The sequence below is a fragment of the Musa acuminata genome, chromosome BXJ2-8, assembly GCF_036884655.1.
Source record: "Musa acuminata AAA Group cultivar baxijiao chromosome BXJ2-8, Cavendish_Baxijiao_AAA, whole genome shotgun sequence".
In the NCBI taxonomy this organism is placed as follows: domain Eukaryota; kingdom Viridiplantae; phylum Streptophyta; class Magnoliopsida; order Zingiberales; family Musaceae; genus Musa; species Musa acuminata.
In genome coordinates, this window is record NC_088345.1 from 35,334,854 (window position 1) to 35,406,942 (window position 72,089).

Genomic DNA, 72,089 nt, shown 5'->3' on the forward strand with positions numbered 1-72,089 from the left:
ATTATTTGTGCTCAAGATGCTCAAGCCATACAACCACTTCAAATTGAAAGGAAATAAGTCATATAGTATATATTATGGCATATATGAAATATAGCATTAGATAAAGTTGAGGTTGTGACACACCCCGACAAATGTTGCAAGATAGTGTCATGTATTTGATACTATTTGAAAGGGCAATATCCACATTCCGGAAGACCTTACTAAAGAAAGAATAAAGGAAAAACCAAAGTCCTACTCTAACTATATCTATGTAAGTACAAAAATAGTGATTTGATGTATAAGATTGATCACTTGGTTGTGCAACTATAAGCTCAAACTTGAGTGAAATGAGACACTCATACTAAACATGGTTTGAGTCCTCATCATTGATACCAAAGTCAAAGTCAAAAGAGTCAATTTTAAACTATTGGGCTCAACTATTTGAGGGATTAGTCCCTAATAGGACAACCTCCCTAGGCATAGCAACTATGACGATTTTCATGAAAGGAGAAAGAGAGGTTGATGGGTAATGAAGAAGGGGAGAGAACTAGTCCCTAAGTGATTGGCTTGAATCTAAAAAGAATAAAGAGGAAGAACAAGACATCCTATATCTCAAAGAAAGGGGGATTCGAAAGTTCATTGAGACATTCTAATGCTCAAAAGTGAAGGCATGAAGAAATGAAGGTTGGGTGCCCCACTTATAAAGGGGTTAAGTAACTCTTGTGTTTTGATATCAATTCCTTCATTTGACTAATGGTTTAATTGGAGAATGGAACGATGATAATATATTGATTATTGAAGATCAACCACTAGGATCGTGATCTCTGTGGATCATCGACAGTTTGGTTGAGTATCATGTGGAGCCCTCCAATTAGCCCATGGAAAACTAATCATTAAAAAATGATTATGAATCGCTAGAAAAAAAATTAAATTAGATCAAATTCTATCATCAATGCAACCCATGATAGTTACACTTGTAAAGATATAAAATGATAGTGATAGATGAGCAAATCTAGACTATCTTAGTGCCTATTACATAAATAGGAACTCAACAATAAAGGACAATGACATATGTGGCTCACATGAGGCCTGACCATGATATAACCTATTAGGGTTGATAAGTATTTTTAGGAGTCATAATAATATTTAAATTAGTTAAGAAAGTCTAATTAAATTAAAACTCCTTAGTAAGTTAGGATTTATTTCTATAAATACATCTTGTGTCTCAAGATTTTAGTGAGAGAGAGAAAGTTAAGACACTTTGAGTGCTTCTTCTAAGGATGATCTTTAAGGTTTTTAAAGATGATTGAGAGAAAAATTCTTCATGTTTATGTTAGAGGTATACAAAGAGAGTTGTACCTAAGTTGGGATAACTCAAGGGCATTATATTGATCTTATATATTGAAGAATTTGATTTTCTTTATAGAGGTAATTAGAATTTATCAAAACATGTTAATTCTTGCATCAATTTTTAGTATAATTTTTTTATTGTTAATCTCTAGTAGATTTCTCTTTTGGTTTTTAGTTTTTCTCCTCTCCTTAGGAGGGTAAATGATCTTCTTATTCAATAGGACTTAATAAGAATATTAAAGAGATGAATACGATTCTCTTTGAAATCAAGTATTGATTTGGTTCTAGCTATACAAGTTTCATTGGCTAACTTCTCTTTTGGAATCAAAATTTTTTTTTATTATGAACTAATTCGATTTGTATAGTTGTAAAAATTCTTTAAGCCAATAGTTCAATTTCTACAAGAGACATAAAGTGAGAAAATATTCATCACGATGAATGTTTTTAGGATTAAAAAGTATTTTTATAAGTCCTAATTATATTTAAATTAGTTAAGAGAGTCTTCGTTAAATTAAAACTTTTTAGTGAATTAAGGTTTGCTCCTATAAATATATTTTAATTCTCAGGGTTCTAGTGAGAGAGAGAGGGTCCTCGAGGGTGATTTCTAGGGTTTTCATAGAGGGCTAAGAGAAAAAAATTTTTGTGAGAGGTGTACTATAGGAGTTGTACTTGAGTAAAACTTAAGGGCCTTATAATTAATATCATATATTGAAGAATTTATTTATTTTTATGAAGATACATAGACTTTATCAGACCACGTTAAGTCTTGCATCAATTTATGATATGTTATTTTGATTGTTGATATTTAGTGGATTTCCTTTTTAGTTTTTGATTTTTCTCTTCTCTCTCCCTAATACAAATGAACTCATCAATAAAGCATTGTTCAACTATGATGTAATCGAACTTATCATTAAGCATTTATCAACTATGATATACTAAACCGAGTATGAATCATCGTTCAATGACAATGCAATTAAATACAAATATGACGATGAAGCATTATTGATGATGATGAGATGGAACCTAGCCATGGGGCATATCAACCAGAATGTAACTAAACCCGTCCACCAAGCAATGTATTGCTTGATGACGATATCGAACTTGGTCACAAAGTATTCCCTAACCATAATGCAACTTAACCTGACAATAAATATGGCAATGTCAAATGCATCGTAACCATCACATGATGATCACAACGTTTCATAATCTTTACTACTAATAATTACCAATAATTTTGCATAAACATCCCATGAATTGATGTCTGCTTATTTCAACTTAATGATTCTTTCATCGCACTATGAAAACCTTAAGTGGTGTATCTTTGACTCAACATGAGAAGAATTCTCTCCTACTTTTTAGGAATACACTAAATTGCTACTAGTCCACGAATCAAAGAGATCTTTGTCTCTTGTGTAGTTTTCGAAGTATTATCCGTGAAATCCCTTGTCTCCCAAACATCAAATATGTAACAAACTTAGAAAGTTGCATCTATGTTAGATCCAAGTCTTTAAAGTGTCGAACAATCGAAATGAAATTAATAATAATATATCTAGAAATATCCTTAGCGAAAGATCATGAGTGGCCATAGCAATATTTATTGAATTAAAAATATTCTTCGGATATTTTTCATTTGATTTCATGTAATGCTTATAATATGGAAAATAAGACATGAAATTTCAGTAAATTAAATGCCTTTTAGTTAAAACCAAAAATCAGACAAACAGATTGATTATACCAGGAATAGGTTGAAAAATTGGTGGGCGGATTCTCAACAAAGAAACGGATATCACCCCACTCATGCTTCATGACACGGACATAAGTAACACCCTTGCGATGTCCATGTCGATGACACATAGGCGTGACCGGAGCACCAAGTGTCTGGTGAAAACCACGTGGAGGACAAGTAGACACTTGGTCAACCGTGAGGACCGATAGGCCCATTACATTCATGTCAAGCATCGCGCTCCTCACAACCGGGCCGGGCCGGGCCGGGCCGGATCGGACCGATGTCAAAATTCTGGGTCAAAAGTGGAACGCCACACATCCGACGACCGTCGAGGGGCGTATCCGATTCCAAAAGCACAGTGCCCCAGACACCCACCGTAGCGATCACCGTCACCCGCCGTCAGCTCTCGTCCAAGTATCTCCTTCTTTTCTCCTTCCAAAACCCTAAACCTCCGGACCACCGATGGCCAACCATCAAGGAGGAGGAGGAGGAGCCGGAGGACTCATCGGCCACGCATCGCTGCCTCCTCCAATCCCCGCTGGCGACCAGACCGTCTGGGCTGATGCCGGTCCCCTCATCGTGGCCGCCTGCAGTGGTAATCTTCCTCCTCTCTGTTTTCTTCGCCCTCTAATCTTGGATTCTCATCTGTTTTTCTCTTGATCTGACATTCTTCACGATTGTTATTTTGCTAGTTTTTTGCATGATGGTGTTCGATGCGTGTGTGATCTTTGATCATCATCTGTTGCTTGTTCTTATGGTATTCTCTTGATATATGTACTCTTCGAGTAAATCTGTTTTCTTGAATGATGATGTTTGCGCCTACATCATGCGCGAGGATATGACGGTCAGTTGTGGAGGCTGACGATGTGGTCGGTCAATGCATTGGAGAGGGCATGGTCCCAGTAATGAGTTCCCTGCTCTTTTACTTGGTTTTATGGTTCCTTGAGAAATGACATATTAAGATGCTGAAAAGTAAATGTTAATAAAACATGGCGAAGGCTAGCTGATTTGTGAAGGAACCTGCCATTCTCGTAATCTGATGAACCATATTTGTGGTCATGGTTGAAGTGACTGAATTACTGCATGAATTTACTCTTAAATTCTAAACATAACCAGGTAGTTTTAGTTGGCATGCGATATCATCACTGTCACCCAGCATAAATTAACTGGCCGTATGGACTCTTTTGCCCATACCCTTACTGTGTCACATATGTGTGCGTGTTTCCATGAATTAGGCATTTATTGTGATTTTAATTATTCTATTCCAATATCAGATAAGATGCTAATATAAGAAGTGTCCTGATATTTAAGATTTTCAGAACATTATGTTCAGAAAACATAAGGATTTTATTTCTGAAAAGTAGAAGTTACAAAGATTAGTCTTGATAGGGTTTTTGGTCTCATAGTCTCCCTCATTTATAATATATTACGACTTGATCCTGTTTAATTGATTATTATTAAAATGCGTGTGATTGATACTCTTGTTTGTTCTTTTTCTCCTTATCACTCATTCTCATAAGGACTTTTAGATGCTTAAGTATCCTCGAGTTTGACATGCCACTGGGAAGGAGTCTTTGAGTCCTTCAGACATCAGATAAGAAGTTAGTTAGACTCTTCTTTGTCCTTGAAGTTGGGCTACTGTGTCCTGCGGACAACAAATTGCTATAATAGGCAATTGCCTTGTTGGGGGCTTCGTATTAAATAAAAATTTAGATGCATGCTAGGATGTGCAAATTGCACGAATTGCATGGGGTAGATTCATGAGCAAAGTGGAACATGAGATTGCACAAACAATACCTAATACGTGGAAGGGGTGGAGTTATTGTGGCTTTGTAGCTAATTTCTTCCACAGATTCACCTTGTCTAGAAAGAACTCCATCGTATAACCATAAACCATGGTTTAAATGCTAGTCCAATATAGGTTTCAATTCATTCTAGGATCTTATATACCAATTTGTACCATCTGGTGTCATTTAAAGAATAACAAAGAAAAAGAAGGATAATGATTAGTACCAAACCAGATGGTCTTATATCAGTCCTTGGTTAGACCAATAAATAAATATCGATCAAGGACATATCAGATAAGTGTCGGAACATGCCGTAAGTAGCTGCAGTTATTATCAAAGGGGTTGAGAAAGTACTCATAATGGTAGTCTCATTGTCTTTGACCTTGTGCTTGACTTGCTTTCCTTTGTGCTTGTAGTTTATCATGCTTTATTAGGAATTATGGAAGTCTCAATGTCTTTAGCCTAAAAAATGACTTGCTTTCCTTTGTGCTTGAAGTTTTTCATGCTTTACAGGAAAATCCAAATGACAGCTTTAATTTGATCAACAAGCCACAACATGCCCAAGATGATGTCAATGTCCTTAAGTGGATGAAATATTTACATGGAACTATTAACTTAAATTTTCTAGTGGGATTTGCTTGCATCATTTCTAACATGCAATTTGCCATCTGTCAACCAAGACACCAAATGATATAATTGATTGCATCTTAATTTTCACTCTCTGAAGGAGTTCAGAGCTGTGGGTTAAACTAATGTCAACTAGTGTAGTGATTGGATATATGTGCAAAACCTTTGGTATATTTCTTTGGTAGTGGAACTAATTGCAAGTGAGATGCTTTTCTACTTCAGCTTTTTTGTCATCTTCGTCAGCATCATGGTTGAAGCATAGGCCCTTCCTTTTGAGTTCCATCTAACTCGACTATCATAAAAAACATGATGGATATTGGCTTTTAATTTTTTAAATAAAAAGGTAGATACTTGGAATATACTTCCATATATATTTTGTGTAGATGAAGTTGACTTTTACTAAAAAATGTTGATCCTGAATTAGTATTAATTGTCCATGTTGTAACGTCTAGATCATACATAGGGTTATAAGCGATTGGCTTAATGATGCATTTGCCTATTTTAAGCTACTTATACAAACTCAATCTTTGAAGGCATTATTGGTCTAAGGGGATAAGGTTGCTCAAGGTGGCACTAATCAGATCAGTGAAAGTTTATTTCATTGTGATTAATTTCTATGGCTTAAGAAAATTTCAGCAATTTAATTTATTGGTAGGATCAACATCGATATAGACTAACCTTATCTGTGTTAGCTTGGGTTGCATGTGATTTGTTGATAGGATCAAGATAAGCTGGATCAGTGTGGATTTAACCTAGACTTGTGTGTTTTTGGTTACATCTGCACAAATCTAGTATATATTTGCTTGCCTTTGCCCAAGATCCACAAACAACCAAGTTAGATCCACGTGGGTTGGTTTGGATCCACACATGGTAGATAGTCAAGTTCGTCGTACTGACCTATATCGCTTGATATGGGTGGAATGTACCGGTTTGACAGGGGACTAATATGCAGACCGTCCTCTACTGGGTGGTACCCGTTACATGACCTCGTATCGGGTAATATGGGGTTTGTACTGGTCGATAACGAGTTTTTAAACCCTTTGCTTCACCATGCTTGTCCTCTCAGCATGTAATGGCAAAGGTTGTAAAGAATCAAGTCAAGCGATGAGACATCTTATCAATCACATTCAACAACCCGCTTGGTTCAGAGACATGGCAACGATGTGGACGACAATGCCTCAATCAATGATGACGACGATGTCGGAGAGTCGATGGTCTCGTCTACACAATTAAAGAGTGGTGCATGGATCGAGGAGTAGTATTTTATACATGCCACGCCACCCAAAATTTAGATAATGGAGCTTGACGAGGTACTGGTCAAGTTTATACATGGAAGGGGAAGGGGAAAGAGAAGGTAGTGGATTTTTTTGGGTAGATGTGATAGAGCCTGTACGATGTAGACACAAAGCGAAGCTCATCGTATTCGCAGTCGTCGTATTATGGAGAATCTTACGGCCAACAGTAATATAGTGATAGTTGGTCATACTTCTCCGAGCAGTAGTACGATAATCAATCTTATGATATGGAGTAGCACATCAGTGACAAAAGTAAAAGTTCTAACATTCTTCATGCTTCGCACCAATACATACTACAATTATCCTTGACTTAGGAGCTGTCTCGAACACATGTGGTTCACAACGATCAAACTACGATCATCACCACATTGATGTACCAATGGTATATGATGTATCAGTATATAATGTCGTGTGATCATCTTTAGGATTGGGTCTGACAAACATATCAAATTGATATAAAGATACATAAGATCGAGGACCCCAATCCAATGCCCATGGAGTCCTATCATTCTTTTTCGTGGTAGCATCAAGTATATCCATCGATTGATTACTTGATTCATTTGAATCTTAAAATTTAAGTTGCTTAAAAAAGAATTTAACAATTCAAATAATTTCTTTGTAAATAATTCAATATTAACAAAAGGAAGGTCTGTAACGTATTATAAAGTTCTTTCGTAAAGTTTGAAAAAGATATCGGTCACTATTCTTTTTTAATTTAGATTATTTTTGCTAAAATTATACTAAATTTATATTTATTTCCAACTTAAAAACCCTAATCCTATTTTTTTATAGAAATTTTAGAGCTATTTTTGGTAATTTTATCGTATCGTTGGTACACCTAGATGTACCGACATATGGTACATCAGTATACCTTGGTACGGACTGGTAAGATGAGCCTTGGCTTGATAACACACTAATTTGATCTAGATTGATACATAAAGCTCACCTGCTATGTAAGTTTGACCTCAATTAACACGACTAAAATGTTGTCTAAATGCAACAAAATAACAATGAAGCTAGAAAATATTGCATGAAAAAGAAAATAATGACTAGAACAAGAAATTTAGTTTTGAACTTAATTTGGTAAGGATGTTTTCCTTGCTTGAGATTTAGACCAAATAGCTTTAAAATGGAAGAGGTAGGCTTGAAATAGGGAGTGAAAGAGGGCTCTTGAGCTTTAACAAATGTTGGTAGAATTTGAAATGTTTTGGCTGAGTTTTTGATCAGTTGGGAGGTTTATTGCTTGGTGTGGCTATTATATCATCCAAATATTGGGTTGTAAGTCTTAGCATTATCAATAAGCACTTTGACACTAGCTTAGGCCACACCTGAGCACCTCAAATTAACCAGGTGACGCGATTTGGCTTGGGCGATACCTAGATGTTGGTTGTCCTAGGCACATTGGGCTCTGATCCATTCAACTAGACTAGACCCAAGCCAGATCTGACGAACCATATCCAAGTCCCCCCTCTACCCGCATGTTTACCTCTCCTTGTGCTTCATTTGTTTCCAAGCCATAACCCGATGGTAGTCTCTTATTCTATGTTGGTGTCGTTGCTCTGCCTCTTGGACTCCTTCGTCGGTCTCTTCTCCGCTTGCTAGTCTAAATTTAAGTCTCTCCTTTGGGCTCCTCTCTACACTCTGAGTTCTTCCTCAGTCTCCTCTCAACTCTTCATAGTCGATCTCTCCACCTTAGTCTCTCTTCTGCTTGGTGGTCTCTCCGTCTCTTCTCTCAATTATCCATTTCCTTCTCAATCCCCTCTTAGTTTCCTCTCAGCACTCCATCACGAGTCTTCGCCACTTTCTCTTCACCATTGGGTGTTCATCACCCTCCCAATCTCTTCTCTGCTCTTCTCCAGCCCCTTGCTCTTCATCGTCGGAAATCCACTATCCTCTCATCCACGCTATCTGTTACTAAAGGCATTGCACTATACCTCTCCCCATTTCATTTTATATGGTTGGTCTAAAATCAATAGTCGGTCTCCCTTTCCTCTTATATTTATTCTTAATTATATTTTTTTCATAATTTTTTACATTAGTGAGGGCCTTGCTTCGACCGGGGAGGTGCGTAGGTCAGCGCCTAGCGCTTCGGGTGTTTTGGAATCTTGGTGCCTTTTAATGATCGATGCATTTGACAATACTTGTAAACATACTATTTTAAGCTTCCAGCAAGACCAGTATCGGTAGGTATAGTTATGTATACCCTAGTATACATGCTGTCTCATAGTTGGACTTGATATGCTCAATGGTGTGTGCCACTCATGTTGTTATTTGATTCCTTGCCTTTGATACTTAATATCTACTCCTATCTTCTTTGCTCTACTTATTCTTGGTTTATAGATAATATTTTGTCATCAATGTAACTTTAAAGTAAAATATTTAAACAAGTTTTAACGAAACTGCTTCATCCAACTATATGATAGGTATATAGTACTATGGATTTGCATGTTATGTGATGTGTTAGTTCTCAATTGTCTTTTAGATGACAGGCTTTTTGTTTGGTACGACCTAATATAATGCAAAAATTGGGCAATAAGCTCCGTATTTTAGGTTTATACATTGGTAAGATCAGTATAAATAGTACATCAGGTATACCTTGGTCGAGACACCGTTCTTGGTCCAATGATAAATACCAAATGGTAAGTGCAGTCGGATTGGTACTTGATTCCTTGCCTCTGATTTTTATTATCGACTCATGTTTTCTCTCTTCTTTATATTCTTGCTTTATAGAAAATTTGCCATTAACATAACTCAAAAGCAAGCTTTTTAGACAAGTCTCAACTGCTTTGTTCAATTATACGATAGATTTAAAGTACTATGAATCTCAATATTACATATATAACATGTTAGTTCACAACTGTCTCATCTGCACACTATTCCTCCACTATTGATGTAGAACAAAGGTGTGATAAGACAAACCTATACTCTAGAACAGCTAATATGTTAGTTTGCAATTGTCTCATTTGCATGCTATTCCCCCTCAGTTGATGTAGAACAAACGTGTGGTAACCAAAACCAATGTTCTAGGGCAGCAAATAAGGTAACAAATAACTAAGATAAGTGAGATTATAGGAGTCAAGTCATAGAAGCTGCAGAAACATAGTAAAAGAATTGAATTTTGGAAGAAGAATCCATTATAGAAATGTGGAAGACAACTAAGGACAATCTGCCTCAAGAACCACTAATTTTTTCATCAAAATCTTATCATGTCATGATGCACATATTTCAGTCTTCAAGGCTTTGTTTATGGACTAGGTAAGACAATCGACTTCTACTAAGGATAGGGATTTTATCTTATCGTGCCTAATTTGAACTCATTGTATCTCCCTAAAGATAAGATGGAGTCTTTTTCCTTTTCTTCATATTAATTGATCAAAAGGTACAACCCAAGTGATATTAAAGGCTTATACATTAGAAGAAAAAAATTGAATATGAATGCAATAGAAACTTAGAAAATCCATGAAACGTTAAAAGAAATCTAATTTAGATTCATTCAAACTAAAATAAACATAGAACCTCTTGTCTTGGATTGGGATGCATCAATTTGCTTTAAGTGCTTGTTCTTGAGATCACGTGGAGTAGCATAGTTCTTGATCTTCAGTTTTGTCTTGGCTTGATGCTCAGTGTGGATCTTGTTGCACATTATTTTCCCAATTGCAATCATTTGAAAGTTGAGAACATATCTGGATTACCAGGGAAGAATATTTTTGTAATCTAAGTGAAGAACATATCTGGATTACAAGGGAAAAGCTGTAAGGATGATGAAAGGTCGAAGATCAAGAGTAAATATCAAAGTAGAAAGAAATAGGCAGAAGATAATAGTCTTTTTTCCAAGGATTTCCAAACTTACTCTGCGACCAAATCATACAAAACAAAGAGGTGTGGCAGGCCAAAACTACGCTCTAATTTGAAGTTGCATTCCTCAAAAGCTAGGGTTCAAACTGATGCAATGAATCATGGACTGTGGTACTGTGCCAAATGGTGGTATTGGTAAAATTCACAAAAAACCATGTTTTGGGTTTTTATCGTAATTTAATAGTAATTTTATTATATTTAAATAAGAATAGAGTGTATATGAGGCATAAATGAACATGGATTTATCTTTTATCCAAATCAATAGCTTGAATATCACTAATTGCCCATTAGGAATTATAATCACAAGAGTGTGAGAAAGAGTGAGAATGAGAGTCAGTGAGAGTGGATAAAAGAGGGGATTTAAAGCCCCAGAAGAGGTACAAATTTGACTCAATTTGGGTTGGCATCAATCAAATTCCGATTGGTACCAATCCATATTGTTCGATATAATATGAGTTTCCACTGTATTGGCTGATACATCACTTGACTGGGAGATACCTAACATCCTTCCTACATACCACTTGAAATGGGTTGATCCGTGTACCAGTCAGCTAGTGCACTGGATGTATCCCCGTCATACCGTTTCGTGTGGTACATCAAGCAATGCAATGGATTATTGAATATAACTAAATTTATAGGAGCTGAAAAGGTGAGGGAATTAAAGCTAAGGAAGAAGAGGATTTGAAGATAGAAGATAACTTATTAGAGAGGGGAGGAAGATAACTAAGGCCACTTGGCCTAAAGAAGCTTCTGTTATTTTATTAAAGGTTCATCATGTCTTTGCCAGCCATATCTGAGCGATGCAAGAATTTATTTGTAGACAAAAGGGACTAAAACACACACTGCAGATAAGGATACAATCCTATCTTTTCTGGTATTAAAATCTTTTAAACTCCCTAAAGAAAAAGAGAAATTTTATCTTGCATATTTTCAAATAAATAAATGATAAAACTCAAAATGGTGCATATGCTAACTTGATGTAAGAGTAACATCTGCAGTGGTTGAGGCCTTTGTTCAGATTCAGGTGCAAAGAATCGTGAGAGGTATTATTGCTGTTGAGCCATTGTTTGGTGTAAATAAAGGCAAACTATCACAGTTGGTTATTTCTTGTTAATCATTTTTGGCTATCTTTCTACTCTTATATCTACTATATTGGCAAAATTTTGTAAACTTATGTTTCTCTTGTACTTGGTTCAGAGCTTCAAGATGGTGAACTTATCCATGCGGAGAATTTCAGTCTTTTTGCTGCTATGTCTGCTTTGGAGGTCTGATTCATATATTCCATTCTGTTTTCTTTGTTAGTCATAATCGGGATATCTGACAGATGATGTGTTAGTGATGCAAAAGACAGTTTTATGTACAACAATTTTATATCGTTTGTATCACAAATAACTAAGCCGCAAAAACTTATTTCAGATGAATTTCAGATTTGAACTTCTAATAGATGGATTCAAATCTTGGATAAGAATTGTGTCAGGTGCAACAAACGAGTGATGTTTTACTCTTAGGGCAGAATTGAAGCTTGCAGCAAAAGAGTATACAAAAAGCTACCATTTTGAGTGGCTATAGGCAAATTTGAGGTCTAAAGGAGTATATAGGTATATATGGAACCTGAGAATAGCACAAACACCAAAATTTCAGTGTCTGTTTCTTTCATCACCTTCTGCACCAAAAGTCACTTACAACTTGCAATATTTTGTTGTCAATAAACAAGTGGTAAGTTCTTAGAGACAGGGCACTTTCTTAGATATCTATCATCTATAGATCTATACTATTATGTATGCAGAGATTTGATCATTAAGTTGATTCTCGATCGAACACTCCATCTATTCATTTTGGTAAAATTGATCTTGGCTTACCTGGCATGAGCTTGTTAGCATTTGTCACTGTTCAGTAAAAAATAATAAATAAATCTTTGGTTGCTTGATTAATGAAACAATTTTTTCAAAGGCATGGTTGTCATTTGATTTGATAAAATTTTCTGTCATGCTTCTTAGACGTATAAACTCATTTTAATCTTCTAGAATGTACCTAAATCTCTTGAATATTCATTTCTACAATCATCAGTCCTTCATGCAGGATCTAAAGTTCCATCCATGATTGACATACTACTTCCATGACCTTGGCAGAAAAGTTTTTTCATTAGTAATATTTAATTGTTTATTTTTTTACATGAGGGGCTCTTGTTTTTGAAAAATTATTTAAGGCCAAGATTGCTTGAGGCTTGTTAATATACTGTTATTGGTTTGTGTATTGCTGCTTTATGATCAATTTCTTAAATTTTGTTGGTCATTAGGCATATATTTCTACATTTAATATACATAACATCACATAATTTATTTATGACATACAAACTGGCACTGGCCTTTCTGGAAATCAAAATGGAGAGAAGCTGGTAGAATTGGGTATCTAATGTTTTATGCCTGTATGTTCTGATGCATTTGCAATATTCTTTTTAAGGCTTCTTCTTGAGTTGTGAAAACTGTTTCATTGTTACAGATAATGGACCCAAAGATGGATTCTGGAATTGAAAACAGTGGCTATCACTCTATAGAGGAAGCTATAGAAAACAATATTGCTCCAGTTCCTCTCAGTTTGGATTCTACCCTTGATGTTCAATGCATTTTGGATGTCATTGATCATCTTTTTTCTTGTGAGGTGCAATAAGTTGTACATCCCTGCATATTTATTTTGAGTATCCCATGTTTTTTTACATTTAACATAGTTCATTTTGACAGGCCACTTGGCACAAAGGTCATTCATTGGCACAGACAGTATTTTCATGCATATATCTCTTGAGGATAGAACGAACATCTCCACATTCTTTACTGCATTCCTATTGCAGAATCATGCGGGCTATTTGTAATGCTCTTGTCTCTGTTGTTTCTGATGCACGCACCAATGAGGTATATCCACATCTACTGACCTTTTATTGAGTTGGCATTCATTTGGATCAAAGTGGAGATAATTTTTTAATACAATCATTCACGTTTTGTTGAGGATGACAAGTATTTCGTTTTGTCTTATCAAGTTCATGTGTCATGAAAATTGTGGATATGCCATTGCCATCTGTCAGTGGTCTTAAGTGGAGGGTAGGACATGTATGCTATAAAAAATGCTCATTATCTCAAACCTCGGCGCGAACTTGTTTTCACGCCCTTTCTCGATCCTGATATAGCGTCGCCCTCCCTCGACGACTCCGATCCAGGAGGTAACGATGAGGAGAGTCGTAAAGACGAAGATCTACAGGCGCGGGGATCATGGGAGGCGGCGGCTAGAGCAGCGGAAGAGGTGGTCTCCTTCATTGCCTCGTCTGTGATTCTGCGGCCTTTTTTTTCGTCGCGTTCTTTGTCAAAAGCCGGAGATGTCTGCGGCCTTCGTCACGTTCTTCGCCAAAGGTCGGAGATGTCTGCAACCTTCGACGTCTTTGTCAAGGTTCGTAATTTTGTATCGTATCGGAGTTTCAAGCATTGCTCGATATGGTATGGTACGGGCGTACCGAGCGGTATGCTAGGGTGTACTGCTACCTTGGCGACGTTGCCTCCTTTTTCTTCTCCTCGTCGCATTAGATAAGGAGACGATTGTGTCTTCTCCTCATCAGTGACGTTCGACGAAGACGTCGAAGGCCGCAGACGTCTTTGGCCTTCGCCACGTTCTCGCGGTCTTCTCCTCATCTGCGGTGTTTGGCAAAGACGTCGAAGGCCGCATATGTCTCTGGTCTCCGACGAAGAACGTGGTGAAGGTCGCAGGCGTCTTCGACCTTCGACGAAGAAGAAGCCGAACCGTCGCCTCTTCGTTACCTCCTAGATCGGGATCGTTGAGGGAGGGCGGTGTCGGATCAGGAAGCGTTGAGGTTCTCCCGATTCTTCCTTTTCTTTGAGCGCGTTCTCCCTCTTCTCCCTCGATGTTTCTTGTTCCTTTGTTGCAGCCAGGTCGTATCGGGCGGTATCATTCGAAATTAAAATCCTTGGTCTTCATCGCATTCTTCATCGAATGCCATAAACGAGGCGACGAGGAGAAGAGGAGGTGACGTCGCTGAGGCTACGTATGCCTTTTTTAAAATTATATATATATATATATATATATAAGGCATACCGCTCGGTACAATGTACCGTACCGACCAAAGCTCAATACACTGGTATGGTACAAAATTTCAAACCTTGGTTCCATGTACTAAAAAATTTCTAAGAATCCTCTGGTCTTATTGTATGAATCAGGAAGGAAATGAGCCTTCATTGGCGCATAATTAGGCTGAACATTTTGTTTTGTCTTGATATGTTAAAACCATTATCATAATTTTATTGAGGTGAAGTATGTACATTTTCCTTCAACAACAAGAAGACTTCAAGAATTTCTCATTCACTCTAGGATTTTGCATGCCAGATGCTAGAATATCAATTCCAGGCACAAACATAATATGAATAAATGAAGGTCCATATTGCCCATGTTTTTTTTATAGAATAAAAACCATCGCCAAGGCTATTTGTATCAGAGAGGGAGGAGGAAGCGTATGGGGAGGTAGGAAGTGGCAGACAACATTTGCGGCAAATGGAAGTGACAACGGTGGTGGCATTGGTTCCATGCTTCTCATGAGAAGAGGGCTCACATTCATGGGCCCTAATTGATGTTTTAAGGCTTTTTTTTGTTTTTATATTTGGTTGGACCAGACCATCTGAAATGGGATGCAATCTGTATACCGATCAATGCTCGGATAGGTATACCATCAATTTCATACTGGTTCAAGCAAAATGGACTTCCTTGAGTAAAATGACTATCATATCCTTCATGTATGTTAAAGGAAGTTCTTTGGAATTTTGACTCTTCCTGTCATCTGAGAGCCCTATCAATTATGAATATAGTGGGTCATAAGATTTTTTATCTGAGCTTTTGTTTGAAAGGTAATATACTGGGTCTTCTAAAGGAGTATTGTTTTGAGAAGAATATTTTATTTCAGCTTTTACAGTACTTGTGTGACTAAAGTTGTGTTTGACTACCATGCTCTGCAAAGGATGTGCAAGGACAACTTTGCCCTTGACATATATATCTTCTAAATGGATTTTGACCATTGGACCAGTTATGTTGGTCAATTTTTCAGTGATAAATCTTGATGTAACCTCTCTAGTGCAATTGCTAAAGCTGAAATTCAATAAGCAGAGCAAAGTATGTACAAGCTCTTTGCAGTTTGTATTGCACCACTTCAGTCATCGAGTCTGATGAACTATGAACCTGTTCTACATCTTTTTGACAATGGAGTCTAAAAGATTATTGATCTCCATTTAGATAAAATAAAATATTTTGCTTAATATTTTTACTTTGTATTTTAAGAGCTGCAACAACAAAGGTGAGAGAATTTCTGTCAGGGAGGTAAATGGATCATCTGACCTAAGGGTAGAGACTTATAATGTTAGAACAACATAAACCACAGACAGTAATGGGTACCTTCTATGTATCTAGGAGAATGTTTTGGTAGTTTACCCTGAAAATTTCCTCTGTATGCACTAATTTGAGGCCCATTTGGACACAGACAGGGAAGCACACCTATATTTATTTTTTATTGGCTGACACATTTTAAAGATGTCATGAAGTTCCAAATTAGTTTTTCATGTACTGGTGCTTAACCTCGTTCCTCATTTCTGATTTAGTTTGTCTTCCTTCTGGTTCCTTCTTTCTGGATTTAGAACTATAGATATGGACTTTATTCGACATCTAGATCAATTAATAATAAAAATTTGCTTTAATTTTATAAATTACTTGTTATATGAATCTATTTTTTCCTTTACAGGCATCAATGTTTTGAAAAATTTTTTATTTTAAATGCTTGATTGATAGGAAGAAGACCTTTTCGCAATGGCTTATGCATTGCCTTTGAAAGGAGAAGGTGATGAAAAATGCTTATCAATTCTAAATTCAGTCGAAGAAATAATTTCTCGCCAGCTTCGAGCTTGCAGGGCCCAATCATCTAGAAAGAAATCATTAGAAGGTAGTCGAAAGACCCATTCATGTTTTATCTTCTTCTCATTGACATAGTGGTGTTTTACTTGAACTTTATTATCTTGTCTAATTTCTTGTCATGACATCTAGTTTTGTACTTGTGCTGTCTTTACCAAGCTACACTAACATTCGCAAAACTATGACATGGCTCCATGTCATGTCATTGCCATGTATGCATATGATGCCCACGATTGACATGTAGGCACAACTCACTAGCATGGCAAATAGTAGCACTTGATGTCAATATGCTGTTAGCCCACAAGATGGAATCGTTGGCATGCTTTATTGTCTATATCCTAGATGAACATATCAACTCTTGTAATCGTAATCATATAGTATCGGACTGTTTTAATCTTTTCACTCAAAACTGTAGACTACATATTCATTTCATTAATTTAGTGACATATTTGCAAGAGGATGAAAGTAAAAGAAAACACAAATAGCTAAAGCCAAGAGATGGCACTAATTTTGTGATGTCGAATGCACAGGCGTTGGTGGTATTTACTGATCTGACCTGCAGTTGGGACATGGATTAAGCCCAATTGGTGGGTTTAGGTCCGATACAGGGTAACCCTACCCACAAATTGGGCAGTTTACATCTGATACAGGGTAACCCCACCCACCCAGTTGTGGCCCCAGCCAAACAGGCCACCTTTATCTTCTCTCTTTCTTGTACCGGTCCAGATGGTACTCGTCAATCTGATTGGAGGTTGAGACATAGGTGAAGCCATTTAAGTGGTTTAGGTTTACTATAGGGCAGTAACCCCACCTGGTGGTGACCTCAGCCAAAGAGACCACCTTTATCATGTTCCTTTCCTCTTCTTTTTTCTCTCTTTCACACACCCTCTCTTACCCACTCTTATTCTCTCTTGAATTTCTCTTAGATCTCTCAACTTGCTTCTAAAATCGTACATGAACATCTAAGATAATTTTATACACCGTTTTAGGATTTATGCTTTCTCTTCCAAGCTTAGCCTAGATCTCTTCTATTTAGACCTCATGTAGGGTTTGATTTACAAATATAATCCTTGATTCTTTTATATTTAAGCTAGATCCATGAGGATCATGGCTTGATACTCGAATCTAGATTCTTGGTCAGATCTAGCCTATATATGAGTGGATCTAGCTTTGATCCTTGATCTATTCTGGATCTAGATCTATTCTAAATTTATATGGATTCAGACTGGATTTAAATGGATCTAGCATGCGGGTGGTTCATGATGATGAGATTACTACTACCATATTATTGCCTTCTAACACTGTTTATGGGTATCACATGCACCCTGGGAGCAGTTTCATGCATTGGTCCTGGTGGACTTACCATATTGATCCACAGTATGAGGGCCCCGGTCCAACTGCCATGGACTCACATTGACAATTTTGGTGGTAGAAGTAGGTTTATGTTTTAGTCTTGCATCTCGTCTTGCTCTTTTCTATGTACGTATATTCTTTATATACGGGTTATGGTCCTTATCTGAGATATGTTTTGATTTAGTATTTATTTTTATCTACATTGAAATCATTTTATTATTATCAATATTGATTGTATTTGCCAAGAAAAATGACAGAATCCTTAATAGTTCTTTTTGTTCTTTGGCCTTTTTCAGTACTATGATGCGTACCAGCATTCCAATGTATTGCACCTGTTTGTACCAAACCTGTAATAGTCTGAGCCTGGACTGGTATAAAATTGAATTCCTTGGTCTGTAGAATGGTGCAATACAAGTTCGAACATTTTAGGCATAGGGTCTAACTTGTAATTTGTTTAGTGGATAAATTAATCTGTTTATGATAGTAAATGAGAAAATTAAAAGATATTAACTACAAATATGTGAACTGGGGAGAAAATGCTAAAATTAGTACATGAAAAAAGAGTAAAAGGTAAGGCATTATGCATATGTTTGTGCATATTAGTTCTGGTGAACTTGCAAAATGTGAAGTAAATTTCTCAATTTGCTAAATTCATCTGTTTAGTTCTTTGGTAACAGTTACAACGGTAGATGCACTGAACTTGCATGGCCTAATGCTGATTTTGTTTATTGTAGATATTGAGCCTCTACAGAGAAATCCTGATTTGGAAGAGGGTTATTGCAGAGCTCTTTTATGCCGCTTACGTTTTCGTAAGGTCTTAGCCCATGTTTCCTGAATTGTAATTGAGTTAATTACTTGATTGGATTAAGTATTTAAATGCTTTAGTCTTTCTTGTTTAATCTATGTGAAAATCAACTTTGATTTAAGTTGCTTTTGAATTTATTATATCTGTTGGTGATAGTATGTGTCATCCAGCTATCATGATTAGGTGAAAGAAGCAGCTTATAACTGTTCTATCCAGTTGAGATTCCCTGTTTAATTTGCTACATGTCTTTATTACCATATATATGGAGTTCATTTAATTAACCTATTTTAAGCACATTTTCTATTTTAGCTTGTAGAAGTAATTCAAAAGAAACTAACACAATCTGATAATTAAGTATCTGTTCCATAGGTATGGGCTGATATTTTAGCCATTGTGTATTGTCAGATATATGGGTTACAGATGATAGTTTTGATATGGATATCATGATCCAGAAGTACGAGTCTGGAATATATCTAGCATAACATGGATCATAGAAGCATATATATGACCATGAATACACACCTTTAGTTGCAAGTCTAAGGTCCGTCTCTCCTTTATATAGGTAAGAAGTCCAAGGTTTGTGTCACTCAATCTAGTTAAGAAATCCAAGGTTATTTATTGTGAGACGTAATGGTGACCTTGTTGTCTTATGTGATAGTATATTATTCCCCTATGTTGCTAAAGGGAATAGCCTTTCATGTAGTTATTTCTCGTGGGTAACAAGTTTTCTTTTGCTGTAGTGTTTTCTTAATTATCCACTTGAATCCGATTTGTAAATTAGAACATTGTCCTAATCTGTTGAACCAAACATTTTGCTACCATGTTATATTTCACCCTCTGGACTTGAATAGGGTAATCATATGTGTTTTGTGGTGTTTCTTGCAGCATATCACAAAAGCCGTAAATATAGGGTAAAATTTTACTAAAGGAAAAAATGGTAACAGAGCAAAAAAATTCCACAAAAGCCATGAATTATGCTAGAATTGTTTTCACTGGTTTCTGATCTTGAAGAGGTCAGTAGGGTCCCTATCATGTGGGGAGGAGATTAGTTTGGTCTGAAGTTCTAGTAATTTGTGGTGTTTTGAACTCTTGGTATGCTATGTTTCTCTTTGTTTGTGGAGAGCATTTTCTTTGTACATGATGTAATCTTTGATCAACTCATTATTTCTAGCATAGTTCGCCTTGCCGGTCCATACCGATATATCAATCGACTATCGATATTGTATGTATCAAATCGTACCATTGTTCCAACACATGATATGATGGAGTATATCGACAAATTAGCATATACCACCCATACAGGTCTTCTATCAGACCAGTACATACCGCCTATGCCGGACAATATGTCATGGTATGGCAAACCTTGATTTCTAGTGCTATTAATTTATATTTTTATGCATTTCTAATTTGCTGCAATGTTATACATTCTTTATCTACCTGTTGCACTCTGTTACTAATTTACATAACCTTTTTCAGCACTATTTCCATGTTTTCATGTGCATGAGGAAACCCCATGGAAAAGGATTGGAGTTGGCTCGGAAACATGTGGCATTATGCTTGTCTGAGTTATCTTACATGTCTAAGTCACTTGAATTCCTCAGATCCTTGCCATATGGATCTTTCCAAGATGACATTGAAAGTAGCACCACTGCCTCGGGTTGCAAGCCCATTGGCTTTGATGCTAGCTTAAATAGCACACTCTCTGCTCCAGGTCCACCACGTGCAACTCATATTCTGAGCTGGAAAAAAGTGCGAATTCTAACACCCTATGAAAGTTCATGTTTCTGTCATTCCATTCAAGTCCAAAAACCTGTTTATTAAGACTTAAAGGTATATTTGAAGTTATTGTTTTTTGTATTTTTACAAGTTTAATCCTTCAATCTGATTTTCCAGGCTGTGGGATATTTTCAAAAGCTTTTACATGATTTGGATTTTGTATGTTCATTCAACATGGAGCCAGTGCTTGAAGATGTGCTACACTATGTTGTCCAGTTCCAAAAACTGCAACCTGATCTGGTTGCTAGGACTCATCTGCAGGTGTTTCTTGGATTTTAATATAATGTGATGATTGTTATCAGTTTGTTTTGATGCAGCTCATCTATGTATGCGTTGATGTAATATATGACCTTTGGGAAAGATCAAGGCTTAAGGTGATGCATTAGGCTTATATTATGGCAAGAGCTGAGCCATAAGTTCAGTGGCTTGCCCCTTGAAGTCTTCTTATAAATTATGTAGATCATATTAAATTGAAACAATTATTAGACTCGATATTTGTGACAAGCTCATTTAGTGGTCCAACATGTGACAAAAGATACATTAGGCTTTTTTAAAGAAGCTCTGAATCTCTGATCAAGCTTGAGTATGTTTAACCCTAAATATGAGTGTCATCATAACAGTAACTTCAGAGAAAAATCCATTTCATTTCCTTTTGATGGCTATAGAAATTAATGTACCAACTGCTGATGCTACCTGGGTTATTATCTTTTAGGAGAACCCTTTATCTTTCTCTTTGATGCAACAGTTACTTAAATCTGTGGTCTTTTTTCCCTTTAGCCAATGCAAATGATTTCTCTCAAACTTCAGTCCCTAACTTGCTGGTAAAACTGCTGTCTTATACTCATTAATAAGCCTGTGAAAATCGTGTGTGTGTGGATAATTTTCTCTATAAAACAGTATCTTCACATTGCCTTTACATGATGTAACAGAAGGGTTCAACAGCATAGATAATCTGATTGCTATCAGTCCTTTGCTTTGCCTGTTTATTGTTACTTTAATTTTTGAGAAATAATTTAGTATTGTGCTTCATTTTCTTGTTTATACTTATTTGCTTTGTTGTAAGTCGATTTACTTTTACCTTGGTAATAAAGTAATACTGTCTTCCTTTTTTCCTTGTGATTTATCTTTTCCTTCTCGTTCTGAACTTCTTCCAGATTTTATTGGTCCAAGATGGGAAGCTTTGCGGAAAGGATTCCTTTCATGATGTAATATCAAGGGCCTTAGCACTACCAGAACTTACAGCGGACAAAGAATTTCAGAAAAATGAATTCATAGTGCAACTTGGTCAGGTGAGAATTGAATTTACCTCAAGTCATGTTCGTGTTGTGAATTATCTATTAAAAAGCCCTTACAAATCTATGGTCATTTAATTTGATTGCTATTCTTTGCAAACATACAGTTGATTGTCAGTTTGCTTAAAATACTTTGCACAAACATTGCATGGCAACGTCGCAAGCTTGGAAAGATCTTACAGGACTGGGGTGTTCTTTCGTTACAGGTTTGTCTGAGTATAAAGAACATAGTTTATTCTCTTTAACTACAGATTCCTTTTGCTAAATACCCAGAACCAACCTCAACCATGCTGCATCTTAGGCTCCTATATTTCATGGAAATATTTATGTTGCGAATAATTTGAATTTCTTCTATTGCCAATGAGAATCTGACTTGTTTATTTATTTGACCATGAACATCCTACTTCACTGATTGAGGTTCTGGTAATACATATATTCTGATCAACACTACTAGTACCTTCTAAATTTGTTGAGCCAGTCTGTTTAGAAAAGATATCTTTTCTGTATTAGACAATTTATTTTTCAGTTCATTGCAATTAATTATTGTGTTTCTTGTTTCCATTTATGTGAACTACATGATTATCTGATCTATTTGGAATATTGGCATTTCTTGCAGATGTCTTTTCGGAAAGAAAGATTTGTTAAGATAGTATCACTCTGTTAGTTGTAGTTTGAATTAACACTTCATCATGATATTAATTCAAAGTGAAAATTTGAAAAGTAATATGAGGCTGGAGATGATATTTATAGTAAAAAAAAAGAAATTAGGAAAAAGAAGGTTGATATCACACCTAGGTCGAAAGAGATACTATGAGTATGAAGTACGAAGTACGAAAAAAAAGAGGAACTAGGTTTATACAGGAGAGATCAGTTTATTGTTACTTGTTAATGATGATTCATCTACAGGGATAATGTGGTAACGGCAAGCAATAGGTGTCAGCAGGGGCAATTGCCTGCTAACATCATCATCAGCAAACTATAAATAATTGCATGAGTACAAGAGGTGGTGCAATCTAGAGGAAGACTGGCTTTTGAGACATGCCTAATTTTAGGAGGTGAAGGTGATAAGTGGAAAGATGCTTGATGGATATTCGTAAATTGAGAACACCTATCTATTGTCATGTAATGTGATTCTAGGTCATATAATTCTTAAGGTCTTGTTTGTTGGTAATCGAGGGAGAAAAATGGTACTTGTCAAGGTTTTGCCGAATCAATCATTATCTACCCATCCGACTAACCTGGATCAAGATGGGCCATATCGAGATTGACAATAATTGCAATTCTAGCTGAATTGTTGGCTCAATCATATAATTTCCTACAAAATGAGTTAAAAATCAGAATCAAAATTTCATCTTGCTAATGATCTTCAATTAATGGAAAGGGGTTAAGAGAGAATTAAGTAAATTTTGAGAGAGATTACAGAGAAATTGGGAATGTGAAAGAGAGGGTGTGAGAGAGTGAGACTGAAGGCAGGTTTGGGGGGTTTTGGGGCCATTTTATAGCTTCCTGAAAGCCTGCCAACGGTTACCCATGTCTAGTTGGGTAGCGTCACCTCCGAGTATGGTTAGCCTGGCACCAGCCGATGCCATGTATACTGTCCCTGTACCAGCCAGTATCCCATGCTTCGTATACCAGTTCTCTGTTGGAATGGTGAATACTTCTCGTACCATACCGTACTGTATTAGATTGTGTTGCATACCATGCAACCAAGGTCTGAAGTCTAGTTTGTACTCGTATGCCAGTACATGCTGTAGTACCAAGAAGCGTGGAGGAGGAAAAGGAGAAGCCCAGGAAGCAGAGGAGTATCGGGTTGGTGGATAAACCGGAGACTGGGAGTCATGAGGGAAGTGAGGAATGAGAGAGAGAGAGTGAGCTGATGATGACAATACTGCATGGTTCCAATTCCCAAGGCCTTAATGTTCTAATAGCAAAGGTTTTCATGTAAAAAACTTACCTCATGTTACCTCATTAGTTGCTTCAAGGTTCTTATACTATTGATCAGTTTAGTAGCAGACTCTTTCTCATGTAGATATCTTTCATTTCAAGTAAGTATTTATTAGACAAAGATGCATATTGTATTTATGTATGTTTTTGTTTAGTTCACATGCATAGGGGAAAAATCACTGACTTGATGGATTTTGTTCCACAGTTGGAGATGGCCTTCAAAAGAGAGTTTGGAGACAGGTTGAATGTCATGGTTGATGAGGTAGATTGTGTTTATAGTATTTCTTGAATTTTCTTTTATTTGATCATACTGTCTTATCCACATTTCAGTAGATTTCAAATTGTTGTACAGAATATGTGCATGAAAGTCTCAAGACGTCTCCTTATATGGACGGATGAGCATACTTACTGGATTGCTTCTCGGTTTCTTACGTTGGGTTTTGAATTGGAGCTATATTCTCCTAATGAATACTGCATGGTCTATTGGTATATGTATGTTGTTCTAATGAGGCTTATGGAGAAGATGCAGATGCGGATAGCCATCAATAGTGAAACATGTAAGTCTTATCTAACTTTTGAATGACATTCTTGTGATAGCTGGCCTGAATCTTTATCAAAATGGCACTTATTTTCTTACCTCGAATGTAAATTGTTTGATCTTTTAATTTTATAAATTATATCTTTTTGGATGTTCCTCCATTTTATCCAAATTGGAGCTCATTGCATCTGGAATACGTTGTATTGCATGGGCAAGAAGATCAAATAATCTATCCTATATTCCGATTAGGTCAATATATTATGTCAAATAACCAGCAGAAATTCCTTGACGTGATATGCTGTACTTGGATGGGAATGGATGGGAACATGGCTTACATGCTTTTGTCTTAGTGTTTTCTTTATCTTTTAGGTCTTAGGTGGACTTATTTAAATTTTAAACCATCTTTTATTTCTCTATAACTTTGATGGTGTTCTCAAGTACATTAGTTATTGCTTTGATTTGCATGGTATCAGTAAATATGGATGGTGCCATGAACAAATACGTTAGTAGATTTTGCTAGGTTTGTCTCCCTAGCAAAGTTTAGCTTTTTAAAGAAGTGTGTACTTTGATCATATAATCAAAGTTCTGTACAGTGATCATATGATCAAAGTGCCAAACAGTGATCAAGAAATCTAAGTGGCCCCAATAGTAAGAAGGCATGGTATGCTCAAAATTCTTAGGTTACTTTTGAAAGGTATTTTGGTACCTCATGTATCTAAATTCTAGTCACCAAAGACTAATAATTATGCAGAATCTCTAGCTTCATCAGCTTAAGCAATCTCTCCAGCTCTTGTCTCTTTTTGTTGTTGGCCTGAGTTTATTGGATGGCAAGTTGACAAAACAATCTTTCCTTCTAGAATCCTTATCAAGTTGGTAATTTCATTGTGATTTCTTAGGTTCTCCTAGACTCCTATCATTACAACCCCATCCATGATAAATTGCAAACAACATGAGTTTTGATTCTACTCACAAAATATTGATTTCTTTGTTATTATGGAGTTCTCAGTAATTATTCCATTTTCTAGATCATTGTCACTTCATGTATTAGATGCATAATTTAAGGTATCAGTCGATTTCCAATACATGATTTCAACTAGAGCTAGTTGGTTTTGGTCAATTTTGGTTGAATTCATAGCCTTACAAGAAAAAGAAGTAGGAGGTGAAGGAGAAGGAAAGAGAAGCCAAATGAAGCAATAATTGAGAGAAAGGTTATTGAGAGACAATTATTATCACTGACATTGTTGCAATCAAGGTATGCAATACCGTACCGTACCGGTGTTTCGAGGTTGGCTCGGTATGGTACGGTATCGTGTACCGAGCGATACGCTAGGGCATACCGAGCGGTACACCTAATTTAGGTGTAAAACCTTCCGAAAATACTTGAAATTAAAAAAAAGTTAGGATAGGATTTTTAAGTTAGAAATAAATATAGTAATTGCATAAGTCTAGCAAAATCAATATAAATTAGGTAAGAATAGTATCACATATCTTTTTCGGGTTTTGAAGAATATCTTGTGCAAGGTTCATATTTCAGTCCATTACGGATTATCTTTATGTAAATATTGAAATATCTACCGAAAAATCATTTGAATTGTCAGACTATTTTGTTACAATATGAGCTCTAAAATTCAAATGAATTAAATAATCACATATGTAGATATACTTGATTGTTGATTCTACTACCAAAACGAATGACGGGCCTCCACGGGTGGTGGATCGAGGTCCTCGATCCTATACATCTGCATATCAATATGATATGTTTGTTGGACCCAATCATGAAATTGATCCCATGACATAGTGTATTGATACACCGTATGCCATTAATGCATCAATGTGGTGCTGATCGTAGGCTGATCGTCATGAATCATATTTGTCCGAGGCAACTCTTGAGGCATATATTGGTGAATGTCAAAGTTTTTACTTTTGCTACTGATTTGCAGCTCTGTATCATACTGTTGCTTAGAGAAGGATGACCAACTATCACAATACTGTTGTTGCCCATATGATTCTCTATAATACGATGGCTGTGAATACGATGAGCTTTTTTCTGTGTCTATATCATGTAGGCTTTGTCGCATCTACTCAAATTCATCCACTACCTTCCCCTTCCCCTTCCCCTTTCCGTGCATAAACTTGAGCAGTACCTTGTCGAGTTCCATGATCTGAATCTTGGGTGGCATGTGTAAAATATTGCTCCTTAGTCCATGCACCACCCTCAAGTTGTGTAGACGAGACCAATGACTGCCCGGCATCACCACCATCATCCGTCAAGGCACTACTGTCTGTGTTGCTGTCATATCTTTGGACAAGCGAGTTGCTGAATGTGATTGTGAAGGTGTCTCATCGCCCGACTCGATTCTTTCCAACGATGCAATTGATGCTACTGCCTTCCCCTTTGCCTTTGCATGCTGGGTGGATGACTATGACCGTTAGGTGTCTGTAGTTCCTCGAGTAGTTTGACTCGATGTTGTTTGACTCCTGCCACGATCGAGGGGGATTTTTTATCTGTTGGGGTTGTGCTTCTTCTTATTCTATTGTCTCAGTGATAAAACGTGAAGGACGTTGAGGATCTCCCTCCTCATCAAGTAGAGGATCCTCTTGGTTCTCTGCTACTTCAACCCAATCTAACATTGGCTTTGAATCTTCGTTGTAGAATTGGAGGTCAATGGGATCAATATCTGGTTCCTTTGGCTCTTTCTCCAACTCAGCACATCGCAATCTTAGTCGTATGTTATAATGGACATATACTAGTTTCTCTAATCGTCTGTAGGAGAGTTTATTACGGACCTTTATGTGAATCAATACAAACGATGACCAATTACGTTCGCAACCACTAGATGTTGTTTATAAAAGTACACGAACGACAACCTTCCTTAAATGTGGTGCATCCCTTCCAAATTGTAGCCACTACTCGATTGCAAAAAAGATATAAATAAGATTTTATTAGCATAACAAATAATTAACATTAAATATAATTGATAATAAATATGTGTAACTTTTCCTCATCAGGATCCACAGTGTAACGACACGATACAGCTACAACGTCGGAGAATGAACCAACTGTTTCTCGAAATAATCGACCCTCCATAAGAGTATCGGCTGCATCAGTAGTGTTTGGCAAGAGCCGATATATAACATTTCATAGTATCGTTAGTAAATCATTTTGCGTTCCGAGAGCATATCGATATTGAATTGTCGGGTTTAGATAATACGCTGCCAGACATAATTTTGTTAGTATATTTTTTTATTATCTAAAAATAATAAATTAAATTATTTTGAATATGAATTTACTTGCATTATGGATATCTTGATCCATATGAACTTCGGTCTAACGATCAATGATCCGTACGTATTGGTCGGCCTTAAAATCATCTTTGAATGCTTTCCTGACCTTCTCTCTTACTGAAATCAGTATATATTTAAGATACGACATCTGAGGATGCTTGTTCATATCGACCTTACGGAGGACAATATAAAGTGGTTCCACACCTTTTATAATTTCTATCGTAGTCTCCCAAAATCTAGAGGAAAGAATGGACTTTTCTATCTTCGTTCCATCGCTTAATCTCGAATATCTGGATTCAGACCACTCTTGTGAGGTGACCATTTCCTTCAAACCATGCCTTTTTTGCTGTAATGACTTTAATGTAATAAAATTGGTAGCAAACCGAGTAATTCCAGGTTGGAATATCTCACCGTTTACATACTTTTGCATTAAAGCGTGGACCCAATGATGATTAAATATAAACTTTGTAATTAATTGTGTTCGAGCTACACAATTCTTGACCGGATCCAACTCACCAATATCCTTCAGCATTAGATTTATGCAATGAGCTGCACATGGAGTCCAAAACAAAGTTTTTCTTTATTCCATCAATTGCAAATCGGCCTTTCTGAAATTCGCTCCATTGTCGGTTATTATTTGGACAACATATTGTGGTCCAATCTCCTCTACTATAGTGTCAATCAAGCTCTCAATGTAGTTTGCATCTTGGATCTTTTCAGAAGCATTAACGGACTTATGAAACACCACTCTTTTGTTGCAATAAACAAGAAAGTTGATGATACTCATTCTTGTTGGTCCTATCCAGCTGTCACACATCAGTGTCACCCCATATTCGTCCCATTGTCTTTTGAAAGATTTGATCAAATCCTTTAGTTCTGCCACCTCTTCATCTAAGTACACGTCGTAAATCTCCTTCGGTGTTGGAGGTTAGATCCCTGTGCTAGACTTTTGAATAGAAGAGACCATGCTCTGATAATACGGATCTTGGGCTGTGTTGGTTGGGATCCTGTGGAAGTTGAACCATTTTGAGATTATCTTCCTAATATCCCGTTTTTTTTCTTTTGTGTATGCATCGTCAATCCGTGTTTGTTTTGTTGTTTATGGGGGATAGGCTTGCGGATCAATATCAACAATATATGGTGCAGACCACCTGCCAAGACCTTTCATAAAACCACGGAGTCCACCATACCTCATGCTACTAGTTCGGCCTAACTGAGAAGGAGCAGTTGGTTGCCTCATGCTGGTCGACCTTTGGATTCCACTACCACTGCCATGCTCCAACTGTGAGTCAGGTCGTTGATGCCTCATTGCTTCATCGATCGTATACTGATGCTCCACTGCCATGCACGAATCTCAGGTATGACATCCGGGTTGACTTGATCGCCGCAACCCTCATACTGATCATAAATCGGTTCCTGTGTAGCTCTATAATATTCTTCCTCAACTCTTGCCTTTGTTTTAATGTATCTTCCTTTGCTTGTTGTAGTTTGCTTTGAAATAATTTACGTATCTCCGTCGGAATCTTCTTGCATTTTGCAACATCAGGATATCCGTCAGCCAAATGCATTTTCACCCGTGTTATTCCTCCACCCTTGCCAATGTATCTATAATAAATACATTGCCAATGATAACGGTTCCTATCTATCTTTCGGGTATGAACCTATGCATCATCATGTGGTTGTTCTTTTGGTGTCATAATCCTATCAAATTTAAATCAAATAAACTATAAAGTATAAACATATTGAATTGACCAAATATTGATAAAAAATCAATAATCACAGCATTAAATAATTTTATTAAAACATAACTAATCATATTTTATTATCATAAATATGTTACATATATAAAAGAAGCATTAAATACATAATTTTGATCCAATATTGTTCAAATTATGATAAAATCATCATTAGATACACATATCACCTGATTAACATAGTTAATTTTTCACTAATTACTTCTCTTTCAACATTATAAACATGACAAACACCTTAAGTATCAAACACATTGAATTGACATAAAATCGATCAAATTTTGATTAAATCATCATTAAAATGATTAATTACAGCATTAAATAACTTTAATAAAATTTAATTAAACTTATTTTACCATCATATAATGTCAAACACATAAAAAAAAATTAGATATGTAATTTTGATCCAATATGATTCAAATTATGATAAAATCATCATTAGATACACTAATTATATGATTAACATAGTTAATTTTTTACTAATTACTTCTCTTTCAACACTATAAACCTGGCAAATACTCTAATAGGTATTAAACACATTGAATTGACATAAAATCCAACAAATTTTGATTAAATCATCATTAAAATGACTAATCGCAGCATTCAATAACTTTAATAAAACCTAATTAAACTTATTTTACTATCATAAATATTTTTCAATATTTAATATGCATGAAATATAAATATTTGACCTATTAAGTATCTAATTTCGAATTAATCAATATTAAACACACTAATCATAATATTAAAGATTTTAATTACTCTCTAATTAAAGAAAGGGAATACATACCTCTTAATTAGAAAGTTCTTCCTCTTAATCTTCCCAAATTATCCTCGATTAAATTCACAAATCGTTGTTTTGTAGAGTGTAGGAAAGCACAAATGTGAGAAAAAAGAGTTTGAGATAGTTTAAAAGAGAATGAAAATGTAATGGAGTGAAATAGGGGAGAAGAAGGGTTTAAATACTATGAGAAAGGGCTTCAACGGTCAATTTGACCGTTGGAGCATTGTAGCACTATTACAGTGCGGTAACGGTCGATTTCGATCGTTACCGAGTTGTGCCGAGCGGTAACGGTTGAAATTTCGATCGTTGCCGCCCGATATTACCCCGTATCGTCCGATACGGGGTGCTTTTAAATGTTCCGCCCGGTAGCGGGCGGTCCGCGTACCGGTATGCCGTCGGACCGGTACATACCGCTTGTACCAGGCGGTACCATTCGAAATTGCATACCTTAGTTGCAATAATTGTCATCTACTGTCACATAAAATAATAGAGAGAACGGAGTGAGAAAAGTGAACAACAGAGAATAGACCTCGACCTTTCAAGAAAATAGGGATACTACAAGGACAATGAAGATGCGATAGGCTTACAATTTAGTCCTGAACTTTTTCTTTGTTTATCTGCTTCTGCATTAAATAGGGATAATACAAGGACAATGAAGATGCGATAGGCTTACGATTTAGTCCTGAACTTTTTCTTTCTTTATCTGCTTCTGCATTAATCTACACTTGCATAATGTTTAGAGCAACACAAGGCTGAATTGTGATCTTCAATTATCTTCAGTTCTGTAAATTGAAACTTTTAAAATCTTTTGTATGATATATAATACTTATTTATTATGATATTTTTTATTTTTAGTGTTATTATTAATTTTCGAATAAACTTTTATTATTTACGATAATGATTCACTTATACTTTTCATGTTATTCTTATACAATATTTTTATTTTTTATATTGCGGTTTCATTGTTTTTCTTGAGAAGATAAATATTTTATGAAATATGAAGATGAAAAAATCTTTTAGCATATAATATTTTGATTTTCACTAATTTTAATTTGTAGTTTTCATGTTTTACTAACTTTTATAACTTCTAAACTTTTTGTTTACTTCTAAAACATTTTATTGACCGATTTTGATTCTCTATGATTTCGTACACGTTATCCTTGGACAATCATATCCCAGCAACGATCTTGGAAGTTGGAACTGTGATCAGATGGCCAAGGAGTTGGGCCAACTTCCTGGATATGCTGCTAAAGCTAGTGGAGTTGTTGGACTTAGTTCTACAATTACATTGGATAATAATTGGTGTATGCCTCTTAATGGGCTCAAAGGATCTTTGCTTTCTGGATACTCTTTTTTCGTGTGAATTTTGGTGTCTTGATAGTGGTTTTAAATAGGCATTGACCTCTTAAGCTATCTCTAATTTTAGTGGAAAATTTTCCAGAGACGAGCGTTAAGGGTTTCTTTATTATTAAGAGCAACATCATCTATAAGAACCAAAGATGGTTTCTTCTATCTCCCATCTACTTGATTTTTTTGCTAAGAATACAAGCACGATGACTTAAAGAAACTGCATGCACCTCTCTCTCGTGCACCATTCTCCTTGCATCATCTGCCCACTCTCATGCCGCCCCAAGCCTTACTGAATCTATATTCATCCTTCTTTGTCACCCTTGCCATGTCTTCTTCTCCATCATTCACTGCCTCCTTGTCCTCTACATCTTCGCTGCCTACTTTCCTCTTCCTTTTGTTGCATCCTCCCATTCTCTTCTTCACCTCCTCCTCTTCTATTTCTCCTCTTTGTCCTCCTCTTCTATTTCTCTTCCACGTCATCCTCCCCTCCCTCCTCTTCCCCTTATTTGTACCACTTGATGTTCCAGCATGCCTTGTATAGATACGTCGAACGGGTCTTACCCATACAGACCAACACAAGTTCGATACTCAAAATTGAGAACCTTGCTTAGAACATAACCTACTTTGTATAAACAATTTGTTTTTGTTATCCTGGATTGGGGATTTGATTAACTTATTGGAGGTCATCATATTTTAGAACTTCAATACAATATATGTAGGCCTCTTTATTCTTCCACCAAGTGTGGATTGGACTACACTACTCCAAGCCTAATTCTTTTTCTTGATCATTTACAACAAGGATTATATCTCAGTTACGTATGTATACTAGTACTCAAACGGTTTGGTACAATATGAATGTCTACCCATATCATGTGTCAGTATGGGCTGATACTGACCAATATGATCAGTTTGGCAGAGAACTAGACCGATGAATGAACATATGATTCATGTATTATGAACATATGACCAAAAATGAAATGTCATACATTGTAAATAATCCATGACCACCAAACGGATGATTCAAAGGACGGTAGTTCTAAGTCAATATTATACATTCAAGAATCCATGCCAGAGAATGCTGCCACTGCATCTGGTCTGATATTAATTGACAGTATGCATCTGATGTAGTAGTGGTATTGTCATCACAAAGCTATTGTAGTAGGTTGTTGAGTCAAAGTATGACTATGGTAAGTACAGTTGCTCCAACTATAGACTCTTGACTGTTATCACTGTATTAACATTTTCAGCCATATGATGTATCAGATTTTGAGGAAAAGAACCAACACATTCCATGATATACTAGTCATGAGAATTGTGTTGGTAGAAACCATAAATACTTGGAATTCCTTATCTCAACTCCCCGATATCACTGTCTTCCTTTTGTCCTGGTCTTTCTGTCCATAAACCAATGGGGTGAATCCATGTGTTTCATGATCATGTTGATTGGTAGTGAAATACTGTTCCTCAGTCCACACGTCACCTCTATGCCTACTTACTGAGAATGTAAGATCCCTGGTCCTAGCCGCTGTCATTGGTATAAACACATTTTCTTCTCATTATCATATGTTTGATGGAGATGTTTCTTCATCCGAACAGACTTATTGCTCATTGATGTTATCTACATTCTCATTGTTTCTCTCCTGTGTGTACTTATTTATCTTCATATTGAATCATGCAAAACTCTTAGAGTAAATGTATCTGTTTTGTGCTCTGTTTGTTTATCTAGCTCATGGCTGCATAATCGTAGATGCATATTAAAGTGAATCTACACCAACTTCTCATGGTGTTTCAACGATAATCATATGCAAACTTTGGTGTGTAACAATGAGAAACAATGAGAATGTGGACTGTTACATTTAATCATTGGATAATGTGGTCTATGATGCAATTTACTCTTTTCTTCAAGTGAGATGGTGATCCTCCATATCATAGTTGCTAATCAGCTGTAAATTAGGTTACTTTATAGTTCTGATTAGAGCCGAATGAAGCACAAACTGTACTTGTTAATTGTGTTACTAAGATCGATGCTATTTCGGTAGTCAATGTCAGTGTTCTTGCTAAAGATGCCATAAGCCCCTTGAAGTAAATGCCCCTAAAGTAACTTAAGTCAACTGTTCACACCTACTGTGTTAGATTACTTGGTATAATGATTCATTAATTTCATTTAGCTCACGAGTGATCTCACTCACATTTGAGGTGCTTGATTCTAGTCAAGTGATGACAATCCAAAGTGTCAGTAAGAGGTTATCATCAGTGGTAAGATTATACCGAATTGATATACAGATCCAAGGCATAACCTATATCAAGCCAATATATATTAAAAATTGCGGACTATAATTATAAAAACTTTGAATAATAACATTATATTTCTTCTTATCAGCCATGTGAAAGTCTCTGGACATTTCAGTGTCCTATCTATAATAAATGATGTCAATATAAGGTTCAACTTCCTTTTCTCCTCCCTACCATTAGAATTGGAAGTTGTCTCTAACTTCCTAGGAAATTTTAGCTTTTCTTTTTTCCTTTATTCTCTGGAAAGTGAAATGGTTTTCCAAACCATACTTTGCATTATTTTATTAACTCATCTTTCCAAAAATCAATAAATTTAAGTTTCTTTTACTCCCAAAAACAAGAGAAGACTAGAACTACTTCTCTTTTCTTTCCTGCAAACCATTTACTTGTATTTACTTTTAATGGAAGAAACCTTTCAGGAGTATGTTTTTCCAAGTTCTTTCAACAAGACATTCCCACTTTTATTTAACACCATAGGTAATGGGTAACTTGCATCGGATGGTTAAATATGATTATAGATACTACCTTTTTGGAAGTGACAACTCCACAACTCACCCACTTCAAACCTTTGGATCACTTTGATTACAGAGTTGGTTATATTAGAGTTCTTGTTGAGCTTTTTAGATTATTTCAGTTTTTTAAAGATACATATTGATGTTATTTTGTATAACATACCACATTTAAATGGGCCTAACAACTGCTCAAAGTGTGCAAATGTTTGTGTACAAATGAGTCTAATGTGAATTTTGTCAATTAACCAAAATTGATTACTCGGGTATCTTTATATTGGATTTCAACGTGATGTTTGTGTTTGACCAATCAGCCCAAAGAAGAGGGAAAAAAAAAAAGGATCATGCCAAGGATCCAGCAAGAGATGGTTCTTTGTCATCCTCTAGTTTATTAATCCACTGCTACATTTGCCTCTGCGAAGGGTTGGCCATGGTGAGCTTTTCTCTCAAATATTTAGAAGATATGAAATGGATTCTGAAAACTGTTTATTATTCTCTGCTATCATAGATGCTGGCAGCTCTGCATAATGAATCTAAGGCCTTCCAGATGCGGAGTCCTTTCAATGGTGAAGAGGAGGTACCCATTTATGCTATATTCTACAGAATAATTTTGTGAAATTGGAAACTAATCATTGTTACACATCCTCTAATCAGAGATTCAGTCAGCACTTTGATCTCCTACAGAAGGCTCATGTTCCCGACCATGTTTCCTACTACCTTTTCAAAGAGTCGACAGTTCATGCACGCATATCTGTGAGTGTTTAAAGCTTGTGAGGATGTTTATTTTAATTAATTTTCTCTTGGTCGCTGTAATGGGTGCATATTTATGCATTCCAGGGTGTTGTGAAACACAACTACTTTCGAGAAGCCCAGAGGATCACATCATCACTAAAGGGAAGTTTTGCTGGTGATCCCAACAGGATGCTAGAGCTGCAGCAACTTGAGCAAGTCGCAGAGCACAACCGGATAGCTTTAAATGTCATAAACCAAGTCGGTGCTGATGACCCATCCCTCAGGGTCTCATTTGAGTTCACTCACCACCCACATTTTGCCATGGCAGTGGTCAAGAGGTCATAGTTAATTCGGCCATTTGTTTTCATTGCTCGCTGATGTTCAGAAATGTTGAAATTAAGAGCAATTAAATATGACATTTCTCAACTTCAGTTATAGGGTTATTCAGGCTTGACGTCTGATGGAGTATCAGCGGAATGCAGGATGGTATCTTTTAATTTTTTTTGTCAAGACCTTTGTTTCATTCATTTCACTATTGATTTGCGTTGTATTGTCAGTCTTGACAGTACCATATGTCAAAATATTCACACGATTTAATTGTACATCGATGTAGCTTACTCGACAATCTAGTCATACCAAGTGTTACCATTCAATTTTAGTATTCATGTGAAGTCGGAAGGAATGTGTTTTTACCATATGACTAGGAAAATTCTTGCAGTGGCAAATTAGGGTTGATGTGTTGAAATTTGATGTTGCTGTGTGCGTGCATGCACTGATGTGTGCGTGTTGTCTGTGCATGTGTATAGGCATGTATCTTTACCATATGACGAGGAAAGTTCTTAGGTAGTTGTTTTGAAATCTGATGTTGTTGTGTTTGATAATATGTATTGTTACCATCTGACGGGGAAAATTCTTACGGTTGAACGTTTTGAAATTTGATGTTGCTGTGCGTGCGTGCGAGCGTGTGGGCGCATGTACACGTGTGCGCGTGTTTGTGCATGCACGAACGAGAGCATCACTCACAAATTTAAAAAGCTTTTCCAAATAAGGATAAATCTATTTGTGCATGCTTTGCTAGTTAGTATTTTCTTTTAAGAAATAAGAATGAATAATTTGCGCATCCTTTGCTTGCTAGTCAGTATTTTTTTTTAAGAAAAAAGAATTATTTAGTATTTTTTTTAAGAAAAAAAAGAATAATTTGTGCATGCTTTCCGAAATGAACTGCTCGCTCTAGTTGGTAGAGGGTTGAGAATCGTGTCCGATGATATATCAACTTACTTGACAAGTAATTAAAATCAACTTACACCAGCTGTTTCAGCCCTAATGAATCACAAGTACACAAAGATTGCATGGAATCATGCAAAGTTACAGATGCACCACGGACAGGCGAGTCTTAATTGCAGCTCATGCTCCATCCTCCACTAATGCCAAATTACACTGTTCCTCACTATCTACATAGTTTCTTGGGGAAGAAGCATCGAGCTCCAAAATACCTTCAACTTCCGAAGCCCGAATTGAGTTGCATCTTCCAAAATCGGCTTCTTCATTGTGTCCTCGTATGAATTGCTGCACATCCCATTGTAGGGACCAGTCAGGTAAATCAACAAAATAATGCAGAAGATTGTCTTCAACAGAAAGAGAACTTGAAAGCTGGAAAAGAAAATTAAGAAACTTTTGTATAAATAAGGATTTCACTCCAAGCATTTTCATCGGCGGCATTCAGTTTTTTTTTTTCTCTTTCAGCAGTAACATGTTTAATGATCATCGATCAGTGGAAGCTCCGACTTGAACAAGGTAATGAACTGCTACGGATAGTAGACAAATTTAGAGAAGTACAAACACACTGAATCTAGCTCTTGCAGTAAATAGTTTACAAAAATGACTAACTATGGGAGACCACATATTCCAGATGCCAATGGCACCGAGTCAGAAGCTCTAAATACTGCCTTCTGAATCTAAAATCCTCCATTTGACAAAGTGGAGAAAACTTGGTAAGCTTTAGGAGTTTTAATAGTTGAATTACCCTAATTGTAGAGCATTAGAAATACCAAAAAAATACCCCGAGAGGTGCTCACTAATATAAAAATTATAAAAAAATAATTGAGGATAAAGGCACCATTAGAAATATAAAAATTTTCAATTTACCAATCCAATACCACAACTTTTATACAAAAAATAGATCTTTGGCTGTGTTCATTCAGATTTCAGATATGTTTCTTCAGCTGCAGCTTATACAAATCCAAAGAAGGAAAAAAAACGATCAAAGAGTCATTAGTTATCACAACAATTCTGACAACAAAATATCCAAGTTATAGTTGCTGAAAGGAGAAGATGTAGGCAGAGAGGGAGAGCGTGATGGAGAGTGCTGTCAAGTGGAGTGGGGAGCATGGCAGAGGAGAGCGATGCAAAGGAGGTGGCCAAGTCACTGGTGATGGAGAAGGGGCAGCTGGAGAAGCAAATAAGGGGATTAGGGTAGAGAAACCGTTCTGCTTGGGTGCGCACACGGCAGGAGGCGAGATGGGGCACACTGTTATGCAGCCAAATCAAGGCCTAGTTTGACTCGGCTCTAGGTCGGGAGATGGGGGATATTAACAAAACTCAATGTACTTGATTAGTTCCACTTGGATCTGGCTAATGTCCGAGTTAAGTTTGGCTCATCAATCCATCTTAAATCAGGCTCACTTTGTAGAAGACTAAGCTCTGGTCTGGCTTAGGTTCGAGTTGGGTTTGGCTCGTCAATCTATCTTAAATTGAATTGCAGAAGGAGCCAAGCTCAGGTTTGAGTCGGGCTTGGCTCATCAAATCAGCTTGCACAACAAGTTGGCTTGTTGCACTTAGGATGAACTCCTCAGACACCCAACACCTAGCTTTTGCGCTCTCCTAGGTGGTGCCCAAGCAAAAGCACCTTGCTTGACATACTTTAAGGTGCTCGGTGCTCACCTCGCTTAGCCCAAGTGCCAACTAGGTGAGAAGAAAAGATGAAGTTGCTTAAATTAATATCACATTTGTTAATCACAGCCAGAAAGAGATCATCCAACTATATGAATCTTAATTTGTCTGAATAAGTGTTATACCAGTACTTATTTTCCCATCCATGCTGGCACATGCTTCCTCCCTCAGAGATGTTTTGGTACAAGATTTTGTGAACAATACTTTTGAGGCCAAATAACAAGAGAGAAATGACATCTAGCATCAATGTTCTCATGCAGGAACATCAGGATGTAGTCGTCAGCTAGCACGATGTAGCTGGTCAAAGTGAAGAAATAACAAAGAATTACAATTCCTAGAACTCACCATCCAATATCTCCATAAGGCAGGTATTGGAGACTAAAAAATGGGTGCAAAGAATTTTGCTGAATGGGAAATCTGCTCGAAAGAGTAATGTAGTTATGGAAGAGGAAGACGCTAGGCACAAGGTGCCAAAACACCCAAGGTGTTAGCTGCTCACCCCAACGAAGCGAGACACTCACAAATATTAAAAGTTAAAAAGATATAATTATTGAGAAATACGATCACTAAAATAAAAATGATCCATCAAATTGTATTCATTTAAGATACCAAATTACATTGTCCAAATTTAATAACAAATATGACAACCAAAACAATATTAACATTAATGATGATCAAAATCCACTTCATCCTCCTCTTCAACTGATTTGTATCCCTGAACTTCATATTCATCTTCATTAAAATAAGTTTCCTCTTCGACATTTGCAGGCCGTGAAATTAAGGCTTTTGCATTGAAATTTGTTCTCGCGAGTTGTCTTATGTATGTTCTCATTTCTCCAACATTTAAAACTCTTGCTATATCTCCCCATGTCAAACTATCATCATCTAAAACAAAATCATTATTGGGATTTGCAAGTTACCACTCATTTCTTTCATTCGTTTATCAATATCATTAACATAATGGGACCAATGCTATCTCGCAAATAACAAGCCTAAGTGCTTGATTATACTTTATGTAAACAAGATTATGTAGCCGTTGATGCTCTAACTAATTTCTTTTCTTTCTATGAATCTGTTATGTCATACAAATTAAAAATATAATTAAATGCATCAATATCTAAAATATTCTTTATTCTTATATACTTACCTTCTCAAAGACACTTAAATTTCAGTCATAACCTATGACACTACAAGTCAAACTCAAAATTTTTATAGCTAATTACTAGAAGTTTGGTGCGGAATTCAGAATCTTTATACCTAATTAATACAAGTTTGGTGTGGAATTTCTAAATAAACTCTACCATTCAGCTGCAGATTTATACATAACTATTAACAATAATAGTTTAAAATTTTATATGATAAAACTTGTGCATCAAGCTCAATAGACTTATAAAAGAATTTTGGATTTAAATAATACCCACAACATGTAGTGAATGATGAAGACAGCATTCTCATCTTTTATTTAGATGTACATATACTTTTTCCTCGCTCCAACCAGAAGATTTTTAGAGTGTTTCCTTGGCTCTATATATATATACATATATATATATATACATATATATATATATATCTATATATCCCATTGTCAGTTTTTTCTCATTATCTACAAGTCGAAAAACTCTAACAAGAGAGCCTATAATTTTTAATAAACCATATGATTCCAAAAGGATGATACCAAGATGATATCACTTGTTCCTTACTGTTTACATCTTTTATCCATTTACTTGTCACCCACTTCTCGTCGAGGTAAACATATTTCTAAGGTTGTGCTTTTGTCTATGCACACTTTACAATGTCAAAAATGAAGTGGCAAATCGTATGACATCATATCTTACCAATTTTTTATTACTTATAAATAATCTCTTCATGTTTAGTGCTCTAGTGAGATCATACATAAACCCAGCAACAAAATCACCTTCCTCAAAGTCTTTTTAATGCCTATAATTTTTTCAATATCCTCTAACATTAGATAATTTAATGTATTGCACATGGAGTCCAACATAAATACGACCGTTATGCTTCCGTAATTTATGTAAAAAACAACAACAACGCTATGAGTCGCAGCTATGTGGGGTCAATTACATAGATCTTTTGCTGCAACTAAGATCTGTAAAAAGTCATATGTTTAGTTAAATTCAGAATACTTAAATCTTTATTTATAGTTTCTATTAAAATCTTTTTAGGTTTTCCTTTATCTCTCCTTATACCACTAATTTGATAAAACATAATTGCTTTAATTTAAATTGGAGAAATTAAAAAATTTAAAACATTTAAAGGAAAAATCTTACTAGCTAAGACATGATTGCTTCCATTATCTATAATTACATGTTCCATATTTTTCTCTCCAATTTCTTTTATAAACTTGTCAAGTAACTCATATATATTTTTTTTTAGATTTCATGAAGGAAGATAAATCTATCAATTTCACATACATGGTTTTTAAAGAACTAATCATAAAATTGATTATGCTCCTTTCTCTCCAACTGGTTCATGTATCTAACATAATAGAGCAACCATGTTCTACTCATACATCCTTATGACTCTTCAACAAATCATTTATATAATCCAACTTTTTTTTCAATAATGAGACTCTCAACTTCTTTTTAGTGATGGAACTCTCAACTCATGATAGCTTGAAGGTTTAAATTTAAGATCATATCTTCCAATAGCTTCAATCATTTGTTTAAAACTGTCTAAACAACAAACATTGAAGGGATGGAAATCTAGTTGGCCTCTAAATGAAGCTATAGTGGTGCATAGGGCGAAGGTAGGCTAAAGTCGCCGACGTATGGAGGAAGAGAGCAGTCAATAGTGTACGATGAACAGTGGCAGCATAGGGTTTCTCTTTCACACACACAAAGGTGTGGGAGACCTTAGTTGGTGCGACTGAACCAAGTAATTCAAATTTATTAAACCCAGGTGAGCCAAACCCGAACCTAGGCTTTGATTGTTATTAACATATTTCTTGATCTTAGGATTTTTTACATATTGGACCAAAGGGAGAGACCATAGATGTCCACTAGTTACACAAGCCAATGGAGATCAAACAAACTTATTTTTCTTGTGTGTTTTTGACCCATTCTCTTGTTAATTAAGCCAAGTTAGAGCATACATACATACATACATACATACATACATACATATATATATATATATATATATATACACATGTATATATATATATGTATGTATATACATATACATACATGTATATATATACATATACATACATATATATACATATACATGTATATATATACATATATATATAATCATAGTGCTCAAGCAAGCTTATTTGGCAAAAATGGCTCTACAGAATGACAACCTCTGTCAAGTATAAAATTCCCAAGGGCCACACACTGAATTCATAAGAATGATTGAACAAAAATGTTGGGAGGAAAAAAGAAACAATCGTCCATAACTTAAATCAAACTAAACTCTTAACTTTTTCCTACATAAACAAAGGTATGGATTTGAAGTCCATAACACAATGAACTAGCACCAAATTAGATGACAACCACATAAATTGTGCAGAACATGATGATAGGTACCCACAAATGCTAGGACCCAATATAAGATAAAAGATCATAAAAGGAGTAACATCAGAAATGAGTTCAGCATATGCACTTTTGATAGTCAGGCATGCAAGGGACAAGAAATATTGATGCCATGGTCTGCCATACCGAAGCGTACCGCCCGTACCGGGCGGTACGTACCGGTCCGATGGGTTTTCGGTATGCGGACCGCCTGCTACCGGGCGGTACGCCCCAAAAACCCCTGTATTGGGCGATACGGGGCAAAATCGAGCGGTAACGGTCGAAATTTCGACCGTTACCGTCCGGGCACCACTTGGTAACGGTCGAAATCGACCGTTACCACACTGTAGTAGTGCTACAGTGTTCCAACGGTCAATTTGACCGTTGGAGCTTTTTCGCCTCCTATTTAAACCATTCTTCTCTCCCCTATTTCATTATACTCTCTTAAACTCTCTCTCAAACTTTCTGTTTCTCTCATAAACTCTATAAAACAACGATTTGTGAATTCAATAGAGGCTAATTTGGGAAGATTAAGAGGAAGAACTTTCTAATCAAGAGGTGTGTATTCGTTTTCTTTAATTAGAGATTAATTAAGATATTTAAGATTATGATTAGTGTGTTTCATCATGAATAATATTTATGAATAATATTTATGATAGTAAAATAAGTTTAATTAAGTTTTATTAAAGTTATTTAATGCTACGATTAGTCATTTTAATGATGATTTAATCAAAATTTGTTCGATTTTATATCAATTCAATGTCTTTAATACCTATTAGGGTATTTGTCATGCTTATAGTAGTGTAAGAGAAGTAATTTATGAAAAATTAGCTATATTAATCGTATAATTAGTGTAGATAAATGATGATTTTATCATAATTTGAATCATATTGAATTAAAATTACATATTTAATATTTCTTTTATGTGTTTAACATATATATTATGATAAAATAAATTTAATTATGTTTTATTAAAGTTATTAAATACTGCGAATAGTCATTTTAATGATGATTTAATCAAAATTTGTATAGTTGGTCATCCTTCTCTGAGCAACAACATTATACAGAACAGCACCAATATATGCCTCAAGAGCTGCCTCGGACAAATATGATTCATGACAATTAGTCTACGATCAGCACCACATTGATGCATCAATGGCACACGGTGTATCAATACACTATGTCATAGGATCAATTTCATGATTGGGTCCAACAAACGTATCATATTAATATGTATCGGATCGAGGACCCCGATCCACCACCCGTGGAAGCCCGTCGTTCGTTTTGGTGGTAAAACAACAATCAGGTATATCTAGATATGTGATAATTTATTTCATTTGAATTTTAGAGTTTATATTGTAACAAAATAGTCCAACAATTCAACTGATTTTTCTGTAGATATTTCAATCTATAACGGGCTGAAATACGAACCTCGAACAAGACTACCTTAAAGCCTGAAAAAGATATGTGATACTATTTTTACCTAATTTACATTGATTTTGCTAAACTTATACTATTACTATATTTATTTGTAACTTGAAAACCCTATCCTAACTTTTTTTTCTAATTTTCAGGTATTTTGGAGGGATAAATCGGGTGTACCGGTCGGTACACCCGTACCGTACCGTATCGAGCCCGGGTCGAAACTCCGGTACGATACGGTATGGCGGACCTTGATTGATGCAGTTATTATCCATAAATAATCTAGGTTCATACAACTCCAACCAAAAAACGAAAATCCATTATGCCTTTTAAAACAGATGCAGTTTATATCAAGGATTGTCTTTCCGAGTACATACCCGTTTCAACAATCTATCAGACCGGTACGTACTAGTCTATATCAATGTCTTAACACATGGTATGCCGGTGTGTATTGGTGTCTTAACGAGGATGAAGAGAAAGGGGCGACGGAGGAACAGAAGAATAAGGAAGAAGAGGAAGCGATGGAGGAAGAAGGAAGAAAAAGAAGAGAACTTAGGAAGCAACAACAATGACAAAGCGATAGTGGCGAAGCGGAAGCAACAACAGCAACGGAAGCGGCAACGATAATGGCGGCGAAGGCAACAACATCGTACACGAGAAGAGGGCTCGTGTTTGCAAGCCCTAATTTGTTTTTTATTTTTTAATGCTGAGTTGGGCAGGGGTCCACTACTTTTCTATTTTTTAATATTTTAAATGGACCACCCAAAACGGGGGTGGTTTGCATATCGGCCCATGATTGAACCGATTCATACCGCCCATACTATACCATTTTAGGTGGTACAGCAGTCCATGGTTTATATACTGCTAACAATTTATTGCTACTTGATAAAAAGGGACCTAATACTTTTTTGAAAGCCTAACCAAACACAAGCACACGAGAAATATCAAAAGAAAGTTTTGCATCTCTTGGTAACAAGATTTGGTCTAATCTGGATTATTTTCAAACATTGGATGAATGTTAACATTTACATTTAGGTACTTGTTAAATCAATAAAATACCCCAAAAACAAATATGCAATTGCAATCCAAGTCATGATTGATCTGGTCAATCCTATCTTTTAACAGAGTGTTAACACTAAAACAAGCATGATTTTTTTTACTTCTTTTAGACATAAAATGTATTGACCGATTATACAAAGTGGTCTCACTATTCATCAGAAAACTGTATCTCAAACATCTTTCACATCTAATCATCAATCAGAAATAATTGAATAACCAGTTTTTCCCACTCAGTTTTATACTCAAGTAATTTTAAGTTTTTTTTTCTTTTCTTTGATAAATATCTCCTTAGTCTCATGATGAGAGGTTTTCTACACAGTCAAACCATGTAATTAATTTTATTATTACGACTTTTGGACTTTTCACACAAATAATAGGGATGATACTTTGTAAAAAAATCTAGAAATTTGTTGACATGCTATATCCTTGGGATCTGAAACCAAAAGAACTGTTATGTTTTTATATTCTTTCCTTTCCTTTCTCACATAATTTCTTCATCCTTCTTATCGTCGCCCTCAATTTAATCAATTTTCCTTAATTTCTCTTTTGTTGGCAACTACAAGAATTTTCCCAATGCTTCTATTCCATTTACAACATCATTTTTTAATACAATGATGCTTGAATCGATAAAAAAACATCTAAATATTTTTTTCATGAAATTTGCATTTTACATTATCATATAGGGAAAAAGTAATAGAAGAGAACAGTCATGAAGAGAGGAAGAATACTGGAGTATAAAGTAGAGATTGAACTGGAGGAAAGTGATCAGGCTTTTATGACATTTTGTGGCTACAAAGAAAGGGGAGAAAGGGAGAAAAAAGAAAGTCGAAAAGGGGGATAAGAGAAGGGAGGAAAGTAGTCGCAGAGAGAGGAGAGGAGATGGGTGAAAAGAGGACAAGATGAACGAATGTAGAGTGGATATTTGGGCCAACAACAGCTAACATGACACAACTCGAAAACAATAGCAACAAGGGCAAACAACCAGATATTTGGTGTGGGAGAAATGGTCACCTGACTGAGTTTCCTGAGTTGACTCACAAATTCACCCTAGCCCGCTGTGGCATCTGATTTATCAATTGGTTAGTAATTTGGTCACTATATCCCATTTAATCTATGTGATACTATGGACTGAATTGTGATTTTAACAGCTAAATTCTAATGATCTCTCTTGGCCAACTATGACAAAAAAGACAGAAAAATATAATTGATGAATGTGCCACAGATGTCAATTTGCTTTACGCATTTATATACTTCATTAAGGATAGGATAGTGAGCATCTAAATTTAATCAAGGAAAATATGTGAACCTCTTCTTTTGCATGATCTCAGGAAAGCACTCTATTATTTACAAAGGATACAAATGGATAACTATCAAACAATTTCAATGGGAAACAATCAAACGAAAGGTATCACATAATTGTCTAAACAAACTTCAGACCTTCAGTAACCAGCTCCATCATCCAACATTGAAATCTCTAAGTAAACTATCTGGACAGTCAACAAATATGTTGAAATGTTGAACCCAACTCATTGAGACATTGCAGTGTATCGGATGAGAAATAATAAAAAATTTAATTTCAATTTAAAAAATAATTAGAAAAACTACCTATGGGTGAATACTCTTGCACACAAACATGAATGATTAGGACGAACTAAGATCAATTTGTCTATTCTTGGACATATATGTATACAAATTTGTCTCATGTCTTAGGGTTGACAGCAATTTACCTTCAAGTCATGTACTAATACATGTTTTTTCAAGACCATGTTCATAAAGTTAAAAAAGCATGTATTCTGGCTATTCCACTTCATTAGAGGGTTAAACAGTACAATCAAAAATTGCATCAACCCATTGCATTTGGGAGCAAACCAAAAGGAAAACACATCAAATACCAAAAGTACCTTTTATTTCTCCTGGACCATCTTTTTCCGTATTTCACGAGCAGTATTAAAGATGCCGAGTGTTGGTTTATTGCAAACAAAACACTTCTTGTTCTTTGCATGATGCTGTCAACATGAAAAGCACAGAAAACCTTACTAGATTGTAAATATGGCCAAAAGCTTAAGGTTTAAGCAATTATATGAAGAGATTGAAAAGAATCACTCACGAATCTTACCCAATTAATAACAGTAAAATATGGCAGGCTTATGCCATATTAAATCAGCTACCATGATTAGTCATCAAAATCCCAAAAAAAATACATTCAAAACATATTAAATCAGCAAAGATGATAATACATCATGTTATTATGCTTATACAGCCAAGGCCTGATCCACCAATATCCCAAGGAAATGAAAAGAAGTAAAATAATCCAGAAATGCAGAATTTTGTTATAGTAGAAATATTCCACCTCACCCATAGCTTTAGCTTGACGCAGAACAAAAAATTTCAAATAATTCGAAGAGTGTACTTAAATATTTCCTTTGGGAGAGCATGAAAATTTTTGAAGTCTTGCTTCAGTTATATACAATTAGCAAAATATAAGAGTTCAATTAACTCCTCAGGCACAGATTTCATCCCAAAGTATGTGCTTCTTCCAAATCCTTCACAATTCAAATGAAATAGCTCTGCCTGACATTTTAAGAGGTGTCAACTCTAACAAGTAAAATCTACAAAGTGAAAAAATCAAATCTTATCCACCCTAACATTCTTATGTCACCTTGTTTGAATTGTTTGAACTAATACAATGGATGATATCAAATCTTAAGAGTCCTTGAATTTTGAAGTACGAATTCTACATTACACCACTCTAATGATTCGAGACTAGAAATACTATGAGCAACTTGTGCATTATCTTTCAGTATCAAAGTACTTACTTTGAGATAAATAACCTTCACATCCTATTACTTGAATTTGTTGCAAAAAGATCTAGCAAAACAGTCTTTCTTGAACTAAGAGTTTTATCAAATGGCAAAAGAACTACATACTAATTAATCCACAATGTTGTCAAAAGAACTAAGAGCTACAAGGCACCATGGCCCCATACTACCTGAGGAGCTAGGTGCTTGCCCAAACAACACAAGGTGCTCACATCAAAAAATTTTATTAAAAAATATAATTAAGAATATAAATTGTCATTAAAATAAAAAATTTCAAATAAAACATGAGTTTTATGTCATACTCCAAAATAAGAACTTGGTGTTGTCTTGCCCAGAATATTCCACCTTTAGTGGTTTTGTCAAAGGAACATGCAAATGGTAGCAATAGATCTTATGAATCATTTAACTAAATGAACTTCCATCATAAATCTTTTTCAATGGTATTTGATAGGGAATAATCTGGCCCCACCCAATATTGACAGCTGGCATCCACCAAGGAGCCAATGTGGAACAGCCCAATGCATGATAGCATAGCCGACGTGGAGGAAGGCGTACAACCGATCCCGCGGCATCCGGAGCCGTACGGGTCGGCGTCGCATGGCAGGGAACCATACAGGCCGACCCGTGCCATCTGGACTGCATGAGTCGGTGCTGCATTGCCACGCCGAACGAAGGGTCGATGGCCATTAACGACCAGCGTACGACCAACTTGCCTCCACAAGTATAAATACCAACCCCACAATTTGGAAATGAAAAGAACCTTGGACACCACAAAATCCACTTACCGATTAAAACATCGGAGGGGTTGAGTCGAGAATCCCCCTCCCAACGTTGACCTGTTGTGCAGGATCACGACACGAATGAAGCCGATTAAGCAGACCTCAGGTCGGCTACGATGGGGTAGCGGAAGCCTAGGACACAGCCTGCCGATCCGATCTCACTCCGGCGTCCTCTCCACATGGACGACCTTACACTCTCAGCATAGGACCCAGCCACACCGACTCCCAAGCCACGGCATATAGTTCCACAATAGTTTTAAAAATATTTCCTCTAATACATCTACAGTTACTGATGTACTTGAGATGTAATATGAACTGTCATGTTAAATTGATTAATTAAGCTGTGAAGAGCAGGCAGAAGGAAGAAGAAGAAGACAGAGGGAAGCGCAACGGGAGAGAAGATGGAAAGGGAAGCAATGGGAGGGAAGAGGGAGGAAAAAAAAAGAGGGAGAAGAGGACAGAGGAAGCAACAATAGTCAGTATTGGCTGCAGAGCAAGAGAGAAGAGACTCAGTTTGAACCAAATTTGAGGGGTTTGGGTTGCCAGGGTCAGTCCAGGCGAGTGCTGTGAGGCCTAGCGCCTGAACTGAGACACTGCCCAAGGCCCATCAAAGCTCTTGAGTATCACCTTGCATCACTCAAGCGCCTCCTGTCATTACCACCAACATATTCACTAGTTCTTCTAAATATAAAAGAAAGGGTCCTATCTGATTGCCATCTTCACACTACGTAACCCAAATAACAGCCAAATTTTGCAGGGTTGTCTTTTGGAAAGAGAGAAAATATAGCTTAAAACTACTAAGAGCATGAGAACCAGCACAACATCAAGATAAGTATAAAAGAATGTTGGAGAATGTATTTTTGGCGATATCACCAATTACAATGCAATGAATGAATTAACTTGGAGTAATTCAAATAAGAGCCAAGCAAGCTTGACGGATTCATGGACCACCAAAAAAGCAAAATAAACAAAATAAACGGCAAAAAAGATATTTCATACCTTTAGGGCACAATGCTCACAAAAATAGTGCTTGCACTTGGTTACCACTGGATCCTCAAACGGTTGTCTGCATATATAGCACGCAAAGGGCAAAGAATCATCATCGTCATCATCATCCTCTTGATCACCATCATCCCCGTCTCCTCCACCACCCCCAGCCGCGAGTCCCCTCTTCCTCGCCTTCTCAGCCTCCTCCCACTCCTTCTCCAGCTGCCACCCCGGCTTGTAATCCCCCCTATCGTGCATAAATTTGCAGGAATCTCCGTACCCGCAGTACCCCGTCTCCTTATAGTCCTTACAGATGTCCGGCTGGTAATCGAACCTCGCCGACAGCCGGATGTGCGCAGAAGCCCGTAGCGGGCCGTGGGCGCCACCGGCCTTCTCGCCTGCCACCGTCTGCTCCCGCCGGAACCCGGCCTTGTAGTCGGTATACCCGTGGATCCCCTTGTATAATTTGTCGTCACCGCCGCCAGCTTTGGACTTCCCCTTGAGGACGTCCCCTGCCTGCTTCAGGACCCGCTCGCGGATGGCCCGGGCGTCCTTGGAGAATTCGGTCTCCGTCTCGAGGACCGCCGTGGCGCGACTGTCGTGCTGGACCTGAATCTCCTTCGAAGACTCGAACTGGAAGAGGGCGCCGGAGCCGCGCTCCCCCGCGTCCTCGTCGGGGTCTCCGGGACCGCCGCTGTCCGCGGAGGGCTTGGAGGAGGGTTTGGAAGATGAAGAGGAGAACATGAGCTTGTTGTCGGCGATCGATTTCCTGGATTTAACGATGGCGGGGCCGGTGGATGGAGCATCATCGGCGGCGCCGTCTTCATCATCGGAACCGGTGGTTTTGCGCTTGCGAATGTTCTTGTTCTTGGTGGGCTTGCGGAAGAAGTTGCAGACCTCGCCAGGCTCCGCCATTCCTGGTGGCGAGGGTGGTTTCGAGGGTTTTCGTGAACACACAGGAAGCAGAATTGGGGAGGAATCCCTTTCCGGGTCCTTACCCGATTTAAGAAAAGAGCAGGGACCCACTTATGACAAAGGCAATGAGGCCAAGCGGACGAATGTTTGTAATTATTTTCCCTCTACAATAATTTTCAAAAAATTGACAAAGGTAAAGAATTCATTCTTACTTCAAAATATTATAATTAAGATAAATCTTGAATTCAAATCAAAGTAATTTCAATCATCATATCTAATACATCACATACATCATCATAATAAAAAACATAAATATTTCATGCATTATTCTAAATCATAAATATTTCATATCAATTTGTTAAATTATATCGATCATAACTTTTCTCCCTTTTATTATTGTAAACAAAAAAGAATAAGAGAAGAACATAATAGTGTAAAATATTTCAATGCATTCATGTCATAAATAAAAGAAATCATATCATTAAAGATAAAAAAGATCACTTAAAATACCAAAAGACGTGATTCATATAGTTAATCTCTTCTTTAAAGATATCAAGAAGAATTATAGGAGAACGATTAATAAAAAATCTTGATTCATAATAAATCTTAATTTGTAAATATCAAAGAATCAAGATTGGATAAAAATTTATTCAAATTTAAATCATCAAAATCATTTTCAAAATCTAAGTGATTCGTAAAAATGATACAAATGGATTCATCAAAATCAGTAAGATAGAGAAAAATATTTTTCTCTTTTTAGTTGTTTCAATTCATATGATTTTATTTTATTTATGCCAAATAAAAACCTGTATCATGTTTAAAACTGGAAGTGTAAGATTTATTGCGACAGAGATCAATAAGGCATAAATCACTCAAAAATCATCATTACTTCAAATCATCATGTATAATTTCAAAAGATAAATTTATTAAGCATGATCATTATGCATCATTACATTATTTCATCAACCATGATTTCATAAAGTGTTTTCAATAATACGAAAATTATTAAGATACACATTATTATTAAAACATCTAGAATGATTTAAGTCTAACATTTTGTTCCTTTATCCTAAGGCATGTAATTTTCATGATTATTTTTTAAATTACTAGATAAGTATGATTCCTAAATTTTTACATTTTTATTTATTAAATATATAATTTTTTAATTTTTTTTTCTAAATTAAAAATAACTCATGAAAAACATCATGTAATTTCGAAATAAACTAAGGGCATTTTGATTATCTCATCGTCGAAAGCCATTAAGGCGTAGTTTGCCATAACGCCTTTGTTGATTTTCTCCTCGTCTTCGAAGGAGCTCGTTTCGTCCCAAAGTACTTCTTCTTCAATTTGTTTTTATTTTTTGATTTTTGCTTCAAGTACTTTTTAAGTTTTATTATGAAAAGTTTAAGTTCATCATCACTTGCTTTCGGTCGAGTGGTCTTCTTTTATTCGATGTGTCAAATCTTTTATATTCTTTGGAAGGTGGTTCTCAAGTTTATTATATTCAACATGTGTCATAAAACTCATTTCATAGGTCTTTAAAGATCCTATTAGTTCTTCGAGTGGCAAACGGTTCAAATCCTTGGCCTCTTGTATGGTCGTTATTTTAGAGTCCCAAGTTTTAGAAAGTGAGCGTAAAACTTTGTTGACAAATTCAAAATTCGAAAGCCATTTGTCAAGAGTTTTTAAACCATTAACGACATCCATAAAACGGGTGTACATGTCAATAATGGTTTCGCTAGGCTTCATTCGAAAAAGTTCAAAATCATGCAATAAAATATTGACTTTAGACTCTTTAACTCTATTTGTGCCTTCGTGTGTGATTTCGAGAATGTGCCAAATATCGAAAGTCGTTTCGCACAAAGAAACCTAATTGAATTCATTTTTGTTTAAGGCATAAAATAATGCATTCATAGCTCTAGCATTTAAAGAAAACGTCTTCTTCTCCAAATCATTCCAATGGTTCATTGGAAGAGAAGACATTCAAAAATCATTTTCAACAATATTCCATAAATTTAAATCCAAGGAAAACAAGAAAACTCTCATTCGAGTTTTCCAATATGTGTAGTCCGTCTTATTGAACAAGGGAGGACGAATGAGAGAGTGACACTCTTGAAAGCCGAAAAGAGTCATTTCTATTTGAGTGTTAAACCAAATATAAAAAATAAGGCTTTGATACCAACTGTTAGGATCAAGAGCGGCACTAAGAGGGGGGGATGAATTAGTGCAGTGGTAAAATACATCGGTTTCGAAAACTTTTCATACAATAAAAGCCAAACTCAAAAATGCTTAACTTGAAAGCGTGTTCGTAAATATATTGAAGGTAGTAAGCAAGTAAAATGGTTTGCAATAAAGTAAATTGCTCAAGATAAAATGCTAACCAGATTTTAGAGTGGTTCGGTCATCGTGACCTACATCCACTTTGCTGAGTCCTCTTCCGTCGAGGCCACCGGCATCCACTATCGGTCTTCCTTCAATAGGCAAAGACCAACCACCTTTTTACACCCTTCTTCTCCTTTTCACAAGTTTAGGAGATAACCTTTACAGGTACACATACTCCTCCTAAACAGAATTCTAGACTTAGACTAGAGGAGGAGGGGATTTCTCAAGGGATTACAATAGTATTTTTTACTTTTAAACTCTTTGTGCTTGTGTGTGTTAACCAGAGATGAGAGGGTATTTATAGGCCTCAAGTTGATTCAAACTTGGAGCCTAAAAATATCTCATCCCGGGTTTCCTAGGTTCGGGCAGTACCACCGCCAGTGTTAGCCTGACACTAACACTGCGCTGGGCGGTACCACTGCCTGGCACTGGGCCACTAGGCGGTACCACCACCTGACATAGTCTCGAAGAGTGTGCATGACAATACCACTTCTTGGGTCATTGTTTGGGCATTTTATTATGCCCAACATAGTCCTTACATGGGCCCAACTGGCCCCTAATTAGGTTGGCCCAAATCTAATCCCAATTACGTGCTAACTATGAATTCTAAGACATTTCCTAAACTAAACAAGTCTGTAAGTCTAGTTTCTTCCGGTGATCTTTCGGTGAACTTTCGACGATCTCTCAGCAATGTTCTAGCAGACTCCCGACAAGCTCTTAGACTTCACGATGATCTTCTTGGTGAGTTCTGATGTGCTTCTCTAGCAAGCTCCGAGACTTCTCGGTTGGTTCCTACAAAACTTCCGATGAACGTCCGGACTTCCGATGAACTCTTGAACTCCTAACGAAATCGTGTTCTTTACTCCAGGACTTCATTTTGCTTTATGCTTTGCTATCGTAGTTAATCCTATACATGTAAAAACATACTTCGATCTAGATAATTATTACTAAGCTTGAATCATGTTGTCCGGCATGTCATTGGTCCATTGACGTTTCGTCTGATTCTTCAACGCATCGTCCTCTCTTGTAGCCTATTGCCCAATCGGCTAGTTGACTCCGTAACTCCGATATCCTTGGCGCAATATCTGCTCTTCTTGGCCCAATGCCCGAATCCATAGCTCGAAGCCTTCTGTCGATACATCGACCGATCCTCCGGCCTGACGTCTAATCTTCTGACATGTTTTCCTCCGGCCCAACATGATTTTTCCTGCTTTAATTATCTCATCCTGATCGAAGTATCCTCCATCACTCAAAACGTAGATCAAATCATAAACACTATTAATTGGTTTCATCATCAAAATATGAGATTCAACAGGACATCCTTGGTGTCTCAAGTCTAAGGATCAAATATACCACTGGGATGATAGAGTCACTATCTAATAATGAGGTATCATCAACCATCCAGCATTCAATGAGCGGGTCAATCAGTGAACTCATTCTCCGATGAGCACTTGCATTGTATCCCTAGTATCCCCATATGAGCAACTATAAGATTAGCCACCTCCATCATATGAAAGGGTATACAGCACACTAGTCTTTCTGATTATCTTAATATATCTCTCGAGTAACCTATGACCAGGATTATTTAGAGTTTGTGTTTAAAGGCGAATCAGTCTATTATCATGATCTCATTATGATCTGATTCCTATTGCACAGATCCATGGACATCACAAAATATATAATAGGTAAAATAAAGTAAAAAATATATCAAATAAATAATAAGAAAAAAGAGTGTATATTATGTCATACGTGCCATCACACATGTGATTGGCTTGTAGGGCACCTATAACTAGCAAAGAATGGTACAATCGCCTCAAGCCCTTTTCAATTTCTTCTTTTTCACAACTCGCCAAAGAGTTCAAGCTTCACTTCCTTGCTAATGTGTGACTAAAGCCCTTGGCCACTATCTTGCTTAAGTTTAGGCAAAGTGAGGATGAGCCCCTATCCGGCTTTGTCACCCGGTTCGTCGAGGAGATTCGAGGGATTCAGGATGTCGACCCCTCATTAATAATCCAAGCCTTCATGATGGGCTTGAGGCCTGCCCGCTTTTTCTAGTCATTGGTCAAGAGGCATCCCACGACCATCCTAGAGATGCTCCAAAGGGCTAACCATTACATATCAGTCGAAGCCATAATCTCGGGTCACCGAGAGGAGGGCAATAGGAGGTTGCGCCATAAACCTTGTGTCCCAGTCCCGTAGTCACCTCAAAGAAGACATTCCCGAATAGACAATCAATAGGAGAGAATGGGATTGCTCACCTACAACATGATGAGGATGAAGATTTTTCTCCAAATAAAAGAGAAGGGCATCCTAAAGGAGCCTAGACTCATGAGAGAGTCTTCGAAGCAGAGGAACAAATCCAAGTACTACATTTTCCACTAGGACCATGGACATAATACAAAAGAGTGCTGAGATCTAACATACTAGATCGAAGAGCTCATTAGGAAGGGTCTGTTAGGATCGTGAATCGGCACTAGGAGAGGGGGTGAATTAGTGCTTACGATAAAAATGATGATTTTAAAATTCTCATTCGATGAAAACCGATATTGAAAAGAGTTTAACTTGAAAGTGTGTTTGTAAGCATACTGAGAGTAGTAAGCAAGTAGATTAGTTGGCAATATGAGAATAAAAAGCAAAATAGAAATGTAAATCGAGTATACTAGGTTTATAGTAGTTCGGTTGTCGTGATCTATGTCCACTTCCGATTCCTCATTCATTGAGGCCACCGACGTCCACTAATGGTCTTCCTTCAATGGGTAAAGACCAACTACCCTCTTACAACTCTTTTCTCCATTTCATAGGTTTAGGAGATAACCTTTATAACCACTCAACCCTCCCTTAAATAGAAATTACACTATTAGAGAAGAGGAGGGGAACTCTTAAGATACAATAGTGTTTTCCCCAATTTATATTCTCAATTCATGTGTTTACTGAGCAGAGATGAGTAGGGTTTTTATAGACCTCAAATGGATTTTAAATTTAGAGCTAAAACCAGCTTATCCCAGGTTTTCGAGGTACCGACAATACTATCGCCAATACTAGGCGATACCATCGCTTGACAGATTGACAACTAACGGTACTACCGTTAGTCAGTTTGACATTAGACGGTACCATCACCTAATCTAATAGTGTTGGGAAATCATGGGGGGCGACATCATATGCGCAGTGGAAGAACATGAAAAACAAAAATCCCCGATTCCCAAAAAGATGTTCGTCGTCGTGCGAAGATTGGTGCGCAAAAATTCCGCAAAACACGAAACTGCGTATAGAGATTGTGTTACCTAGGGAGATCGTATATCCCTGTTTCCTTGCAGATCCTTAGGAGAGGGTGAAGGAGGTCAAGCGTCCTCCTCTCTAGCGGTGATCCACACAGTAGGGTTGCGACGACGCTCCTCAAAACTCCAGGCCTACTCTGAGGTGGAGAGGAAGAGGAGAATAGGAAAAGGCAAGCAAAGACTCTAGCCTATGAGGCTGTGAATCCCTCCTATTTATAGAGATCCCGTGTCAAACCCTAATGGGTCCTTCCCTAGTGGGTATTGGATCTGCATCCAATAAGACAATGGCTCCGTCGGATATCTCATATCCGAACCTCTACTCATCGCAATGCCTACCATATGTGTGTGACCCTCTAGGCCCAATATCGAGCTGGCCGTGAGTCATACCTGTCAGAACTCCTTCTAACTCAGTGAATTATTATCTCTGTAATAATTCACTCGACTCATCGACTACGAACGTACTAGGCCACTACGCCGTAGTCCCCAGACGATACAGGGGAATCCAATCCATTTGACCTGTCTGTCCTCAGTTACCATGTACCTATAGTCCCTCATCCATCTAATATCCCAGAGACCGTATATCGAGCATGGTGCTGTCAGACCCATACGGTTTCTACTCAAGTCTCGCTCTAATCGGATTCTCCCGGAGAACTCTTTCTCTCTCAACCCGAATGACCCTGGCCAGGGATTTGTCTGAGCAAGAACACATGGGATATTCCTCTCATGACGTCGAGAGTGGATGATCCTCTATCGACACTCAATAGCCCTCGTAAGGTCGACTACCACTCCCAATGACCAGCTGTACTAGATCTGGGACAGCCAAACCTATAAGTCTTGTATCAAAGAGTGGAGCACTCATACAGGACATCCTTGGTGTCTCAAGTCTAAGGACCAGATACACCACTAGGACTACGGAATCGCTGTTTGACAATAAGGCATCATCAACCATCCAGCATTCCGTAAGCTGATCAATCAGTGAACTCATTCTCCAATGAGCACCTGTACTGTATCCCTAGTGTCCCTACACGAGCAGCTATGAGACCAGCTGCATCCATCATATGGACGGGTATACAGCACACCAGTCTATCTGGTTATCACGATGTCCCTTTCGAGTAACCTATGACCGGGATTATTTAGGATATGTGTTTAAAGGTGAATCGATCTCATTATCGTGATCTCATCACGATCCGATTCCCATTGCACAAATCCAAGGACATCACAATATATATGCATTTATGCAATAGTTATAAAGTGATATACGCCAAAATATAATAAGCAAAAAAGATTTTGTATCAAGTCACACGTGCCATCACTCATGTGATTGGCTTGCTGGGCACCTATGACTAGCAATCTCCCACTTGACCTAAAGCCAATCACCTCTGTGTCTGATCCCCATCAGACCCCTGTGACGCTCAAAGACAATCTGAGACAACGGCTTTGTCAGTGGATCTGCAATGTTATCTTCGGATGGAACTCTTTCCACTGCTACATCTCCTCGGGTTACGATCTCTCTTATAAGCTGGAACCTCCTCAGAACACTTCTGATGAGACCCGGGTCCCCTTATTTGAGTAATCACCTCATAGTTGTCGCAATATAAGGAAGTCGACTTGTCGCTATCTGTATCGACTCCCAAATCTGTGATGAACTTCTTCATCCAGACTCCCTCCTTTGCTGCATCTAATGCAGCAATGTACTCTGCCTCTGTGGTCAAGTCAGCAGTGGTATCTTGCTTGGAACTCTTCCAGCACACTGCTCCTCCATTCAAGGTGTACACATACCCTGAATTCGACTTGCTATCATCGACATCAGACTGAAAACTTGAGTCAGTGAAGCCTTCAACCTTAAGGCTATTACCTCCATATACTAGTAAAAGATCCTTAGTCATTCTCAAGTACTTAAGGATACACTTTACTGCTTTCTAATGATCCAAGCCTAGATTCGCCTGATACCTGCTCGTGACACTCAGAGCATGCGCTATATCAGGCCTAGTACATAGCATGTCATACATGATAGACCCTATTGCTGAGGCATAAGGTATCATATTCATGTTTGCCCTTTGGAATTTTCCATGCCAAACCTTTTGACAATGGTTTCTATGTACCTGGACTGGGACAAGCCAAGCATCCTCTTGGATCTATCTCTATAGATTCTAATCCCCAAGATATAGGATGCTTTCCCTAAGTCCTTTATGGAGAAGTATCTAGATAACCAAGTCTTTACTGTGGATAGCATTCCTACGTCATTCCCAATGATGAGGATGTCATCCACATATAACACCAAAAAGGTGATAGCGCTCCCACTTACCTTTCTGTATACACAATGCTCATCTTCGTTCTTAACGAAGTCATAAGATCTGATTGCCTCATCAAATCTTATGTTCCAACTTCGGGAAGCTTGCTTTAGTCCATAAATGGATCTAAGCAACCTACACACCTTATCTGGGCAGTTCTTGGGCACGAATCCCTCAGGTTGCATCATATACACCTCCTCCACGAGGTTCCCATTGAGGAATGCGATTTTCACATCCATCTGCCAGATCTCATAATCATAGTATGCTGCAATAGCCAATAGAATTCTGATGGATTTTAGCATTGCTACGGGTGAGAAGGTTTCGTCGTAGTCAACACCTTGTCTTTGACGATACCCCTTAGCCACTAGCCTTGCTTTATAGGTCTCTACCTTTCCATCTACTCCGATCATTTTCTTAAAGATCCACTTGCAATCGATGGGTACAATACCTTCGGGCGCATCAACTAGGTTCCAAACTTTGTTGGAGTACATAGAATCCATCTCAGAATTCATGGCTTCTTGCCACTTCCCGGAGTCTATACTCATAATAGCCTCCTCGTAGGTCTGAGGATCAATATCCTCAGCATCCTCTCCTCTAATATGTCCCACATATCTCTTAGGAAGATGAGATACTCTATCAGACCTGCGTAAAGTTGAAACTTGTGTATTAGGTACCTGAACAGACAAGGGCTGTAGAGTGGTGCTTGAGCTTGGTTCTCTAACTTCGCTCAACTCTATCATTCTCCCATTGTCTCCGCCAAGAATGTGTTCCTTCTCAAGGAACACTGCTCTCTTAGCTACAAAGACCTTTTTGTCCTCGGGATGATAGAAGTAATACCCACAAGTTTCCTTGGGGTACCCCACAAATATGCATCGCTCTGTCCTTGATTCTAACTTATCGGGGTTGTGTCTTTTAACGTGGGCTGGGCAGCCCCAAATCTTAACAACCTTAAGATCAGGCTTCTTCCCTTTCCATATCTCATATGGTGTAGACACTACCGACTTAGTTGGAACTCTGTTTAGAAGGTAAGCTGCGGTTTCTAGGGCATATCCCCAAAATGAGATGGGTAGGTCAGCGAAACTCATCATGGACCGTACCATATCTAATAATGTATGATTTCTCCTTTCAGAGACACCATTGAGCTGAGGTGTATAAGGAGGTGTCCATTGGGATAATATCCCATGGTCCTTAAGGAACTGAGTAAACTCTGTACTTAAGTATTCACCTCCTCGATCTGATCGTAGAGTTTTGATACTCTTTCCAGTCTGGTTCTCCACCTCATTCTTATACTCTCTGAATTTCTCAAAGGCCTCGGACTTGTACTTCATTAAGTACACATATCCATACCTTGAGAAATCATCAGTAAATGTAATGAAGTAGGAGTAACCTCCAATGGCATGAGTTGACATGGGTCCACATGCATCACTATGTATGAGTTCCAACAACTCAGTGGCTCTCTCTCCAGTTCCACTAAATGGAGAGTTGGTCAGTTTTCCACGAATGCAAGGCTCACAAGTTGCATATGACACATAGTCAAATGGATCTAGATATCCATCATTTAGCAACTTTTGAATCCTTCTTTCATAGATGTGACCTAGCCTACAATGCCACAGGTATGCTCTGTTCAACTTATCTCGTTTCCTTTTGGACACATTTACATTCATGATATGTGGAGTGGTATCTAACATAAATAAACCATTATGCAATGTTCCTTTCGTGATGATCTTATCATCTAATAATATCGAACAACCATTGTTCTCAAAAATAAATTTATATCCACTAATTGTTAAACATGAAATAGAGATAATGTTTTTGATAATAGAAGGAACAAAATAACATGCATCTAATGCAATAAAAGCTCCACTAGGCAGATGTAGGGCGACCTCGCCAACAGCTAATACAGCAACTTTTGCTCCATTACCCATCTTGAGGTCCATCTCGCCTCTCTCTAGTCTCCTAGGCCTTGCCAGAACCTGCAACGAATTGCATATATGATAAGCACTACCGGTATCCAATACCCATGTGTTATCATAAGAGTCTGACAAATGGAGACTGATCATGAATGTACCTGAAGCTTCATCAAGCTTTTGTTTCGCCCTTTCTGCAAGGTACTCTTTGCAGTTTCTCTTCCAATGCCCATCTTTACCACAGTGGAAGCACTGGCCTTTGTCCTTTGCTGGGTCTTTCTTAGCAACCTTTGCTTTACCTTGTTTGCCCTTGCCCTTTCCCTTCTTAAGGGACCTTTCTGCTTTTCTTTTCTTTCTGGTCTCACCAGTGTAGAGAACTGGCTTCTCTTTCTTAATAGTACTCTCTGCCTCCCTCAACATATTGAAGAGCTTTGGGAGAGTCACCTCAAGCTTGTTCATATTAAAATTCATTATGAACTGTGAAAAGGAATCTGGTAGGGACTGAAGCACAATGTCCACACACAAGTTATCCTCTAGGACCATTCCTAGACCTGTGAGTTTCTCTATCCACTCAATCATCTTTAGGACATGGTTCTGAACCGGTGACCCCTCAGTCATCCTAGCGCGGAAAAGGCTCTTGGATATCTCATATCGTTGAGTCCTTCCCTGTTCCTTAAATAATTTGAGGACATGTAGGAGAATGAATCTGGCATCCATCTTTTCATGTTGTCTCTATAACTCTGGAGTCATAGAGCCCAACATATAGCACTGAGCAAGAGTGGAGTCATCAATGTACTTCACGTAGCGAGCGATCTCATCCTCGCTTGCCCCTTCTTCGGGCGTAGGCATCACTGTATCAAGGACGTACACGATTTTCTCCGCTGTGAGAACAATTCTCAAGTTACGGAGCCAATCCGTATAATTTGGACTAGTGAGGCGGTTGACATCAAGTATGCCACGTAAGGGATTTGAAAACGACATTTTCTGAAAATAAAGATGTAGCAAAAATGAATAACATGCAGATTTTGCAAGAAATAAACTATCAAGATATGGACTTCTATCTTAATATGCTCCCACTATTTTACTATCGAGTCACGCGACACCCTCAGCACGTAAAACGGAAGTCTCCGGCAGACTTCTAGTGGGGATCAGGATCCAATCAGCATCTTAGTGTAACCTCGAGGGACTCGACCAATCACACTAAGCCTAAAAGGTAGGCAACTCTTGCCGATCACAACTCCTTGTGATTCCCGTCCTGTTCGGCCTCCGAATCACCATGGCCTCGAGGGACTCGACCAACCATGATGCTCGGTTAAGTCAACACATTCGTTACAAGATGAGTCTGATTTGATGATATACCCTCGAGGGACTTGACCAAGTATACCATGCCCTCAGGTCGCCAGTGACATCTCTATGTCGTAAGCAAGATAGCGAATCGCGATATAGGTGAGTCTCGAGGGACTCGACCAACTCAACCTACACCGGGAATCGGTTCATACTCATAACGATGGAAGGCCACGTGGGTCAATCTAATTGCCTCACGTTTACCGATTTAATATTATCGAGAGATGTTTCTATAATTTAGTCTCATAATATGACATGTCACACATATACATATTTAATATATATCTACATCGCATGCAAAATATATACATATCTAGTATGTGTATAAGCAATCACATCAGATGATCATGGACCAAAACCTAATATGATTAGGCCCGAGCCAGTAGGCCTAATCACTCACATCAAGATCTATGTGTGCAACGGTGCATCTCCATACCCTATGATCGTCCATCTCGTCCTCGTCGGTTCCGTCGACATCTTGATGCATCTCCATGCATCACGATCGTCCGTCTCGTGGGTCCCGCTATCGCATCCATGCTCCCGCTGCGCCTCCTCATGTGATTACAACTTAATCATAGGCACGCAGGCCCGACAATAAACGAGAAATATAATGGAGGTTCGCAGACCTCAATAATAATAATCACAAGTACACACATCACACGGTCCATGATCATCCGTCCACACATCATACATCACATGTATAAATAATCATCATCATGTAAGACTACTAGATAATAATAAAAATAATAATCAACTAAACCTTTTAATTAATTAATATTTTCTGAAATCAGGGACATGTAGGGAATTTCGGAATTTATAGGGGTATTTTCGTAATTTGGACAAAAGACAGAAATTGGAATTTCTCAAATTCTGAGGGGTAAAACTATCTTTTTTCCAAAAAACCCTAATGCCCTACTTTCCTTTGCTGCTGCCGCCGCCGCCGCCACCCTGCTGGCGGCGACCTGTGCGGCGGGGCGAGGGCACTGTGGGGGGGGGGGGGGGGGGGGAGGGTTTCGCCCGCGGGAGCAGCGGCGGCAGGCTGCCGGCCGGCTACTGCAGACGCAGCCCCTGTGCTGCCCGCCTTCGGTTGCGCTTCACGCATGCAGATTGAGGGCAGCAACTGTTGCTGCCCTTTCTCGCTTTTGCGTCAACGATTTTGACGTCAAAATTCTTCCACAACACACGCAGTTCAAAACCAATCATTCGCACGAACAACCTGGCTCTGATACCACTATTGGGAAACCATGGGGGGCGACATCATATGCGCAGCGGAAGAACATGAAAAACAAAAATCCCCGATTCCCAAAAAGATGTTCGTCGTCGTGCGAAGATTGGTGCGCAAAAAATCCGCAAAACACGAAACTGCGTATAGAGATTGTGTTACCTAGGGAGATCGTATATCCCTGTTTCCTTACAGATCCTTAGGAGAGGGTGAAGGAGGTCAAGCGTCTTCCTCTCTAGCGGTGAGGTCAAGCGTCCTCCTCTCTAGCGGTGATCCACACAACAGGGTTGCGACGACGCTCCTCAAAACTCCAGGCCTACTCTGAGGTGGAGAGGAAGAGAAGAATAGGAAAAGGCAAGCAAAGACTCTAGCAGGCTGTGAATCCCTCCTATTTATAGAGATCCCGTGTCAAACCCTAATAGGTCCTTCCCTAGTGGGTATTGGATCTGCATCCAATAAGACAAGGGCTCCGTCGGATATCTCATATCCGAACCTCTACTCATCGCAATGCCTACCATATGTGTGTGACCCTCTAGGCCCAATATCGAGCTGGCCGTGAGTCATACCTGTCAGAACTCCTTCTAACTCAGTGAATTATTATCTCTGTAATAATTCACTCGACTCATCGACTACGGACGTACTAGGCCACTACGCCGTAGTCCCCAGACGATACAGGGGAATCCAATCCATTTGACCTGTCTGTCCTCAGTTACCATGTACCTATAGTCCCTCATCCATCTAATATCCCAGAGACCGTATATCGAGCATGGTGCTGTCAGACCCATACGGTTTCTACTCAAGTCTTGCTCTAATCGGATTCTCCCGGAGAACTCTTTCTCTCTCAACCCGAATGACCCTGGTCAGGGATTTGTCTGAGCAAGAACACATGGGATATTCCTCTCATGACGTCGAGAGTGGATGATCCTCTATCGACACTCAATAGCCCTCGTAAGGTCGACTACCACTCCTAATGACCAGCTGTACTAGATCTGGGACAGCCAAACCTATAAGTCTGGTATCAAAGAGTGGAGCACTCATACAGGACATCCTTGGTGTCTCAAGTCTAAGGACCAGATACACCACTAGGACTACGGAATCGCTGTCTGACAATAAGGCATCATCAACCATCCAGCATTCCGTAAGCGGATCAATCAGTGAACTCATTCTCCAATGAGCACCTGTACTGTATCCCTAGTGTCCCTACACGAGCAGCTATGAGACCAGCTGCATCCATCATATGGATGGGTATACAGCACACCATTCTATCCGGTTATCACGATGTCCCTTTCGAATAACCTATGACCGAGATTATTTAGGATATGTGTTTAAAGGTGAATCGATCTCATTATCGTGATCTCATCACGATCCGATTCCCATTGCACAAATCTAAGGACATCACAATATATATGCATTTATGCAATAGTTATAGATATACGCCAAAATATAATAAGCAAAAAAGATTCTGTATCAAGTCACACGTGCCATCACTCACGTGATTGGCTTGTTGGGCACCTATGACTAGCAAATAGTACCACCAGCTAACACACTCTTGAAGACTATGTCTGGGTGGTACCACCGCCCAGACAACATGGGAGGTTGGTTCCAAGCGGTGCCACAACCTGGGCTTGCTGAGGGTTGCTACATGGGCCTCACGTGGCCCAAAATACCGACTTAATTAAACCTAAACTAACTCGATCTAGATAAATTATTGCAAAACATGAATCATATATTGTCCGACATGTTATTGGTTCTTCCAACGCTTCGTCCAATCATTCAGTGCATCATCCTCTCCTTCGGCATGTTGTCCAATCGGCATGTTGACTACCACAACTTCTGATCTCCTTGGCGCAATGTCCGATTTTTCGACACGATGCCCGAACACATGGCATGAAGTCCTTCTACCGGCATGTCTAGCAATCCTCTGGCCCGACGTCCAATCTAGTAAGTTTTTGAGATATGCAAGTTTTACAACATACAAGCTAGCAACAATTTTGAGTTGTGAAAGTTTATAAATTCTGCTTCTTGAGATGTGCAAGTTTGCACTTTTGCTTCTCATGAGATGTGCAAGCTAGCAAATTCTTCTTCTTGAAATGTGCAAGCTAGTAATTTTTTCTCCTTGAAATGTCCAAGCTAACAAGTTTTACATCATTTTAGAATATGCAAGCTAGCAATTTTATCTCTCCCCTTTGTCATTGTCAAAAATAAGGGAAGAATATAATTTTATAATTATTTTTCTTTTATATCAATTTTCACATCACGATAAAGATAAATTTAAATCAAATGTGATGAGGTATACACTTTATGAATATATGAGAATATCATAAATAAATCATGACATGAAATATATAATAATAAAGATCATTTGGATACCAAAAGACATGATTTATTTTGACATATCTCTTCTTTTGTAAATAACAAAAATAAACATAGGAGAATAGAATGGTAAAATATCTTGATTCATGCATAAGAAATTTCATGATTCATATAAAAAATCTCTTCTTAAATAAAATCCAAGAATCAGAATAAAGAGTTAGAGATCTTGATTCATAAAAGAAAATCTCAAGTTATAATTCCAACAATTCAAGAATTTGATATAAATAAAACTCATTCAAATTCAAATCATCAAATAATCAAAATCACTTTCAAGAGATTCAAAATGACATAAATAAATTTATCAATTTTTTAAATTCATCAGAAAGAGAAGCATGCTCCTTTTTTAGTAATTTATAATTTTTACCAACTAATTTAAATTTATCATACAAATCATTGAATGCATCAAACAATTCATTATAAGATAAAAACATTTTGATTGAGTCATTTACCGCGTCGTCAAAAGCTATTAAGGCATAGTTCATCACTTTGTTTTTATTGTTTTGCTCCTCGTTTTCGGATACACTCATTTCGTCCTAAGTCACCTTGAGTGCTTTCTTTTTCTTTGGCAGCTTCTTCTTTTTAAGATTATTTTTATTCTTTAATTTTTATTTCAAGAACTTTTTAGCTTTATTGTTAATAATTCAAAGTCATCATCAGTTGAGCTTTCACTCGAGTGGTCTTCATTTATTATAAGTGTCAAATCCTTCCTATTCTTTAGAATGTTATTCTCAAGTTCATTATGTATTATATATGTCATTTCATAGGTCATCAAAGACCCAATAAGTTTTTCAAGTGGAAACTTGTTTAAGTCCTTTGCCTCTTGTATTGTAATTACTTTTGAATCCCAACTCTTTAGAAGGGATCTTAGAATCTTGTTTACAAGTTCAAGATTAGAAAAATATTTATAAAAAGCTTTTAAACCATTAATGACATTCGTAAAATGGGTGTACATATCAATAATAGTTTCTCTTGGCTTTATTCAAAACAATTCAAAATCATGCATCAAAAGATTAATTTTAGAATCTTTTACTCTATTTGTGCCTTCATGAGTTACTTCTAGTGTATGTCAAATCTTTTATGCAGTTTTGCATAAAGAAATACGATTAAACTTATTTTTCTCTAAAGCGTAAAATAGAGTGCTTATAGCTCTAGTATTTAAAGAAAAAGTTTTCTTCACCAAATCATTCCATTTATTTATTAGATTAGAAGATTTTTGAATCACTTTCGATAATATTTCATAAATTTAAATCCATAGAAAGCAAGAAAACTCTCATTCGAGTTTTTCAATAAGCATAGTCCGTCCCATTGAACATAGGAGGATGAATGATAGTGTGACTTTCTAGATTACCAAAAAAAGCTATCTCTCTTAAGTGTTAGACCAATGGAGAGAAACGTAACTCTGATACCGACTATTAGGATCATGAATCGGCACTAAGAGGAGGGGTGAATTAGTGCTTACGATAAAAACGATGGTTTAAAAATTCTCATTCGATGAAAACCGATATCGGAAAGAGTTTGACTTGAAAGCATATTAGTAAGTGTAGTGTGAGTAGTAAGCAAGTAAATCAATTTGCAATATGAGAATGAAAAGCAAAACAAAAATGCAAACCGAGTACACCGGGTTTATAGTGGTTCGGTCATCATGACCTACATCCACTTCCGATTCCTCCTCCGTTGAGGCCACCGACGTTCACTAATGGTCTTCCTTCAATGGGTGAAGACCAATTTCCCTCTTATAGCTCTTTTCTCTTTTTCAAAGATTTAGGAGATAATCTTTACAACCACTCAACCCTCCCTTAAATAAAAATTACACTCTTAGAGAAGAGGAGGGGAACTCTCAAGATTATAGTAGTGTTTTCCCCAATTTATATTCTTAGTTCATGTGTTTACTGAGCAGGGATGAGTGAGATTTTTATAGACCCCAAATGGATTCAAATTTGGAGCCAAAATGATCTCATCCTGGGTTTTTAGGATACTGGCAGCCTGACAGATTGACAATTGGTGGTACCACCGACGGTCAGTCTAACACTAAGCAATACCACCGCCTAGTCTAACATTGACACTAGGCAGTACCATCACCCAGTCTGACGGTACTACCACCTGACACAATCTTGAAGATTGTGTTTGAATGGTACCACTATCAGTTTGGGCGGTACCACCGCCTAGACAACCTAAGAGGTTGAGTCCTAGGTGGTGCCAACACCTGGGCCTACTAAGGGTTACTACATGGGCCTCACTTGGCCTAAAACAATCCCAACTCAGGCCCAATGGGCCCTTAATTGAGTTAGCATTGTTTCATCCCAATACAGACTCAATTAGACTTAAACTAACTTGATCTAGACAAATTACTACAAAATATGAATCATATATTGTCTGGCATGTCATTGGTTCTTCTGATGCTTTGTTTGATCCTTCGGCACATCATCCTCTCCTTCGACATATTGCCCAATCGGCATGATGACTCCTACAACTTTCGATCTCCTTGACGCAATTTTCAATCTTTCGGCATGATGCCCGAACTCACGACACGAAGTCCTTCTGCCGGCACATCGATCGATCCTTCAGCTTGGTATCCAATCTCCTAACATGTTCAACTCTGGCCTAACGTCCGATTCCTCCTGCTTTAAGCAATTTATCTCTCCTTGATCGAAGCTAATCCTACGTTACTCAAAACGCAGATTAGATTATAAACTTATTAATTGATTTCATTATCAAAATTCGAGATTCAATAGGGTCACCAAGCGAAGTACCTAGGCTAGCCCTAGGAGCATTCGCCTCACCCCCGAGGACATGTGGAAAAGCAAATTGACGTCATCTTTCGGGGGTCATTCTTCGAGAGGCGAAAGCTCCTCAGGACGGAGAGCCTATGGTCGGGCCTCCTTAGGAAAAACTCTAAGGATCGAAGAAGGGCCTAGGATTGTCTTCGGAGAAGAAGATGTGAGACACATAGACCCCACCCATGATGATGCTCTAGTATTCTTTGTCCGGTGACTAATGCCCTTATCAAGAGGGTGATGATTAACACTGGTAACTCTACCAACGTGCTCTGTCTTGACGCCTTCCAGAAGTTGGAGTTAGCCATGAGTGACCTCTCTCCGATGACGTCCTCATTGTCAAGATTCATAAGGGACCCTATTGTTAGGATTCCTTAATTTTAGGGATTTGATATTAATCTTTATTTATCTATTTAATTTTTCCTAGTTATGGTAGGGGTTTTTGAGTTTTAAGAGTCCTTTGATATAGCAAATTAAGAATTACTATTTATTAGAAATCATAGTCCTAGTTGGCTAAGGATTAATAACTCTATATATATGTAATACCTTTGGCTAATTTTCTCAAGCAATCAAATATAACTCAAAGCCTTTGGCCAACTTGGAGGTTGATCCTCTTGAAATGATCAAATCCCCATTTATTCTCTTCGATAAAGCCCTAAGGTTTTATCATCTGGTATCAGAGCGATATTCCTCGACATTTCTAAAGTTCTTACGGTGTGTCCTCAACATTTCCTTAGTGGTGTGTCCTCGGTGTTTCCTCAGTGATGTGTCCTTGGCGTTTCCTTGGTAGTGTGTCCTCGGCATTTCCTTAATCTCCTATCCAATGTTGCCATAGGCCTTGACGCCCATGTCGCTAATAATGACTTCACCTTTAATGCCAAGTAAGCAATGCTCATGCCCTTGATCTGAAATAAAAAATAAAATTTAAGAATTACATATCTATAATTATACACAATAACTATTAATAATTATATAAAAGCCTAATTAGAACCCTTGGAAGCAAAAATTGAGAGCAGGCTGCAAGAAACTCTCGATGATTTTAAAAAGAATTTGCTTGAGAGTTTTAGCAAAATTCAACAAGATGAAAGTTTGACTTCTACAAGTAAATAACCTGATCGATCTGGATTCATAGGTAAAGGTTACCAAGAGCATAACAATGATTACCCTCGTATGAAACTAGAATATCCTATATGGGAAAATGAAGATTCGACTAGTTAGATTTCTAAAGCAAAGAATTTTTTTTATTTTTATAGATCTCCAGAAGATTATAAAATAGAAATAGCTTCAATCTGACTAGATGGGGATATTATTTAATAGTATGATTAATATGAAACTTATCATGTAGTTCCCTCATGGGAGCAGTTCAAGAAAGAGCTTCATATTCATTTTGACTATTCGAATATAAGAATGTTAATTGGCAACTTACTAAGATTCGTCAGACTTCTATTGTATTAGAGCATCAAAGTCGAATTGAATGACTATCAAATCGAGCTAAAGATTGGTCTGAAAGATAATTGGTGAGAACATTTATTGAAGGCCTTAATTCAGATATTTGTTGTGAAGTTAAGGCTCGTTAATCTCGCACTATGATAGCTGCAATTTTTTTTGCATGATTACATGAAGAAAAATTAACATGTAAAATCATCGAACTAGGAGTGATAATAAATAGGTGATTAATAAGTCAACTACTTCAACCATTCATAATCAATCATAATACTAGAAGACTGACCGAAGAGGAACTCAATGAATGATCAACAAAATGTTTGTATTAGTATTATGATAAAAAGTGAAGTCAGAAGTATCAATGCAAGAAAAACTTTTGATGATTGAACTAATTGAGGAGAAACTAAATATTGAAGCTATAGACTCTGATCATAAAGGTATTGATAACGATGAGATTATTGAACTTGTCACATATACTGTTCATACATTCGCGGGTCATTCTAGTCCTCCAACTATAAAAGTTGAAGGGCTTTTAAAATGTTAGTCCGTTACTATTTTGATTAATACTAGTAGCACCGATAATTTTATAGATAGCAAGGTTAATACTATTTTAAAATGTTAGTTCGTTACTAGTAGCCTATTGTATTAAACGTTATGATAAATTCGAAGTAAAGATTATTCTTGTCAGAAAATATGCTAAAACTAAAGATCACTTATTAATCTTGTCTGACCCTAATGATTCTAATACAACTATACAACTTGTCAGCTGTCCGGTGGTAGTTGTTTCTACATCAAATTTGTCTTCACAAATGTGGGCTAAAAGGTATCCCATTAAACCGGAAAGCAAGAAATCAAATATTTATAAGGGGAGTAAAACATGTTACTAATACTTTTGATACTTCTTGGGAGAAGGAATCCTAGTGCAAAGCACTCTGTCTTGCCCTAATAAGGGAAAATAGAATTGGTTCTCTCAATTGAGTGAAGACTTCCAAGACTATCTGCCATCCTTAAATACTGAATATCCATCTTTTCTGAAGCCATAAACAATTTTACTAAGACTACAAACAGAACAAGTAGGATTGATGGAGCTTTAAAAATTCCCCTTTTTTATTTTAACAAGCCTACAAAGAAGCCTTCAAAGAGTGGTTTGAAAAATAGACAAACCTCATTTTCATCATCAGGCTATGGTGAAAGAAAGATTGTTGAGAAGTTGTATTCATCAAATTCTGTGTCTTCGAGTGATGCATTCATGAAAAGTTCATCCAAAGACAAATCCTTAAGTAATTCCAGCCAAGATATGGCATAACCTGTACCACCAACTTCTACTCATTTTGGTTAAAAAAAGTATGCTTTCTGCCATTCCTGATGCAGCTACGAAAAGTTTGTCAGTGATGAGGTAACACTTTGTTGGAATATGTTATTTTTAAGGCTATTTTTTGACGTGAAAAAAAAGGTAGTGAGATCAATAATATCATAAAAGCACGCATCCAGAGGACATTATCAAATATGAGGATACCAAGTTAAATTGGTGAAATCATATGTAGTAGACTAGATCTTGGTAACCTTCCACCTTATGTTCATAGAATGAGAATTTTCCCTATGAACTTGAAAGAAGTGTGGTCTATGGAAGTTGATATTGAATACTATGGTGGTATAGTATTGGACATAGAGACAAGACTTGAAGTCCATGAACCTGAATTGCAAAAAGACATAATAAAAATAAGTTTGGATTCAAATTCTGCTGGTGAGGTGAATTATGATTTTCTTGAGGGCATTGAGCATTATGAAAACCAGTTGAAATCCTAAAGCAATTCAGCTATTGGAATGGATAACAAAATTGAAGTGGATAAAGTAGATGGCCTTAGAAACTCAAAGAACATCGGTTGGATTTCAGGTTACATGTCTAGATGGAAGGCTATCTTACATTCTCTTGCTGATCAAGTTTCACATGTACCACTTTCTTTGGCAATACGAGTTGCCTTTGGCAATACGAGGTGCTTCACTTCGTGGGATATTGTGCTTACATGTTTAAGTCATCGCCTTCTAATCAATTATGGTTTGGCTTCACAACAATGCCGGAATTAGATTGGAATTTGGACTCAAAAGTTGGGGATTGAGAAATAACAAGCAACCATATTGCTTTACTTTTTGGCAATCGAGTTAAGGCTACAATTCGGGATTGTTTGGTGATTCCTAACCATGAAAGCATATGCATCCCGTGGATGTTAGCAGAAAAGGCAACACCACTGAGCCGTCAAGTAGTGGTGATGCTATAGAAGGCAACACGAAGCAGGGCATCCGATTAGGAGCGCAGAGGAGCATGCAGATTCAAGTAAAAGGGCTAATTAGGACTTCACTACGGGAACAATGGTCGACCAGGACCTCCGAGCGACTATGGTATGCTAGGGTAGCTAGCAGGGGTCTGCGCGATCCTCGACAATACGGGGTGGCCAACACAGTCTCCTCCTATAACCATTACTCCTCAGTAAGGACCTCCCAGTGAGACTTCAAGGGGGCATCAAGGGATGGGACAAAGCGACCGATTATCGTGCGGACCACGAATGACCTTGATGGGAAGGAGCTCCACTTCGTTAGGAAGCCCATAGGGGAAAGAGGTAGCAGAATGTCTTGTGGACACTTTACAATAGAAGTTATAGCCCCTCTCCTGTTGGGAAATTTGGGGCGACATCACTTGCGCAGCGGAAGTATAAAAAATAAAATCTTAGATTTCTATAAAAAATTAGTCTTTTGTTATCGTGCGTAGATTAGTATGCAATAATCTACAAAAATAAAAACCACATATAAGATAGTTGTGTTATCTAGGAAGATTGTATATCCCTAAAATTTTACAGATCTGTGGGAGATGATAAAGGAGGTCAACGGTTATCCTCTCTAGCGGTGATCCACATGGGAGGGGCTGCGAAGACGCTCCTCGAATCATTGTCCAAATCTCCACATGCTTCAAATAGGGGCTGTTGGTTGAGGAGGAGAAGGGGAGACAAGAATAGGAGGTGGCAACCAAAAAGGCCTAGCTTATGGCCATTTGGTTCCCTCCTATTTATAGAGGCCCCCTATCAACTTAACCCAAATGGATTATACCATATTGGGTATTGGATATCCATCCAACTATTCAAGTCTCTTAGATTAGTGGATCTTTATCTAATAATCTCTCATTGGCTATTATTACATCTCATCTATAGGATCCAATAATTCAGTGGCTTATTGGATATCCAATAAAATAGGGGCTCCAACGAATATCTTATATTCGAACCTCTACTTATTGCAATACCTATCATATGTGTGTGACCCTTTATGTCTAATAGCGAGCTAGCTGTAAGTCATACATGTCAAAACTTCTTCTAGCACAGTGAATTATTATCTCTATAATAATTTACTTGATTAATCGACTACGGACGTACTAGGCCACTCCGCCATACTCCCTAGACGATACAAGGGAATCCAATCCATTGGACCCATCTATTATTAGTTACCATGTATCTATAGTTCTTTATCCATCTAATACCCTTGAGACTATACTCCGAGCATGGTCCTATTAGGCCCATATGGTTTCTACTTGAGTCTCGCTCTAATCAGATTCTCTCGGAGAACTCTTTCTCTCTCAATCCGAATGAT

The 72,089-nt window shown here is 37.5% G+C and overlaps 2 protein-coding genes and 1 pseudogene across 2 annotated transcripts; 2 read left to right on the forward strand and 1 right to left on the reverse strand.

Annotated features, from left to right (window-relative positions):
* The first annotated feature begins 3,386 nt into the window (after positions 1-3,386).
* Positions 3,387-35,632, forward strand: LOC135619404 (uncharacterized). Its single transcript, XM_065121387.1, has 17 exons — positions 3,387-3,650; positions 11,817-11,884; positions 13,119-13,277; positions 13,358-13,525; positions 16,449-16,599; positions 18,656-18,735; positions 20,203-20,475; positions 20,620-20,763; positions 21,657-21,791; positions 21,902-22,000; positions 23,944-24,000; positions 24,091-24,295; positions 34,562-34,680; positions 34,756-34,824; positions 34,902-35,000; positions 35,085-35,317; positions 35,412-35,632. The coding sequence occupies exons 1-17, from the start codon at positions 3,518-3,520 to the stop codon at positions 35,431-35,433; spliced, it is 2,214 nt and encodes a 737-aa protein (XP_064977459.1). The 5' UTR covers positions 3,387-3,517; the 3' UTR covers positions 35,434-35,632.
* A 585-nt stretch (positions 35,633-36,217) lies between these two features.
* Positions 36,218-49,514, reverse strand: LOC135619405 (zinc finger CCCH domain-containing protein 15-like). Its single transcript, XM_065121388.1, has 3 exons — positions 48,543-49,514; positions 45,847-45,951; positions 36,218-36,545 (listed from the first exon to the last, which is right to left on the reverse strand). The coding sequence occupies exons 1-2, from the start codon at positions 49,443-49,445 to the stop codon at positions 45,850-45,852; spliced, it is 1,005 nt and encodes a 334-aa protein (XP_064977460.1). The 5' UTR covers positions 49,446-49,514; the 3' UTR covers positions 36,218-36,545; positions 45,847-45,849.
* Positions 49,515-67,029: 17,515 nt separating this feature from the next.
* LOC135620383 (uncharacterized) lies at positions 67,030-70,732 on the forward strand (annotated as a pseudogene).
* Positions 70,733-72,089: the final 1,357 nt, after the last annotated feature.

Coding starts and splice junctions, on each gene's coding strand:
- LOC135619404 (XM_065121387.1), top strand. CDS start 3,518: ATGGCCAACCATCAAGGAGGAGGAGGAGGAGCCGGAGGACTCATCGGC. Junction 13,278..13,357: donor ATCATCTTTTTTCTTGTGAG/GTGCAATAAGTT, acceptor TCATTTTGACAG/GCCACTTGGCACAAAGGTCA. Junction 24,296..34,561: donor AGCCATCAATAGTGAAACAT/GTAAGTCTTATC, acceptor TTGACCAATCAG/CCCAAAGAAGAGGGAAAAAA.
- LOC135619405 (XM_065121388.1), bottom strand. CDS start 49,445: ATGGCGGAGCCTGGCGAGGTCTGCAACTTCTTCCGCAAGCCCACCAAG. Junction 45,952..48,542: donor GTGAGCATTGTGCCCTAAAG/GTATGAAATATC, acceptor TCATGTTGACAG/CATCATGCAAAGAACAAGAA.